Source organism: Wolffia australiana, chromosome 3, assembly GCF_029677425.1.
Source record: "Wolffia australiana isolate 7733 chromosome 3, ASM2967742v1".
NCBI lineage: Eukaryota > Viridiplantae > Streptophyta > Magnoliopsida > Alismatales > Araceae > Wolffia > Wolffia australiana.
Window position 1 is genome coordinate 11607523 of NC_135837.1, and position 72089 is coordinate 11679611.

The window sequence follows — 72089 nt, forward strand, 5'->3', positions numbered from 1 at the left end:
ATCCATATGGATGGATTGACCAGTAGAGTCCTAAAAATTCAGAAAATTAGGGGAGAATAGGGGCAAAAATGGAATTATCTCACCCTATTATCCTACGTATAAAACAGCCAATTTTCTCTCTACATTGCATTCTTGGATGCTCGGCTACTTTCTGCACTTAGAGGGGAGCTCTCCTTGGAAGAAAATTGATCCTGATATTGTATTTGATTTTCACTTTCTTTCTTTATTGGTTTTTTTGTGTTCTTCTAAATTGCCTTGGCTAGGCCGAAATTTACTATCCCTTATCTTGATTCAAGAAGGAAGTTAGTTAATGATCAAATTATATTATGAGACATAAAATTAGCCTTAAAATTAGATAGATTATCTATCCCTTACCTTGATATCAATCCCTACATTCATCACCAACCCTTGATGTTTAAAAAACCTATACTAAGTACTGTCCTTATCTCATTTCACTTCTGTTATGGATTTTCTTTTGAGGATCAATATAAATAAATAGTGAGGACCCATATTATCTTCATATTTTCTCCTCTCTCCTACCTCCCTCTTCTCAATTCTTTGCCCTTATGATCGCTAAGGATCCACCATCCCTTTTTATCTTGGAGATATGATGCTCCCTGAAGATCAGATATAATCAAGGTTAACTCTACTAAACATTCATTCTGGATAGCTTGAATTAAATCCTTGAACTCTGCCTCACTATTGAAGACCCCTCTACTCATCCTGTACATCTTAAGATAGATGATTCATTACGAATATTATAATATAAGTTGATTACAAACAACAATAGTGATTAATCTAGGTGGTTACAATAAAATTTAGCTTATCAATAAATAAAGGATGATCATTAAAATATTTTTAAAATATATCCCAGAAAATCTATTTCTCATAAATGTTTCTACCATTTCCCTCTACTTTCTTTCTTATGAGCACTCTATGGTTGAAATATTTTCTCACACAATGTTCCAAAATCTAAATGTAAATAAATATCAACCAATTCATTAGTCCTTTTCATACTGCAGAAAGCCCATTATTGTTTATTTGTTCAATATCTAACATTAATCATACACTACTAAGGGCGCCCTTTAATATCTTCCAAATGTATGGTACTTTAATTCCGTGGAGTAAATTAGACTGATTTAGAATAATTCCTTTTATTTTATATCAGTTTGTAAATCCCAATCTTTTTCTAAAAATTCTGTCAATTTTTTTTTCACTTGATATGCATGTATTGGAGTGTGCATTGTCTGCTCATGGAAGTAAAGTTTCTATTTTCACAAATACATGCACTAAGGAAAATCATTTTGAAACTGAGTGCGCACACTTGGTCAAGGTTAGTATTATGAATGTTGTAGCTACAATGTTATTATTATCAATGTGCCATCTTTAATTTTCAAAGAAGAAAAAAAACAGTTAAATGGTGCTTCATGTTTTAAATTTGTTATGAAAAAATGTAACCAACAAGTATATTTCAAAAAATAAAATTGGAAGAGCACTGTATCATATATTCAACCTTGGTAACTTCGTTTCTATAGAAAAAACTTTCTTTTTGTATAATTTTGGAGCATCTCGTTATTTGAACTGTGATACTTAAAGTCCTCCAATTGATAGTGCCATTTCCTCTAGTTGTAACAGCCTTATTATAATAGGTAACCTATTGAGAGAAACTAGATGTCTTTCACACTCATCCGAGTGCAGGCCCTAACAAAATAAGTATCTAAATATAGGATTTTAATTACTTGGTACAACCAGTTAAAATTTGAGGTTTCAAATCTAGTTTTTTCTATGCAAGAAGGATTATTTAGTTATCTTCATGTCCTTGGACAAAAGCCAGCATTATTTTCAGATTCAAATAATTACAGATTTTATAATCTTTTTGGATATGAATATCATATTTCACTAAAATAAACTATAATACAACGTCAACAAACCACACTAGAATTTCAGACTTAAGGGTCGAGAAGTTACCTTGTATTATAATAGATTATAGGGATACTCCTTTGTAATATTAATTTACCTTATAGAGAATTTCATAGTTTATTACATCTTTAACTTCATAACTTTGTCTGTTCCTATGAATACATGGTCATTTTCATAATAGGGCTCAGAAGTATCAAGGTTATGTAGTTAAAAAGAAATTAAACTTTCTGTTTTTATGAATATTCAAAGTAAGTGTTTATAACCTAAACTTCTGTCAACATAAGATTAACTAGATGGACCTGTTTTAACCATGAATAGATCTGAAGAAACCTAATTAATTCATATTTTATGTGATGATTACACAATATCTTGTCATATTCAGATTTATGAAACTATCTGGTATTGCACACAAAGTTCAAGATACAAACTATCTGGTATTTCAGATTTGTGCTTTTGGATTTGAAATTTTAATGACATGAAGTGAAACATATCTTGGGTACTTTTTAAAAGTTACATATAAATTTATCATTCCGGATAGATATTTATTGCAGTCAGAATTAACATTTAATAAGTTAGATTCCCAAGTCTTTTATAAACATCCTAGATGGCGTGATGGCTGATACCACAACTTATTTGTGAATTTCCAATGGTGTTTTCCAGCATTAGTATCGGAAATTTAAATGAGAACAAATAGAGTAGATTTAGCGGACAGGTACAACTCATCAACAGGGCCATGGCTAGACTTCTTTGAGACAGGCTGTGGACAGTAGGAGATTTGGCAGTCTACTATTAGGCCACAAGCTCTAATCAATTTAAAAAATGGTCCATTGTGGGGGACCATGTTTTGAACAATTTTTTTGTACACACAAACCAATATTGTATCCTCATACAGATTTGAGCCAGAAGGCTGCACTGTGATAACCTTTCAATAGGATGCCCAACCCTCTTATCTAGGAGATATCATCAAAGTATCCCACATTCATTCATCATTTGATCCATTGAAACGAAGGCACATGGCAGGCCTAATTAGTCTTGAGTAAAGATTAAAATATTGAAAATACTAATAACAACCCTTTTAAGGGTTTCATGAAATCAAAGAATAATATTCAATTAGTTGAAAAGGTTACCTATCATCAATAGGTTATTAACTATTAATATGGATAGATATTCTTCAAAACTCATACATAATGCGATTAAGATCATTTACATGATATGACTATCAGTTTATGAATCTTTTATGTTTGGTCAATTGTAGGGGTATGTGAGTGTTCTTCCTGTTGATCGGTAATTGATGCATTAGTAACATACATGATATTTCTGAAAGTCATGCAGTACATTTGAATGACACCTAAAAATCAAGACCATTGGCATTATTTCATGAGTTCCCTCAGTTACCTGTGTATAAGGGGGGGGGGATAGGCCCAAGAGCCAACTTGGGACTACAATACAGCCCCATTTCTCCCCATCCAACTTCTTTTATGGTTCTAGATCAGATTGCATGTTCGACCTGTATCAATTGGACATACCATGTCCAAACTTGGCTAGTTGTGAAAAAAAAAATCTTTTTTGAGTTCATGCTGAACATCCAAAATACATCACAACTTTAACAGTGCAAATCCCCACTCAATGAGATATTAAAATTATAATAATAAATAAAAATATAAAATCATCAAATTTATCCTAGAACTTAAATGGTGATATGGGTTAATTAAAAATTAAATTTTAGGACATTAAGAGTTGCAGTATAGGATTTAATTCATGCATATCAGACAAAGTCGGTATTTCCTGAATTAAAACAGAAAAGTTGTTGTTCAATTGTTATAATAAATTAGGACACAAAAATATGGTATTATAATGCGTAGGTCACATGCTATAATGAGGAGAAGGTGCGAAAGATTACTGAGAGAAAAGGTACCTCCACTCATTTTTTGGAGACGTGGAATTTATTCATCTTGGAAATGGACAAACGGCTTCAATGTGATTTTGGTGGAAACAATCCAACATCCATAACTTAATCACGACTAGATGAGAAGCTAGAGAAAACTGTCAACTTCCAAGCATCTAGAACATAATTGGGTGATCATACGGCTCATATCTGCTTAATTCTATTATATTCTATATCATTGAATTATGGTCTTTTTACCGTAATTCAGTGGAGAAAAGACAACTCCAGGATACGTTTGAAGATGGGGACGTTGTTGCCATTAATGCTGCCACTGCCAGAGATGAACATGTACCTCTAGTAACCGTCACATCGCCCATAGCAACTCAAGGATTTCTAGCTCTCCCTCTCAACGGAGAAATAAAAGGGGTTTAAGCTTGTGATTTATCATTCACCATTATTTAAAGCAAATGGCAAGAACTGTGCATCGTGATTTTTTCTAATTTTTTTTTATCTTTTATTCTCACATCTTATGTTGCTCGGTTAGGGCATTGCAATTATAAAACAGAACAGAATAACCCCCTCAAGAAATGAACTGGATAATCATGATCATTTAAACTAGAAAATAAATTGTTCCCAACCTATATTTAAGAAAAAAGATTATACTTGGCCTGTGCACATTCTAGATCAACTAAGTCATCAATTATAAACTTGATAAAGCCTCTGATTATTACTTGTTGTACTTATTGATGTCATATTATATCATAAATTTACTATGCACTTACTTATTACTTCCATCATTAGGAATAACCAAACTTAGGACATAACATACCCATTCATCAGCTTACATATTGATGGGTATGTAAATGATAGAATGATAAGCTACACATTCATCAGCTTACATAATTCCAGTTGGATTGTTGGAGAGAACTTTTATATTTTTTTCTCAACATATTTACGCATGAACTTATGTCTCACTTATTTGTATCAACTTTCATAATCTCACTTGGGGACAGTTTACTTTGTTGATACAATTTATGTAATAACTAAGAAACTTGCTCTCTACTGAATGTATGTTCTCATTATTTAAAATTACGTTTTCATCATCTGCAAAAACTAAAATTTTAAGTTGTAAATTATTAATTGGTCGATAATGGTTTTATTTTAGATTTAAGCTATCATTTAATCCCTAATAAAGTGTTTCATTTATGACAACTGTGGGATTAAGATCTTTTATTTTAGTGTGGGGTTTGATTGACGTATAGATCCAGGCCCTTCACGATTAAAATGATGAGATAATTAGAGAAGACTAAACAGGATTAAGCTTCGCCTGTTGCTTATAGAAGAGACAATTCATTGAACCACACGTGAACGTTTCTTTTGGAGTTCCCATTACTACAAGACTAATGCACCACTTGCTGACTCAAAAATCTATCCATCAAGATCAAGATTGCAATAGAATCAGGTTTGTTTTCTTCACTCTATCATTTATTATTCTTAAATCCACAATATATTCTCTATCTTTTATTCTTAAATTGATTCATCCTTAAGAGATATAGGCAAGAAGACCCCTCGAGAATCATTTATCAATGTCTTTGATTTTCACTGCGCCATCTTGTAATCAAATCCCAACCCAACATTTAAGAACTCATAAACGTGCGATCAAGATCATCCCTTGCCAACAAAAACATGCATGTTATTCCGCCATCGCCCCTCCCTGAAACTTGTGATTTGGCCGGCGTTTCAGGGATCTTGAACCTGAAGTTGCGCACTTGACCGGCCATCTGATCTTCTCCCTGGGGCTTTTCTTGGCAACGATCAAGTTTTCCATGTCTCTCAATCCATTACCCTCTTCTTCCTTCCTCGCCCATGGATAGCAGGAAATAGAAGGCTGACAACAACAACAACAACAATTTTAACAGAAGCTTCTTTGTCTTCGCCGCGCATTTCATGCTCGTCCTGCAGCAACTTCAGCCGAGAAATGCTGGTCAGAAACTTAACCTCGCCGGAGGTGACGTTTTCTTATTGAGTTAGTCATTGTAACTACTATCCGTAATACTATGTTCTCCGTATTATCTTTGCGATCCGGCTATGCCATTAACCTAACTTACGTCGAACGAATGTCTAATCCGTTTCATTCGACATCAATAATGGGTTACAATCCACGGAGTTTTTTTTCATTTTTTGTATTTTGTTTGTGAGTACACCAAGACAAGAAAACCCGTAAATTATGATGACATAATCGCAAAGAGCAATCGAATCGGAGGAGGCTTGTAACGGGTTAAGATCCATCGCCGAGTGTTCTTTGCAATGATTTCCAGAAGAGAAATGGGTTCTTAATTCACGGAAAAGCCATGCATTGGCGCCAATACTGTTACCACATACAAGGATATCGCTGTATATTTTTTCAATCAAGTGTTTGATTAAGCAGCAGAAATTGCACGCAAGTCGGGTATTTCTTCTTTTCAATAACTCCCAAGTACGTTTCTTAAATTGTTAATATTTTATGAGTAAAGCTAGTCTTCGTAGGTGTCTCAATTTGAGCTCTTAAGATAAAACAAGTCTAAATAATTCTTCCAATTTTCATCTCAAAACTTGAAAGTGACTACGGGCCAAAGAAATGAACACTCACGCATACCAGATAAAATCTCTGGGTCCAGAAACACTAAAAATAACTTGTTGTTACAGAGACTTTTGGTCTAAACTAGTGAACTCATTGTGACATCTCAACTGGTGAAGATGCAAGCCATGGCAGAAGAAGAAGAGAAACGATCAGAAGAACACGGAAACGCGCCAGAAAAGAAGAAGAAGTCAGGATTCAAGAAGAAGATGGAAGGGTTAACGATCTTGAGTAAGCCAACAGGGAAAGCGCAAGGCTTTCCAAGCCCAAGCGTGCCAAGTCCATTACTCGCTCATTCTCCAGCGTCGCCGGAGCGCGAGGCGAGCTCCGCCGTTGGCAACGCGCCGGCGAGACCGCACACCGGCGGAGATCGCCGCTGGGAAGCCATCCGCCACGGCGAAGAGAGAGATTCTCCTCTTGGGTTGAGCTCTTTCAGGCTTCTTAAGAGGCTCGGCTATGGCGATATTGGGAGTGTGTATTTGGTGGAGCTGAGGGGTTCTGGAGGAGCGTTGTTTGCTATGAAGGTGATGGATAAAGCTTCGTTGCAGGGGAGGAATAAGATGATCAGGGCGAAGACGGAGAGAGAGATATTGGGTCTGCTCGATCATCCTTTCTTGCCCACGCTTTATTCTCACTTTGAGACGGAAAAGTTCTTCTGCCTCGTCATGGAGTTTTGCTCCGGGGGTAATCTGCATTCTTTGAGGCAGCGGCAGCTGGGGAAGCACTTCTCTGAGAAGGCCGCAAGGTCAGATTCATAATTTGCCATCACCATCACCATCACCATCGTCATCATCTTTTATAGCTCCTTTTCTTTCCCCGTCTTTCCCCTATTTGAGCTTCTCCATCTCCTTTTTCTTCTACTCTTCTTTCCTCTTCTTCGTCATTCATAATTGTTCAACATCATCATAGTCCGTTATTTTCATCTTCATCATCATTTATCATTCACCATGTTCGTCATGTTGATCTCTCATCATCAGCATCATTCATCATGTTGTTCACTCATCATCATCATCCATTATTTTCATCTTCATAATTGTTCAACATGGTTCTTCTTCCTCCGTCTTCTTCTTCTTCTTCTTAAAAAGAATTCTCCTCCTCCTCCGTATTCATCATCATCTTATTAAAATTATTCTCCTCCTCATCCGCGTGTTCATCATCATCTTATTGATATTATTCTCCTCCTCCATGTTCATCATCATCTTATTGATATTATTCTCCTCCTCCATGTTCATCATCATCTTATTGATATTATTCTCCTCCTCCATCTTCATCATCATCTTATTGATATTATTCTCCTCCTCCATCTTCATCATCATCTTATTGATATTATTCTCCTCCTCCATCTTCATCATCATCTTATTGATATTATTCTCCTCCTCCATCTTCATCATCATCTTATTGATATTATTCTCCTCCTCCTCCATGTTCATCATCATCTTATTGATATAATTCTCCTCCTCCATGTTCAGCATCATGTTATTAATATTATTCTCCTCCTCGTTCTTCTTCTTCCTCATCTTCCTCCTCTTCTTCTACTCATTCGAACAATTACTCGATCACCATTACAAATCTAATCGATTCCTCCTCTTCTTCTTCTTCTTCTCTGACATTTCATCTTTCATCCCGCCATCCCCATAAATACCATGATCATCACCACAACCATCATCCATCATCTCCTCGCGATCGGATAAACCCACCTCACTAAACACAACAAGCAACAGATTCTACGCAGCGGAAGTCCTCCTGGCCTTGGAATACCTCCACATGCTGGGCATAATCTACCGAGACCTGAAGCCAGAGAACGTGCTAGTACGCGAAGGCGGCCACATCATGCTCTCCGACTTTGATCTCTCTCTCCGCTGCGCGGTCAGCCCCACGCTAGTCAAGTCCGGCACGGCCACGGCCAGCGCCGCGGCCAGCGACGGCGACCATGGCGGCTGCATGCACCCGTCAGGCTTCCTCCCTCGCCTTCTTCCCAAGAAGAACCGGAAGTCCAAGTCCGACTTTGGCCTGCACGCCGGCGGGCCCATGCCCGAGCTCATGGCCGAGCCCACCAGCGCCCGGTCCATGTCCTTCGTGGGCACCCACGAGTACTTGGCGCCGGAGATCATCCGCGGCGAGGGCCATGGCAGCGCTGTCGATTGGTGGACTCTGGGCATTTTCCTCTACGAGCTTCTTCATGGGGTCACTCCCTTCAAGGTACACTCAATCAATCAACTCACTGACAGAAATTAATGAAAAAATACTGTTAAGATTTGGATTAGTGTCCACCCTCCCAAGCCTGATATCCAGCTGTCTTCTCGGGTATCCTGATACTGGATGACGATATCAGTTATCGATTGCTATAGTATGCATGTACAATAGAGTTCGCCCAACCGATATTCGTCCATCATCCGGACAACCGATATCCGATATCCGGGAAAAAATGGGACGGTGTCGGATATCGGATATCGGATATCGGTCGATATCCGTCTAGAAGGGGTTAGACGGATATCGGGGGGGTGAGGACGAGGCGGATACCGGATATCGGTTTTCCGATATCCAGATGTCGGAGACCGGATGCCGGATATCGGTTTTCGATATCCGGATATCGGAACCGGTATCAACCGATAAAAATAAACTTTATTTCACATACTACCTCTTAGTTTTAAACGCATTGTATAGTTTTTGATTTATGATCAATGCCCCTTAATATGTAGTGTGCAAATTTTTTTTTTCTTCTTCCATATGGGATAACAGGATTCAAAGTTAATGTAAACTCTGAATCCTGTTATCCCACATGGGAGATATTAGAAAATTTTCTGTGTATAAATTAAATGAGGCCGTTATATTATTTAATATTAAAATAATATTTATATCTATTATCGCTGCATTTAAAGAGCGTTATATATATAAATTAATTTATTAAATAATGAGTACGCCGTCCAATATATAGAGACAAACATTTCTATTTCCTTCCATATGGGATAAAGGGATTCCGACTTTAACACAAAACCCGAACCCTATATCCCATATGGAAGAATTAAAAAAACCTGAGACTGTATATAAGAAATGAGATGAATGACCAAATAGAAAGCTTTCTTGGTACATCCGTGTCCACGTCATCTGTGCGAAATGCTTGATAAGTTATAAATATAATTATTTTTATTGTAAATCGATGGGGATATCGGTTTTCGATATCCGCATCCGATACCGACATCTGTCCCTTTGAGACGGAGACAGATGCCGAATGGGGATGGATATCTGTATCGGATATCGACACTGTAGCAGCCGATATCCGAGTACCGATATCCGATATCTGGATATCGGAAAAAAATCGGACACCGGAAATTGCCTTTCCAGTATCCGGTACAGCATCCGTCCCGATACTGGCTTCCGGTACCGGTATCGGGACGGGCAAACACTAATGTACAATACTGTTATTCGATCTTCGTCTCAAGGGTGGGATGCTTATCCAGATGACAGAATTGGGCTTATCTGATATCTGTCTTTACCAATATCTGGATACCGGATGACAATATTGGCTGTCAATTGCTATAGTATTGATATCCGATACCGTTGTCTGTGTCGATAGCTGCATCCGTCTTCATCTCACGTGTTGGATGAAGATATCGGATATTGATGAGGGTTTTTCAACATCCAACATATAAATATATATATCTTAAATAATTTATAAATGTATTAATAAGCTATAGGGAGCTAAAAGCGATAATTGTTCCGACGGATATTTGATATCCGTCCGATACTTGATATCCGATATCCTTATCTAAAACCGCCCCAGTTGTATCCAATATCTGATATCCGGACAATTGAACTCTAGTTTGGATCTTGGTTGTTTCTCTTCTTTTTTTACAGGGGGGTACGTGGTTGTAGTCTATGAGGTGTAGATTATGTTTGTTGTGATTGGTCCTTTGCTTTGGAGTTTGGTTTAGTCGTAGGTTATGAATTGTGGCATTGTTACATTTTTGTGAACTCAAGGGGCAGGGAAATAGGGCAACGCTGTTCAATGTGGTGGGCCAGCCGCTGAGGTTCCCAGCGTCACCCCAGGTGAGTGGGGCAGCAAAGGACCTTATCAAGGGGTTACTGGTGAAGGACCCACAGAAAAGGATTGCATATAGGAGAGGGGCTACAGAGATCAAGCAGCACCCATTCTTTGAGGGCATGAATTGGGCACTGGTGAGGAGCTCAGCGCCCCCACATGTACCAGAGCTGGTGGACATCGCTACATGTGCAGGGGCTGCTGCACGGGCTGCAGAGGAGGCACGACAAGGAGGAGGTGGAGGGGAGAGGAGCAGCGGCGGTGGAGACGACAGTAGTGGTGGTCGCGGCAGCAGTGGTGCCAGCAGGGAGGACTCTGGGTATGTAGAGTTTGAGTATTTCTAGAAGGTAGGAAAAGGGGGAGAGAGAGAGAGAAGATTTTGACTGTAATGAAAATTCTTCCCTATTAAAATCAAAGGGAGAATGAGAAAGAGAAGATTTTCTATTTCAACTGTAATTTTGACTGTTCTGAAAATTCTTCCCAACTTAATTGAAGGGAAATTTTTTCTCTTTCAGTTATAATTTTTAGTGTGCTGAAATTATTGGCTAGTATATTGAAGAGAGAGAGAGAGAGAGAGAGAGAGAGAGAGAGAGAAGAGAGTAATTCGCCTGTTATGGCGTCAATTATTCTTTCCAATTCTTTGCGATAAGAATAATGAAATAGAGTTTTCACTTTTGATCTTCATTTGAATAGTTTTTATATTCTCCTCAATTAGATTGAAGCAACATAAGACTGATTTTTTAAATTATGTATTTGACTATTCTTTCGAGTTCTTTGTGATAAGAATAATGAAAGAGAGACTGTTCACAGTCTATCTTGCAGCTTTTCATAAATTGCGGTAGTTTATTCTCATACAATCTTATAATTCAATTAATAAGTACTTGTTCCAATGAATCTTAGGATTTCACCACTAATTAAAGTTTATATGATATACACTCCTTCAACTAAAGTTGAATCTTCTGGGGAGTTAATTTTATTTTCTACAACAGAATTATCCAAAGTCAATGCCCCCTTGTTTCTTATGATTATCCACTGAGTTATACATGTGCCCTTACTAGTATTTGTGCGGAATAAACATTATCAAGGATTGAAGGGTACAGCATTTGACCTATAATGGCTAAATTGGTTTTTCAACGAGTGCATAAAATTCCTAAAAATAATGGTCAACCCTTATTCATTTCATTTTTTCAAGTGTCAGTTCATGGTCAACCATGGAAAGATTTCCAGATCATCTCATGAATTCAAATAAAAAAGAAAGAAATCAATTTAAACAAAAATTGATGGCATTAGGTCTTCATATTCTCATTTCCATGAGGGTCCGAGGATGGGGATGCAGTATCATGCAATGATGCCAGTGCTGGATGGCTTCATCATGTGATAGGATGATGACAGATGCCCTACTTGGGAAATGTGATAGCTGCAAATGATGTTTTGAATGACAGTAGGACGACAACTTGTTCTCTAATTAATATATTTAATTTATTTTATATTATTTTAAATTGTGTACATATAGTTATTATTGTCGCTTAACATGAACAATAAAAAAAATTTCACTCATCCCAATTAGTCATCATGTATCACCTATGCATTCTTTATATCATATTCCTACACAATTTTAACCCTAAGTATATATTATTTATATTTAGTCATTATTTTTCTTTCTACATCAAAATATTAATTACTATGCTGGCTACCAGAAACATTTATAATTACAAATATATATTCTATCACAAATTACTATCTATCTAAACCGCCAGAGTTGTTATTATATCCATCTCTCTACATTATAGAGCATTGAAATATCTTCTACCTACATAGCACTAATCTTATATGCTTATTTATTCTACTTTATCCAGGTACCTATATTATATTATATTGCTTTCATCTTCCAATAATTTACTATCTGGTTACCAAACATCTTTCCTGTAAATTATTTCTAAATTATTTATAACACACCATCACTAAAAGTACTAACATTTTAAGTATATTTTTAAAATTATATTATCTACTCACTTGACCGTATACTTGGTATATTTCTAATATTTACCAAAAAAGCGTACATTGGAATAATAATATATCTGTTATCTCTTGATCATAGGACTTTTATCATTTCACCCATATACTAATATTATTATTATCACTACTTCATAACATCTTTTTTTCCTCTATACTTACCACCTGTTTCTGAGAATTGATGTTTTCCATGCTTGGGATTCCACGTACTTTAACTAGAATTCATATTAATTACTGAAATAATCTAAGTAAAAAATACTAAAAGTTTTTCCTACGTGAAACCTTAAAGGATCAGATAACTTGAAAAGAGAGACAGCAGGTAGTTTCTGAAATATCATCCATTTTCTGAATTCAAGGAAGAGATGATTTTGCCATTTGATTCATACACACTCATAAATGTGGCACATTATCTATGTGGTAAACTAACATATCCCATTATCTTCATACTCATCTTTTTTGTCTCCTTTTAGATATTGCACATCTCTTGGATGAGATAGACCACATATACCACCTATGGCTCATTACAATGACTACAATAGAAGGTGCATTATGTGCAAGTTAATGGATAATTCCACATCAATGTTGTATAAAACTGTGACAAATTTTAAATTCAAAACAAGATAATAACATAAAATATCATAAATAAATCTCACTTTTTTGACACAGTTCCTGTAGTTAGATTTGTTGGACGTATGACGGATGACGCCTTTGGATGGACGGAACGAGACTGAGCGGACTTCTGTTCAGTCATCTGTCCAGAACACTTGAGTTTGTCAGTTTCATCATCCATCCGGGCTTCTTCATCTTCACAATTATGTCATCAGTCCCGTTCCATCATTCATCTTTTACAGAAAACAAAATGGATAGCGGATGAATGGATGACAGAACAATATCTTTTTTTCTAAAATTCTAAGTAATATAAGTTAAACATATACAGGAGAAATGTGAAATCCTCTCTTCCTCTCCTGCTGTTCTAAATTCTAACATATAAATCCTCTCTTCCAGTCTTCCTAAATCTGTCTCCTGCTGCCCGCCATCTGCCAAGCACCATCGCTCGCCACACCCGCTATCACCCACTATCACCCGCCAAGCCCGGACGCGACATCGCATGCCACAGCCGACGTCACCTGTCAATTTTGGTTTGCATGCGATCTAGATCATCGTATGCACAACCACTTTAATTTCAAAAATCCTAGAGTAGAAATTTTAAGATATCATCTGAACACGTAGCATGTTGTGTTTCTTTGTGAAACCCAAAGTAGTGTGCTCACAGTACAACACAAATTATGCTTAAAAATATAGAAGGACCAACATTTTGCTTAAAAGTACAACACATTTATTTTTTATTCAAATTTTCAGGCCCCTAATTTGAATCTCCCCCAAGTCCTCATGGGACAGTTTGAGATTTCATGGCATTTGAAATAATTAATGTTTATGGTCCGAAGACTTCTCGCGATCCTCTTAAATGTAAATCCTTATAACTTCCACAGATAAGATTTCCACTTCCCAATGTGGCAGGCCATGAGGACATGAGAATAAAATATGGGGCTCATGTGTTGTTCTCCCCTAAGGGATTTTAGATTCACAGGGCCCTACGACATGTTCTATGTTATTATGTCTTCTTGAAACATGTTGTGTGGGAATAAACTCTTCCATTTTGTTTTTTAGAATTAGAGCCAAAGGAAGAGATCAGTTGAAATCTCTAAGATGGCCTAACCTTGTAAGAAGAAAAGAATAAGAAATTAGGATAAAGAAATGAAGATGGCGGTCAAAGGAGTATAATGTTTTGCCACGCTTGTCTCATCCTTCTTCATTTGCTCTTGGGGAATCCAAGATGCATGCAATCACATGGGGCTTGAGCCATTCCCCACGGTGAAGATGCTGGATTGGACAACAACGTCATTCCCAAATCAAGGCGCTTCTTCAACCTTGCAAAAATATGAAAAAATTGGTGACACACAATGTTTAATTTTTACAAAATTAAATTATTTATCCATCTGGTAGAACAATGGTACATCTTGTACAATGCACGTCTTACTTGTCATAAATTGACTTTTTTACGCCGAGTATGTTTGAGAATCAGGGATGGCTATCTTAGCAAACCATGGTGTAAAAAAATAAGTGTTTTCCATTTTGATATTGATGTGGAGCTCTTGAGTTAGAATGAATCAACTGCCTGTCTGCCTTTTCTCTTCATCTCTCTTTTTTATTCTAATACCTGCTAATGTTTTAAGGTAAAATTATGACATTTGACAGTTACTTGGAATCAACAATATGAGTTTGTAGAATAAATCCGAGATACTAGAGCTATTAAGATTCGATGTGGAAGAGGATATCACTTCAATTAGTCAATTTTATACAACTCTTAGGTATATTCTTTGCGCCATTTTCATTCTTTTGAGCATTTTTTGAACCATGTTGCACACAAGGCAATGTTCTACATACATTTCCATGTTTAATTTTAAATTTACAGATTTGATACATGCATTTAAAAATGGACGAATTGTGTTTCATTGTCTGTTCAATAAATTTTATATTTGAATTCCCACGTGCTCGGATATAGAGATGTCTTATTATTTTTTTTTTAAAAGTGTTATTATTTGGATTTTTTTCAAATTTTTATCGGATCAAGCTTCCATTTCTGCACCAGAAACATGGGTTGAAATCTATATGTATGCATCAACTTAGAGTAAGTTGGTTATTTTTTAAAGGAGAAAATTATTTCTCAAGTAATTTAAGATTATTATGGAGTCTATTGTGGACAATGTGCTGCCCCATCACAATGACAGTGAGCAGGCCATGGGGATAGATAATGATAGTAGGAACTGCCCTCAAGTTCGAAGTCAAAATTTGAGGAAGTCACCTAGAGCAAAAAGCTTCGAGTACTTCACGGTAGTTGGCGACTCAAAGTACATATGTGAACTGTGCAATTGTATTAACTCCACAAGCAAACTCTACTTACAATGGCCTAAATATTGGAGCACAAATGTTTTTTGGCGACATTAACAAGCAGTTCATCAAAAGGTACATGATGAACTCAAAGGTATCGCAAGTTCACAACGTTCTATTGCAGAAGTATTTTCCAACTTGTCCTAAAAAAATCAGTACTTCACTATTGTCACCCCTGAGGTAGAGAAGCAAGAAATTCTACTGCTTATCATCTGTAGTGCATTGCCATGGTTATTAGATGACACAGAGCAATTCCATCAAGCATGGTGATTCAGAGCACAATCCAACATAAAGATGTATGGACGGTGGGCAATTAAGGAGACCGGTAGGGTAGTGTACACTCAGCTAAAGACAGATATTTCAAACAGGTTCAATGATGAACACCGTATGTCCCTTACAGTGGATGCTTGGACTACTCCAAAAGGTTATGCCCTCTTAGGTGTAATCATGCATTTGATCGACGCATAATGGAAGCTTCAAGAGCAGATGCTTGGCCTACGTCATATCCAAGACAGGCATGATGGGGAGACATTGTCATTCCCATATAAACTTGTCACCACCGATATTTTTTTACCATCAATATCTAAATTGCTGAGGTCGTAGATGATTTCAAACTTTAATCAAAGGTGTGATCAACATTTTCATTCCCACATAAACTTGTCACCACCGATATTTTTTTACCATCAATATCTAAATTGCCACTGACATGAGGGTATCTACTATCACCACAGACAATGCTACAAACAATACGACAATGATGAACTTTCTGGCGAGATGACTGCAACCTACGAATCCTACATTTAGTACTGATCGACATTTGCCATGTGTGGCACGTGTCTTGAACTTGATTGTGCAGGTGGGCCTAAAAATCCTTTGTGTTACACCAAAGGAAATAGATCCATCTGTGTATGATGAAGTCAGAGGTCCAATTGCCACATCATATCAATGTAGCAGGACCTCCCTCGGGGAGGCAGTGGCTCAAGTTTGCAAACTTGTAAAGGCCATCTCTCTTTCACCTCAAAAGAGGGAAAACTATAAGAAGATATGCAAGCTTCTTGGAAAGCCAAATGACAACAAAGTGCTTCTAGATTGCCCAACAAGGCGGAACTCAACATACACTATGTTGCACAATGCCAAAGATAAGCAAAATGTTCTTGATCAAATGGCGTGTGCACTCATCTCGACGAGCGTGAAGAATTACAGCTTAGAGGTTGAGAAGTGGATGTTGTTGGAGGATTTTTGCAACATATTATCATTATTTCTCGAGACAACTAACTTCATAAGCAATTCAAAGGTTGTTACTGCAAATATGTGCTTGTCATGATCAAGACTACATCAGATCACCTCAACGATGTCCTTGATCGATTTGACAATGATGGTATTTTTACCATGGTAGAGATGTTAACAAGATCATAAAGAGAATCCATTTGGGATGCATGCGAGTGCACAAAGCTTAAGTTTGACATACGACACGATGAATGTGTCATAACAGCAACGCTTCTTCATCTGAAAACAAAGATAGCTCTGATTGATCCTCAAAACCTTGATGACTCCATTGCATACTTAAGTTTGACAAAAATCTTGTCTACATAGTTCACTTACTCGTGATGACCATTCAACTGTAATTTAAGAGCATGAGTCTCGAGGTAGTCACCAGCATACTCTTGCAATTGCAAAGACAATAAAGGAGCCAAAGCAAGGATGAAATCCAAGCCCAAAGCAGGACCCAAACAAGAGTTGGATGCCTAACTCAATGAGCCTCTCATTCGAGATAGTGAAAGCCCTCTAAAGTGGTGGATGGTCACCGGTGCAAGCTTATCCCCATTTCGCAAAGTTGGCCATGGAGTACATGATTGTGCCAGCGACAAGTACACCGGCGGAGCAGCTATTTTCAGTGGGTGGTAATGCCGTGATGCCCAAAAGATTGAGCCTAGATGTAGAGTATTGAGTTGTGTGTGTTACACTGTTGGATGCGCCCGGCAACATCATTCGGCAATGAAAAAAATGTCTCTACATCTGAAAACATGAAATAGGTAATTAGAATCTTAATGACTTTTCGGCATTTTAATTCAAAACTAACTCTAATTACTTTGGTTATTGCAGCATCCTTCCACGAGTGAAGCATGAACATTGAGCATCTACGAGAAGTCAAATAAGTAGTGGATCCTTCTCATTTTGACCTTTCTTTTTTTTGTTGCACCTAAAACATGATTTCAGTTATAAAACTTTGATAAATTTATGAAAATTATTTAAGTTCTAGAACATTTATCATACATTCATCAGTGGTCGTTATGTGCCCTCAGCCCATCCTCAGGGTTTGCAATCGATGCCCTCGGCAGTATTCGTACCCCCCTTGTTGGCGGTCATCATTACCCTCCTCGTTGTTGTCAACCCATCCGCGTCCTCAGCAGTCGTCCGCCCGTAAGTTTCAGGATTCCACTCTGTCTTTGGTCATCCCCGTCCGTATCCTCGTTTGTCACCGTCCTCATCCTCTACGGTCCCATGCCCATTCTTGGCCTTCACCATCGACGCCCTTAACAGTATTCATCCCCACCCTTGTTGGCGATCGACATTCCCCTCCTCATTATCGTCACCCCCATCTGTGTCCTCAACAGTCGTCCACCCGTAAGTTGCGGGAGTCCACCCTGTCCTCACTTGTATTCATCCCCATCCTCGCTTGTAGCCGTTCTCGTCCTCTGCAATCTCGTGCCCGTCCTCGTCGTTGGTTGTCAATGCCCTTGATGTTATTTGTCTCTGCCCTTGTCAGTGGTCATCATTCCCTCCTCGTTGTCGTCCTCGTCTGCATTCTCGGCCCCTAGATTTTTAAATGAATAAATCTATTTTATAGTTTATATTAATATTTTTATAATTTCATCATCCAAAAATGTCATCTGTCATCCTCAGTCATCCGTTCGTCATTTCCATCATCTATCATGCATCACTGATGACGGATGGCTAAACCTTTCTGTTCCGACATCCGCCCATCACTCCACGACGCCAGATGATGTTTTTCGCAAGGACGGATGACGATCCGTCATCCATCCTACAACCCTACCTGTAGTCCATGAACTTTGTATAAGCAAATAGAATATTTAACCATTTTTAATGAGATGAACCAATTTGGGAATATCAAATTAGATACATTAAAAACCAGAGCGTTTCCTTTCATCTAAAAAAGATAATGAAACTACCTTAAGAGTACAATACATTAAGACAAATGAGATATGTTTCCTCAAAGAATACTACTTGGTGGTAAAAATGAACTCTTAAAGAAAAGAATGTGATCTAGATGAAGGATTTTGCAAAACCTTTTGATTTGTGGGAGAGAAGTATTATAAAAGGTATTTTCCACATCATGGTTTGCCCAATCATCATAATTTAGGTCATCTATCTGGAATCAGCATACCCATCTAGCTATAAACTAGGCACAGATATTGGATTTTCATGATTATATACAAGGTTAAAACTTTAGAGTTGATCAATATAGTATCCAAAGAATAGTGATTATTGTATGAGCTTCATGCATGGTGGAAGATACCCATAGTCTTGGAAGGGTGGAGTATTAAACAAGATAACTGTATAACCTAAAGACATTTTAGATTTTTGAGTAAGGCAAATTGTGGCGTAAATTTTAACATCCTTGTAAATTAATTTTCCTAAATCAAATAAAATTTTAATTAAAGAAACTCACTCAAATATGTATAATGAGAGTGAGGTCGTCTCAACAAGAACTGACCTTTAGAGATATTTAATATTCAAGTTAGAATTATAAAGTAAAATAATAATAAGGATAATAAAATGGATCGGCTATATAGTTCAGTATGAGAAGGGATAAGGTAATAATGAAAATAAATAAATAAAGGATAATGAAAAAGGTTGAACGAGAGAAATAAAGAAGGGTTGTGAGATTATGTGAAAGAAGGGTAGTGAGATACGTAGTGGAAGAGTTTTTTTATCTTTTTAATTAATATATAAGTGAGATAATGTGAACAGATATTAGTAAGGATACTATGAATAATAAAGATGTACTTCACAGAATTACTTATTTTAATTATTTACATATTTATATTTACATATTCATTTACATATTTAATTATTTACATATTCATTTTCATTACTTTTTTCAGTAATTTATTTTAACATATAATTATTTTTATTTTGTAATGTATACTTATTTATTTTAATTATGCAAGATAGAAGATATAGATGAAGTATAAACACTTGGATTTAGATAAGTAGTCAATTGGGATAATTTTTTATTTTGATAGGTAGCTTAGAATGATAGAAATACTTAAGAAGTTTTTATAATATTTTTTTATAAGGTAAAATCAGGGTTTAATCTGATAAACTCGTCGACTCCTGGCAGGTGTTCAACAAATGCGTCAAAGATGCTGTACTATAAAATTGCAATGAAATCATGTTCCACTTTAAATTGAAGCGAATGATACTATGTTGATGAATTAGCTTTCATCTAATAAAACCAAGAAGCGTACCAGATCAGCCCTTATTTGAAGAACAGGGTGTGGGGATGCAAATCGTTGGCCCCTAAGTTTGTCTTCATGTTGGCACTTTCTTGAAGTTCTCAAGACCCTTTGAGGCTGTCATGACATGAGATGGGCTGAGAAAAAACCAAAAAGGTCTCCATTATTCTTTGATTCCTGTGGCAACAGATGCTAAAGTAGGCTTCAAAATTTGGATTTAAAGGGCACAGAGAGAAGCTTTCTCAACCCTTGATTTACTGCCCCAATCAACGGCTCTCCCAATGAGAACAAGGGGGGATCTCCCAATGAGAATGGGAAATTTTCTCATCCCTCTCCGAATGGGTGGAGAAGGATGAGTTTACCCCCACCCCCCTCTGGTCTCCCTTTGATGGGTCTAATTGTTGTGATTAAGTCACATCCATGGACCCATCTCTTTACGGTGTGCCCCTCCTTGCCAAGTCAGTTTCCTCGTCAGCCTCCTAGTCAGCAGATGACCTTCTGATTGGCTCGTCAAGAGGCCCTACCATCCTCTCCAGCACCTTGAAGAATCACAAACCTGAAAAAAAGGAACACGAGTAACTATTAAATCTCACTGTTTGACATTGTTTAAGAAGATCAAACGGCTGAGGTTAATCTGAAAAGTAGGCTTGTCATGACACAAACTTTGGGCCAGATCGGATCAACGCTTGGTCCTTTCCTCTAATAATTTTAAGCATCATGGCCTTTTGGGTTGAGCAGTGATTGGGTAGATGGAGAAAGGTTAATCACATATGGAGAAATTTAAAAATATGCGCTGCTTTTTCAATTTTTACGCTAAATCAAATACAGAATAAAATAAACCACATGTGTGGGCTTGACTCCATTGATGCTAGTTCTAACGTGGGTCTATGTGGGCTCCTTGTGGGTTCTATGGGACTTCTTGATCGTCCCTGCTCCATTTCCAAGCATTGCTGATTTCGTATAGTGCACGCTGGCTGCAGGCAGGCTTGAGTGCTCCAGCGCTTGGCCACTTGCAGCTGGCTTGAGTGCTCTTTCACTGGTGCTTGGTTACACTAAAAAATAACTTTTTTCTTATTTATTTATTTGATTTCATCCCTGGAAAATGTACAATAACAAGCTTGCAATAAAATTATTTCCATTAAAATTAATAATCTTGAATATTGTTCTGAATGAGAATTTGTAGAAATTTTATTAAAAAGTGTTCTTTCGAGCAAATAGTCTAATAAATGCATGAAATGAGAATTTATACCAAATTAAGGTAAGAGAAATAAAATGCCACAAGAAATGGCCTTATGATGTTTATGTTTACATTACTTGTTTTGGGTTCATCAATTGTATATTCAAGACGATTATCCTTGTAATAGATTGTCTCTATGAAAAATGGCTCCGACGTACTAGATATGGCTTAGTGGCTCTTCTTGTTGAAGTTATCACAGAGAGAATATTTTGTTGATTTAAATTCAAGATCCAAGGTATCCTAGGTTTGGTCCATTTTGAGACTCTATCATAAATCTTCCCATAGTATTTCTCTCTAGTTTGATTCACATTCACGGGATTTCAAAGGAGCCCAAGAAAGTTTTGATATCCTTCATCTCATGACAGGATTACAAAAACAACACCACGGACTGTGTGCTAATCGAGTAACTTTGATATAAAATAGAAATTTCCTTATCCTGAATCAACTTCTTCTCCTCAGCTAACTCTTGTACATCACATGACACCTATGTTTTTGTATAATGGATAAAAGGAAGGAGATGTTCATGAAAAATACCTAAATGAAATCAGGACTTAAAAATATGGAAAATATTTATGCAGAAAGTTTGGAGAACTAATCTGAACCTAGGAAACAGATGAAAGTTGAATTACCAACAATGTTTTGTCTTTTTTGTTGTTACAAATATCGAATCATCATCACATTTATGCAAAAATATGAACTATTTTCGTATCACAGATTAAATAGATAGAGGAAGACCTACATGACCTATCATGTTTGAGAAAAAATAAATATTCTGAGGTATCCATTCATCAGACAATTGAAAGAATCAGATCAAGGTAAATATAATGATGAAAATAAACCTCACGTTATTTCAGAGAAGAAGATTAGGATATTAAAAATCATAAATAATGGGTACATCCCTTATACAGTGTTGGCAGCTCGAGATCCGCCAGATCGGCACGCCAAGAGGAAGGCGAAGGCCCTTTATCACTCATAAGTTTCAGGCCATATCCACTGGCCCGGCCCTTTTGGAACCATTGTTTTCAAATTTAGTATTTTTTTTTTTGGTTTTTAAGGGGCCCCCCATGTTTATAGGCCCCCCTTGTTTGACCCTTTTTAAGGGGCCCATTACCATCCCTATATAAGGGACGGATGGGTGCCCTAAAACTCATGTCTTGTTGAATTTTGGGAAAAGAGTTCAAGATCGTTGAGAAAAGAAGAGAAACAAGAAGAAGGAGAGGGAGGAAGACGAAGAGAGACAAAAGGAAGAAAGTAGAAGGTGGAGGGGAGGGTGCTCGTCGCCGCCGTTGTGCCACCGCTGCTGCCACCACCCCGTGCCGCCCGCGTAGCGCTGCCTCGCCACCGAAGTAGTACCTCTGCGCCGCTGCGTAGCTCAGCCACGCTGCCAACACCACCGTGTAGCGCCGATGCGCCGCCTGTGTCGTCGTTCGCACCGCCGTCATCGCTTCCCGCGTGGCTGCTCGCACCGCCACTTGCGCCACCGTCGCAGCATCACCGCCCCCGCGCCTCGCTCTTCTTCCTCCTTTGCTCCTGCGTCACAACTCTTGAGTAGCGACAACGCTGCCAGTCGATCGACGCTGTGCTAGTTTCCGGCACAGCTCCACCGACTCCGCCCACCAGTTCCTGCATCAACAAATACCACGACTCTGGGACGACAACACCACAAAGGTACCTTACTCCCCTTGCCCGCTAGTTATATTTTGTCGCACATCTTTCTATTGCACTCCACCGCCCTCGGGTTTGAATAGGTGAGAGGATAAACAGACACGAGAGAACATATCGAGCGTTTTCCCTAAGTACGAACCGAGCCGGTCCGTTACGTGAGAGCACCCATGGACTTAGTCCATTCGGTGCCGTACACACCGTCGTCACTCCGACGAGGGTCAGGAGGTCACCGTTACCGTCATCTGTCGCTCGGCCCAGAGCCCGGAGCTTGGCGAACCCCAAGAGTCGGGGACTGCACGTACATCTGCCTAGGAGTCTTCGCGTCACGTAGTCGCATCTCCATAGGTCCGTATCTGACGGACGACGTCTTCAACGATGTCCACTATCACCCGATATCCGAGCATCATCTTGGTACCCTCGCGACGACGTCACCAACTACGTCTTATTGCTTCAAGCCTTCTTACCCTCTAGTCCTACTAGTTTGATAACGATCCATTACTAGCACTATACTCATCCCATCTTCTTAAATTTCTACTACATCTATCGTCATTACTATCATGGCCCATTTACTATATCTTATGCTACACATAATCCTTCTCACCTTCTTAAATCCATCCCTTAAAGAGAGCTCTTTCCTGTATATCCATTCCCTGTGGATATGACCCTTACTCATCACTAAATAATTTAGTTATTTTATGAGTAAAGATTTAAAATATTATTTATTAAATTCAATTTCACGACGATGTAATTTTACCCCTAATTTAGAGTTCATCATCCACCTAAGATGCATTGTCAAATATGTGAGGTTGGCTGGGTTTTATTAGGCAAGGACAACATTGTTGACTCTAGTTGTGTAGGGATAGACTGTAATTGGACCTTCGGACAAGCTGTAAATATAAAGCTAGAGCCTCATAAATTGTGTGCTTGTTTACCAAATTAATTTGAATATAATGTGTTACAATTTTTTAAAATTAGTGACATAGATGAATGGAGAGCAAATGTAGTAATCATTTCCTAGTTCACATTGATCGACATGGCTCATAAGTTAGTTTGTTGTAAGCCTTGGGTTTGGAAGGATCCTTGGAATACTCACCTCTATGAAACTCCAGAATCTGGGTTCTGGAGAGGACAAGAGAACATCGTCCGACTTCCAAAATAATTTATAATGATATCATTTTTATTTGAAGTTTAAATCCTCCAGGATAAATAACAACCTTTTGAAAGGGACAAGGTGCTACTAAGTATGATTAAAAAAAATTAGAGAAGAGAGAACAATATTCGAAATCAGTTTGTTTTTCAAAAAAAATAATTAATTAAGGCCATGGAAAGCTTTACTAGAGTCTTCACCATGAATGTTGTAAATAATATGGGAGGCAATGATTTCATAAATGTTCTAAGGTGAAGCCAAATTTTGTTCACCATGAATAGCTTGTAACATAGGCAAATCTTACAGCCTAAATTTCTGCCAAAGGTTATAATGCATTTTAGATATTGGATACAACCTAGTATTAACCTAGCCAACTCAACCAGCAAATCTGCTCAAAGTTAGTTTCAATAAATCTGCTCATTGGCTAACTTGAGTCATTTTTTTCAAGAAAAAAGATTGCATCGTCATCATTAAAGTTAGGGAAGAAAACAAATCCTTGCGACCAATTAATTCAACTTCATGGCTTTCATTCTAGATAATTATATTCCAGAGTAGAGACTAATTTCCTCCCAAGAATATATTTGCTCACATGCTTATGTAAAACGCATGCAGTTTGATCTGAGAATTATAACCTAAGCCAAACGGAACTGCATTATAAAATGCATTAGAGTTCATGTGCACAATAAATTTGGAAATAACGCGAAGAACATCAAACTAGAAGACGCACCCTGAAAGGGAAAGGATTTGAAAGATCTTTGGAATCATATATTAAGAATGAGATTGGAGAAAACTGTACGAATGGTTATAAGGAGTTCGTAAGTTGAAAAGCTAGCCTTCAGAGAGAAGGCCTTAGGAGTTATTGTTAAGAGCCTCAATGATGATGCATAAACCCCCTACAGATCAGGCATACCCTTACCAGATTTAGCATCGTATGTTTTCTCCATGACAAGATCCCTTGGCGTATCCTTCGGTCCAACTGCAACCACAAAAGATTAACATAAATTTATAGGTTAATTTTCCAGAGTATGAATAAACAGTAAAGACTGATTTTTCAATTAAACAGCTGACGATATTTTTTCTCCTAACCTCTCTTTGTTTTCCTCTCCCAGAGTCAAGTAACAGAAAGAAAATGGTTGAATTATAAATTGCACCAACAAGTCACATTCCAAAGCAAATTAGTAATAAAATGGAATCTCAATAATTTCTAATAATACATAGCTCTCTATTTTATTTAGCAGATGGGGTATCTCCTGTGAAGTTGCAAAAAAGAAGAAGGGATCGACAAAAAATTTCTACTCAAATGTTTACTTCAAACGGGCAAAGAATTTTAAGTACCACCCTGAATAGAAAAAGGCCGTTCAGAATCGATCAAAGTTCTGAACTACAACACCAGAGCATCCTTGTACCCTGAAAAAAAAGATAAGAGACTACCTCTAGCCTGTTCATCAATTTTCAAGTGTTTAGTCTACAGATTCCTCCCGATGAGAAATTCTTACCCATGAAAACTGACAGACAAGAATGAATTGGACTTAAGAATAGGCAGAGAATGTTACTTGCATAGAACTTAAATAATACCAGGTGTTTCATCCTCCGGGAAAAGGCTTTGGAGGAAACTTACTATATAATCATTTAAAATGGGTCGGCACTTCACTCATGCCCATCAATTTTAACCTTCTAAGAATTTAATCAGCGAAGGGAACCAATTGATAAAGAATTTATAGTGATGCTGACTGTGTCTTTCTTTATTGAAGTTTCTTCTGATAATTTGTTTGGTGAAATAGCAGAATCTAACAGAGTGGAAGTATTTCAGAACTATGGTCTCTAACATTTTGATAGGTGAAAATATTAAATAAATAAATGTATAGCACTTCAGATATGTCTCTAGACGTCTGTTTACCGCCTCGGATTGGCCATCGGTCTGCAGGTGGTAGGATGAGCTCATGCGGAGGGTAGTACATTGATGTTTGAAGAGTTCTTTCCAAAATGCACTGGTAAAACCTGTCCCAGTCGGATACAATTGACATAGACATACCATGCTGCATCACCACTTCTTTGATGAAATATTCTGCCAATTGAGCGGCTGTGAATGGATGCTTAAGTGGGATAAAGTAATTAAATGTACTCAAACGATCTAGCACTACCATTATGCAATTAAACCCTTAAAAAATTGGCAACCCTTCAATGAAATCCATTGGTATGTTGACCCACACTCTTCCTGGAAGGGGTAGGTTTGCAGCAGGCCTGCAGGGGACAATGATGACACTTTATGAGTTCCACTAGCTTGATCCCCTTTGGGTTGTGTCCCTGAAAAATAGGCATATCTCCTCTCTTGAGCTTGCCGAAGAACGAAGCCCTTCAGAGTTTGATACTGACTTCGAATTATCGACAATTGATAATGGTGATGTCCAGTGTTCCTTTTGCTTCTTCAGATCTTGTATTTCTGTCTTGAGTTCCGCTAGCTGCTCCATCATTGATTGAATCAAACTGCCGTTCAACCTGGTTGTTGGTAACTTCAAGTTTGCGCCTGCCTTTTGACCATCATCCTTAGCGTTTCCCATACTGTTGTTGAAGTAACACCGATCTCCAAGGATCTGTCGGCTCTGATACCAATGATACAGTCTTCTCAGAGATCGTTAAATTCAGACCAGAATTAACTAGAAGAAAGGTACAATATTTATTGATCAGAGTTGATGATACAAGTATGCAGGCTCTCTCTTTCTGGATATGACCCACTAGACGATCACTCGCCTCCCAATCTCTTAAGAATTAAATTAAGAGCCTTAGGAATCACTCCTTCTCATTTAGTGTTTTCCTGATCTATAAGCACTTATCTACACATATATATACTATCCTTATCAGGCAGTTATACTGCCTCTTCAGTAGCATTCTTCGAACATATCCAAGGATGGTGTCTGTTGGACACTCCCCCTGGATTCTTCTTCAGGAGATGCCTTTGTTAGTGTCTCTTCAGATGCCTCCGTTGGTTGGGTATGCTGTCTTGACTCCCATGAAGATTCTAATGGTATATGTGAGTGGCTGCCATAACTGTCTTAACTGTCATTTTTCACAATCAATATCAATTTATTTCTTCTTTTGTATACTTGAGGAAGACTCGTATCAGATCCCTACTGGATGGCGAGGCTATCGAGGGCAATCAGATCTGCAGCACCAAGCACACACGGCGACGAATTTCCACCGAACCGTGCTGGTGCATCCCGTTTTCTTTGATTGATACCATTTTTAGAGATACAATCATATCAGTGAACCAACTGATAAGGAATTTCCAGTAGTGCTTACTGTGTCCTTCTTTATTGAAGTTTCTTTTGATAATTTGTTTGGTGCAATAGCAGAATCTAACAGAGGGGAAGTATTTCATGATTGTCCTCTCTAACATTTTGATTGGTGAAAAGATATACCAAATAAATGAATGAAATCATCAAACCATGCATAAACCTAGTACGGATAACTATCCAGAAATACTGAGTTATAATGCTGAGAGCCTATCTCAAATGCCAGAATACAGATAAATCATGTTCCCCAAAAAATTATTTCCCACTTGAAAGAAAGCATAAAACTAACATAAAACATGAATATTCCACAGTTTTAGGGATAAATTCAAACTTTAAAATGACAAATAAATATTAGCCTAGGAGAATAAATCACGAAAATGAAACTGAACCTGTGGTAGGACGTGGTGTGGCCCTAATCTTCAGAATCTCTGGCCGAGGAATGATAGATCCAGAAGCACCAACTCCCCTTGAAACTCTAACTTTTTTCCCATCTTCCTGGTAAGCATATGCAATCTTGCAGGGTTTTCTGGACAACAAAAGAAAATGCTGTTAATCCATATAACACATAAACCAAACTGCCAGTTCCAAATTAGAATTTTACAAACTTTAAGTTCTCGTTTCCAACAAAATATCTCCACGAAGCAAAAGAGTAAATGAATGAATCATCTCTTCTCATCTTTAGAGTAAATACAGAAAACATTATTGTACCAATAAAAATTAAACAAGTTAGTGTAATTTGGCATACCCTGTCTGCGGGTCGATAACTTGGACATTTGAAACATGAAGAGGTGCTTCCACTGTAAAAATCCCACCCTCGTGACCTTGGCCCTGTTTAATGTGCTTCTTCACCTGTAAGTTTTATAATATTAGGACAGTTTTTTTCCGCTAAATTCCATTTAATAGAATATCTTTTCAGCATTATAAAGGGTTAAAAGATAGGTTCTGTAGCACATCGTGGATATCAATACATTTATTGATATCAGGGGATAGGTATGGCCATTTCCGGCTTTTATGACTGCATTGAGGTTGTATCGCAATACTTCTCTTCATGTTTTAAGTGTTTCTTCAAAAAAAGTATTTTAAGTCTATGCACTCAACACAGCCCAGTCGTCTTCCTCGGTTTTCAACATATTGACCTCAATCAATATTCCCAAGTTAACTCCTTCGAATCTCCTTTGAGCCCTTCAGGTTTTCAAGATCTACTTTGCTCAGATAGTCTTTAATAAATATAAGATAGTGAATACATGATACGGTGGAATAAACCAAAAAAACAACAAGACAGCATTAATTCAAGAAGTCCTCTGTCTCCTTAAAGTCGTGAAGATCTATTTCGCCCAGAAAATCTCTCTTTAATTCAACATAATGCGCGTGTAAAAATTGGTCAAAAGGACAAATGAAGGTTAGATAAAGAAAAAAAACAAGGAGACATTCATTCAGCTTCACCAAATCAAAAAAGTTGAGAAGAACAAGATATAACAGAATTACAAAACAATCACACGAACCAGGTTTTTGCCCTCGACGATCACTCGATTCTGGGTACGAATCACGCGCTTGATGACGCCTGTCTCGCCCTTGTCCTTCCCACGAATAATCATCACCTGAATAAAACAAACGATTACAGCCACGAACCCATGATATAATCACCAAAATCAAACTGAAGAAACGAACATTGTCTCCTCTCAAAATCTTCCAATTCTGGATCAGCTTCTGCGCCGCTTTCCAGCCCATCTGCGCAGCAAAATCCCTGCTGAAAAACCCAGCACGCTCTCGTTTGAAGAACCAAGAAAGAAGTAGAATAGCCAAATGGGTAAGCAGAAAGGATCAAACTTGAGCTTTGTCACCTTGTCAGAGAGAAATTCTGTTAAGGGTTTTAGATCTCCCACAAACCCAAGTTCTACGGACGTGGACGGATAACGTCCGTCATCCGTTCCGTCCCTTACCCTCATTTACTTTAGGTTTACAACCGTCTTCCTTCCCTTCGGTTGTCGGTTCTGTCCAGCCTAGGGATCGGCAGGCATCATCCATCACGTCACACATCACCATGACGGAAACATGACAGATGACATGACGTTGACAGTGACGGAATTAGGGGTCCGTGACGGTGACAGAATTAGGGGTCCGTGATGATGACGATGGTGGATGACGGATTGGTCGTGACGGGGACGTGATGGTGACGGGTGCTTCAGATGCATGAGGTGATGGAATGGCCGCCATGGATGACGGCCATGACAGATTTGAAAAAAAGTTAAAAATGGACAGAAAATACATATTAAAATTATTATTTTTTAAGCTTTTTGATGGCCGAGATTTTGCCACGTGGCGTCGTTATTTCGATTTATGTGCATTTTGCACAGCAGTCCCTTTTTTTTCGCACGCAAACTGATTGGAGATAAATAATTGGAGATATACCCCTCTGATTCTCTGTCCTCCAAATTTCCCTAATAATTGAAAATAATTTTTTTAGGGTTTTTTTCACGTCACCAGTGACGGTGACGCCATTCGGTGACGGGGACGTGACGGGACGCCGTCACGGAGGGACGTGTGACTGTAACATGATGGTTTTTTCTCCATATACTGGGACGCGTGAAGGGACGGTGACGTGATGAAAGTTTCGTCATGTCAACATCCGTCACGTTTCGTCATCCGTTCTGTCACGTCCGGGTCATCACGTCCCGGATGTGTCGTTCCCTTGTCCAGCCCCTCGGACTGAAATGGAACGAAAGTGCAGACTCTGTGATGGATGACTAATCGAGTTAACGTAGTACACACGTTATAATAGTGGAGCAAGATTTCTCCAAAACTAATATTAAAACATGAAGTTCTTCGTGTGGCTATTGATCATCTCTTACTTATATTTTTAAATTGGTTAATTAACATTCGTATTTAGGATTTCCCTTTCAATTATTATTTTATAAAGCTTATAAAAAAAATTCCTCCAATTTTTTTTAATTTTTTTGTTTACAGAAAAATGACATCTCTGATCGTTCTGTCTTGTCCCTTCCGTCCTATCCCGTTGTCCATGGTTCATTCCACAGTCTTACTACAGAAAGTCTAAGGGAATGAGAATCTGGTGGGTTATCTACCTTTAATATTATTAAGACATGGCTTTCTAAATTTTCAAAAGATTGTTAAGACTTGTGAAGCACGGCAAAGTAATCTTCAACTATGTGATACCTCTATACCTCATAAACTACGCTGAATATGTGTTTATGGAATAAATAACTACTTCCACATATTTTAAGCAATGGAACTAATAAACATAGGAATATTCTTTTTCTGATAATGATTTTTTATCTTTTTATTTTTATTATGAAATGAGGTTAGCACTTCGTCGTGCATGCTTTCCTATTTTTATGCATTATTTATACATCATTTTGGCCATGTATTTAATATAAATGGTGCATCTCATCATGTAGGTAAGACTTGTGTTTATTATTTCAAATTCTATTTATTACTATTTATGATTTCTTAACTTTGTCGAAGTCAATCAATTAATTTTGATAAAAATAATTAGTTTTCATATGGGTAAGACTTGGGTGATTCAAAATGAAAGGAGATGCATTAAAACTATGAAGCATAGTGGGCCATAAGTAGGGGTATCATGAAGAATTGGCTGGGCACCATCTCAAGGAGGATGCTCTTCAAAATATGCAGGGAAGGCACAGAGAAAATATATGACTAAAAAGGGATATTTTTCTCATCCATGTATCATGTTTGAATACTCTCCAACAATATGCCCTTTTATGAATGCACATAAATGGATGGCTGAGTAAATTTGCCTAAAGGATGAGATATTTTTTTATTGATTATTAATGAATGGTCCATATGTTTCATTATTTCAACGCCCCCGGATGGATTAGAAGATATATAATGTGTAGTGGATTCAACCGAATTCATCTGAAGAGCACCATCAAGAGAGTAGTGAAACTAATGCCAGAAACTGTCTGAAACAACATGTCCCTTTTTTTGTGATAATCTTTGTAACTAGGCTCAGTTCTTCCATTTGACAAAAATAGGGTAAATTCCATTTGACAAAAATAGTGAGTCTTGAGTACCCAAAGACATTAATTTCAACATCTTGATTCTCATAATATTTTTATTTTCCATGTTTTGGAGCTTGCACTACTATACCTCTATTTCTATCCATCGTTTTATTCAGCTAATTTACATATTTTATCTCTATAAAACATATGAACCAAAATTCAGTCTCATAGGAAGACCAGAACTCTCTACATACGAGATAAACTCATGTAGAGTAAGTTGAATATAAATTACTTTGACTGAAGTGATTTTATGACCTCAATGACTCAAAAATGCACCCATAAACACATCAATGGTGAGTCATTCACATATCTATTGAACAATAAATTTATTAGCAGAAAACAAAAAAATCCTTCTATCATTTATTGCACAAATTCCTATAAATGAATGCAAATCTTAATGTGGTTAAAAATGTTTAAGAATAAGAAAGTTCAAGCAAGATTTATCGGAGGCATAATATGGTTTGCATAAAGTATGAAAGGACAGTTGAAACTTATAAAAAATAAAGTAGAAGAAAAATTAAATCTAGTAAAAAAATTATTTGTGTTTAATGTGTTTAAAAATTGTGAAGAACGATATTTTTTTAGGAAAAATTTATTGGAGGCATATATATAATATTCATAAAATATGAAAGGGTCGTTGAAACTTTCAAAAAGAAAGTAGATGAAAATTTTAATATAGTAACAAAGCTATTTGTGATGTTGATAAATCCATAAATATTAACTTTCTAGAGCCATGTTTTTTTCTATTGAGAATAAAAAACCATTAAAATAGATCATGAAACCATTTCAAACAGGGTCATATATGTTGATACTGAGACATTTCTGCTATGAGTTATATCATAATAATGAAAATGAAGTGCGTTATAGATAAACAAAGAGATTTTACTATTTTTTTCAAACTAAATATTATAAAGGTCCAAGATATTGATTAAAGATATAAATTAATTTTTAAAAATGTTATTTCATCAATTTTAGTAAGGATATAGAAGAAAATTATAAAAATAACTAATAATGATAAATTTATACCATAAATTTATAGGAACCTTTTGGGTAAATAAGCCTAATGCAAGAAAATATATCAGGATTATTTGTAATGATTCTAAAACAATGTGTATATGGTAGTTTATATTATTTATATCGATGAAAATAAAAATAAATAGATTTTAAACTAATCATGTTCGATTATAATCATCACTCTAATATTCGTTCTTAAAATATAGGCTAAACCTATGAATAAATTTGTTAAATATGTTGAGTTTTTGAAAAGGTAAGGCATAAAAATTAAACCATGTTTGAGTAAATAACAATGTGAATAAATGTTTTACTTAAATAAATTCTTAAATCCAATATGTGACTGAGTATTAGAGGGCCAAATCATATGTTGATAATCATAGAGGCGGCCAAGTGTGTTCACTTGGAGGGTCCATAAGGAAAATTATAATATTAAACTAATGTGTGTTGTGGTAGCTTAATTTTTTTTCCTCTAGTAAGTATCAACTGGTCCAACCACTGCCAACATTTTGTGGTAGTGCGATTTGGTATCATAAACTATGGGAGGGATGTATGTGGTTGAGTGTACTGAAGTACTAGTATTTCCACTACATTAATCTTGTGACAATGCACTAACTATTAGATTACTAACATGAACTTTATGTGTCTGTTTCTCTTAAAATAATTACACAAGTGTGTTCACCAAGTTTTAAATGATTGAAGTTATTTTTAGAATGGTATTCTAATTTTTCTAGAGTTTTTGGTATTTTATGGAATTTTCAGGGTCATACTAATGAGTAAAACACATTTCTAGGTCACAATATAAATAAATATACATAGAATTTCTCAAATTCAAAAAAAATAGTTAAATTAATTTTTAGGTCCAATCTTAAAATTTTCTGACCTATATTCAGATAGATATTGTATGGCTTTAATTATATATTATGTAAGTTTTAAGTGTTTTATGAGTTTTTTTTAGGTTTCCAAAAATTATGTGACTTGCGCACCGATAAAAATATATGTTGCCCCCAAGCCAATCACACATTCCATATTGCATTCCATGTTCATTAATACAATGTGTCATAATAGTGCATGTGTAATGCTTATAATGAAGTCTATGAATACATGATCTGAATTAATGAATTATGATGAGATCATAATATGGAGATCACTAATCTTATAACATGAGTTCTAAATATTCCAATTTAAAGTATACTCGAGAAGGACATTGAAGAATCCAGATAGAATAGAACTATCTAGCGTCATTCATATGATGATTATAGCCATTCCCGTAGCCATTATTGTTGAGACACTAAGGATAGATAGTGAGTTCTCTTTAGCGGAAAGGGTTCACTGAATTGATATGTATGAATCCCTGAATAGAATTATACCAAACTATCAATCAGAGTGATTCACTTAATGATAGTGTAAGTTCTCCTTGGACCTCAGACACTGAAGTCATTTTGTTGATGGACATGTGTGCCTAATCATAGAATTACAAACATTCCTTGTTCGCGTGCATCAGGAAGTTCATGAAGACAATTGAGTGGTCAAGATGGGATTGTTTGCACTCGATATAAGAGGAGACAGCTCATGGAAGATGATGTGGTGAAAAACCTTGACCAAATCAATGAAATATCGAAGAAGAGTTCTCCGATGATTTCCAAATGCATTAGTACTAACTCGAATTACCAATTAGGGTTTGACAGTTCACCATACCCTAAGTCATCCTAGGAGCATCTAGTGGAAGAAGAACTATCTACATATGGTAACAAATAAAAGAAAGGTTCCATGAATTAGTAGAGAAATACTCATCTGTATCTTTTAGAACACAAGGACTAGCTCGGCACCCACGAGTTGGAGACTCGACCTATCAATTGGGTTAAATCGATTCATCATTAATTAATATATATATATGATATAGTTAATTAATTTGGATGGCTAATAAAGGTTATTGGGCAACTAGAGTCATTAACTAGCATGATAAATGGGCCTACAAGGTGACACCCAAATAGTCTTTTGGATCCAAGAAATCATGAATGCGATTTGTACCCAAGTGATTAGATTCATCATTTTGTAGATGGTGTTTTGATTATATTCCAAGTGCTCCACGACAGGAATCACCATTTTTTCATCTAGATCAAAGCCCTAGAACCCAACATGGCCATTATGGCATGGGGATCAATAAGGAGAGAGAAACTCCAATGACTTATAATTATTCAACTTCAAATCACAATATCTAATGATCAAAAGGAGTTTCAGATCGAAATTCCGCTAGCCATATGTACCCTCTTAATAGACCCCCCTATTCATTTATAAATCATCTAAGAATGCCCATGTCCCAATTTTCAGTTCATCATGATAGATCATGCAAACAATTATAGTTATCCTCTCAAGAACTGACTTGTTTCATTGATTATAATATTTAATATTCTCCTCTATAAAAAAATAACACATTACTTTATTAGCTATTTCATGCATTTTGAATTTTTAGTGTCAAGTGATAATAAAATACTTTATTATTTTGAGTTTTCCTATTTTTGTATTTTATGGAGTTTATTATTTGTATTCAAAAATAAAATATCCAATAATCAGAACATATGTTTCAAGATTTACTTAAATACTATCTGGGGTTCTTAAAAATCAAAAATTATTTTCTTTATTCTTCTGCACTGCTTGGCATTATCCGTTTTGATTAGATTGCAACAAATGGCAGGCGTCGACCAATCATTACCAGTGGACAATGATTGCATCTCGTCATTCAATGGATTTTTTATTACTTTTTCCTAGATTAATATGGGACATCATGATTCAATGGAGGAAAAGGGTGAAATAATTGCAATGGCATTCTCTTTATTTTTACTTTTTGTAACTGCACACATTTACAACACAAAAATTCATGCTGATGGTTGGATTTTTTGGTGAAACAAAGAGGAAGTGTTAGTGAATCGTTCAATGATATTTTAAAGTGTGCATTATGGCGTGGTACCTTTGAGGAATCCAAGGATCCTGTGCCACTATATCCATACTAATGAGGAGTGAGATAAAAGTAATGGCTAAGATTACTCCAACTTCAAATTGGAATATCTAATGATCTAGGGGTTTTAGGCTGAAATTTTATGGGTAGTTTTTTTCTTTAAATCCATTGTCTCAAATCTATAAATAGAGCCCTCAATTCTTATAAAATAGAGAACCCTTGTATTTTTTCTTAACAATGATTTGATGAATGATTTTCTCATTTAAATATCCTTTGGGTCAATTCTTGAGTCTCGAGAGCAAGGGATTGAAGGAGAAGTCCTAATCAGGACTCATCTGACAAAGGACCACTCTGCTCATTCGCCATATGAAATGAGGTTAGTATAATTTTTTTATTTTTCAGACTCATATTGTTGTCCTATTTCCTAGGAAATCATCATCAAAGATAGCTTAGGTTTTCACCATTACCCTTACCAACACTCACTTTTTTGCCCTATGTGGCACATCAGCCTCCATTGCCATCAACCATAGTATATGTACATCATTTTGATTTACTGTCACTACCAATTATATGAAGTGTAAATGAGTAATTATGATGAGTTAGCACTGCCACAAAATACATAAATAGCAAAATAAATATGAGTTAGCGTTATGATCCAATATGTAGCAAGGCTAGTACCTCTATTCATTCTCCATTGAAGGAATGGATGAGCCTTAATCTTGATAATACTGTCTTTAATCTCTTGCCTTATTTTCATGGTTTATCTACTAAAGGCCCATATGCTCATTTAGAAGAACTTACATAAACATGTTATTTGAACAAGGTAGCAGGAGAATCCATCGACATAATGAAAATGAAGCTCGTTTTTCTCACACAGAAGGATAGAAATATAGAATGTTATGGAGGTCTAGGTGTGAGATTTGAATCTTGGAATGGAGTATATTTTTTTCTGAAAAAATTATTCCTTATCTTAGACAAATTCTCACAGTAAAACTATAAGAATATTCATACAAGTAAATGATTCATTTCATGAAGCATGTGAAAGATTTAATGATATTTCTGGGAAAATAGCTTTTATAATGGGCATTCTAATCCACAAATAATTTTTTTATGATTTTTTTAATGATTTTTCTTGGAATATGTTTGACGTAAGCTTGTGGAGGCTCATTTCTACATAGCTACAGTGAAGGATGGTTGACTAAATTGGAAAAATGGTTGAGAATGACGTGCATTACATGTGATTGAATCAAAATGGCCATAATTTCAGAACCAAAAAGATGAGGTATTTTTAATGTAAAGGTTATGGATCCTGATATTGAGACTGAAGGGATGAAGAGAAGCATTAGCAACATAGAAAAATTATAGAGAAACTCTGTTCTCATTGTTTAGATCCCTAAAAACAGAAAATATACATGAGCTAACCATAAATTTGGGTAACTATTCATAAACAAATATTTATAGTTTTCATTATGATCATAGAGAAAATAAAGGTATAATGCATAGGCAGAAAGTTGAAATTTAATTTAATTCAAAATTCAAATTTAGTGTAATGAAAACAAACTAGTTAAAATTAATTTTAAATTACTCTAGGAAACATGGTAAATATTATAATTATTAACCATATTTTTCAAAATTTTATAGAATAAGTTTAGGAATTTTCTGGATTTGTGTAATGAGAAATCTTAATTAATTCAAATTACGTACCATGGTCAGCACTTTGATAGAGGTGGGTGATGGTTGATTAAGATGAATACTGTGGCCTGAATGGAGTGAGTGAATAAGGTTTACCATCACAGATTGTGATGGAGATGGCTGGTGATATGCACCGATAAGCAGTAAAGTGGAGGGAGTCATGAAGATTATAAAGTCGCCAGTGGCGACAGAGATGGAGGTCGATTTGCGTCAACAAGCAGCATAGTTGAAGATGGTTTGCATGACAGTAAGAACCTAAGCTATCAAAGATGATAACTTAGGAAAAATGGCAAATACGTAAACTTAAAATAGACCAAGATATTGCTAACCTCGTCGGCTCATGCCCAAGGTTTGAGTGGTGCTTTCTCTTGATGAGTCCTGATGTTAACATTACTGCTCCATTCTTGGAATGCAATGAACGAATCACTTTGCTGATTGGACTTAGGAAAAATATATAAGAGTATCTTTTTTACAAGGATGGGGTGTCTATTTATAGATCAGAGAACATGGATGGATAGAGGATAAAAGGACAGAAATCTGCTCAAAATTTCAGCCTGAAAATCCTAGATCATTATATATCACAATTTAAAGTTGAATCATTGTCAATCATCCAATTCTTTCTCTCTTCAATTCACTCACGGATTTCCAGCATAGTATGTTATTCTTAAAGGTAAAAATGTCCTTAAAAATTCAAAACTACATATTCCAGAGTTAAAAATTTGTTTCTATTGATTTAATGTCAAATGATTCCATAAAATTACTCTAAAATAGCACAAATCAAATTATTATTATAAAATTATAATTAATATTTAAAGAAATGAAATGATACTTTATATTAAGGCTTATAAAATTATTTTACTTCTGACTTTAAGGTCAAATAAATTACATAAAATAGCGTAAAGTTATGAACCATTAGAGTATTGATTGACACCATGGGTGTACCACTCATCTCTACAACCCAAGGCTTCTAGAGCACCAGTAAAAGTTAGTGTATCATTTAAATATTTTCTATAAGTTCCCAGAATTTTCATAAAACTCATATTGCATTAGTTGAATCTATTAAAATAAAATAAATATTTATTTCTTATAATATATCTATTCTCCCAAAAGAATATTAAAAAATCTCAGAACTATTTTATATATTTGGTAGCAAAATTTACTCTTCAATTTCCTGCTTCCTCTGGATTCAACCCATAGTTAGTTTACACTGAATTTGTTTGCATAAATAAGACCCTTAATAAAATTTATTTTATCCCAAACTCTAGTTTATCAATAATCCAAGTAAAGTTTTGTATATATGATATTTAAAAGTAGTATCTCTATTTTATTATTGAAATATCCAGGATACTTACGTCCAATTATATCTTCTCCTATTATCCTATTGAATTATGTACTATATTAATCTCCATAACTTATCTTCATCTTTATCTCATATTTTTATTTTTCAACTCTAAGATAGCAATACTATAATTCCTTTGGGATTAAAATCTAATAAAAAAACCAGGGAAATAAATTTTATATTTTTTTTCATGGACTAAATTAAAAAAAACGAGCCTTAGTGTCCCTCATTTTGAGTCTAAACTCTTCATTGAGTTTCTCCTTAGATGTTATTTAAATACCTTAAATGGTAAGTTATCACACTCTTGATAAAGCAAGGCCTACCCTTACCAAGAAGATTAATCATCCTTCATTAAATTTCATTTAGATGTTAGTAAATTTCATTGAGATGTTACTATATGGCATTTGTGATATCCTTCAATAAAGCTCATTTAGATTTTAATGACTCTCAGGCCAACCCTTTCCATGAAATGTTCTATTTTTAGGCCTAGGTAATAAACTCAAAATTATGGTAATCATTACGTCATTATGAAATTGAGTTTAATTAATAATATTTATTAACAATTACTCAAAAAATAATTTAGTTAGCTAGTGATGAGTAAGGGTCATCTGCACAGGGAACATAGATTAGGGAAGGAACTCTCTCGGTTGGGTGAATTCGCGAGGGTGAGAAGGATTGTGTATAGCATACGAGGTAGTGAATTTGTGACAATAGTAATTGTGATAGAGGTAGTAGTCATTTAAGAAGATGAGACTAGTAGAGTACTAGTAGTGGATCGCTCAAGCGAGTAGGACTAGAGAGTAAAGTTAGATGCAAACAATAATGTGAGACATGATTATTATTCGCCATCACATCATTCGGTTAGGGTTTTGTCTCATCCTAGCATTTAATGTGATAATTGGTTGAGATTCTTCCTCATCATCCACAATCAACAGCTCTCGTTGTGCCATGTGTCACCCTGGGAAAAGGACAAAAAAGAAAAGGAATAAAATAAATAACTATAAAAGCGTGTGTGACGTAGCGGCATGTAAGTGTGTGCCATATCATTGCATTCTCTTAACGACCTATAAGAAAATGACACATCTATGCCATGTCACGTGGCGCCATGTGTCGCATGGAAGGTCGGCGTCGCAGTCATTTTTGGCCGATAAACAAGAAAAGAAAAGGCATTTTTCAATATTTATTCCTCGGCCTCTGTGAGGCATTGATTGTGAATAAAATGCATCCTTTTTTTTGGATTGGGCTACGTCACCCTACTCCGGAAAAATCAAAAAGAAAATCAGTTATCATCAATTGCCATTATGGCATCACTAATCGCAATGCCATAAGGGTTTAGATTAATGATTGGCTGATGCCAATCATTATCCTTAATTTTGGTTTATCGCCATGCTACGAATCGAACGGTGACGCATGGCTTCGAGAAAATAAAGTCGTTAAAATATGTTTTAAAATTCATATTGAATTAAATTAAATCCCCAAAAATACAAATAAATATGTATTTCTGACTCAAAAAACCGTATTCTTTACAAATTTATGCCAGAAAGATCCCCAAAAATATGTAAAAATGCATGAAATTTAGAGCATCGTTCTAAAAAAAAATTATTATCTTAAGCTTGATACCATACATATATAATTAATTTAATGCAAACAAACATGTAAATATGGTCAGATTAAGCTACTAAAAATGCATGTTATTGGTAGGTCTTTGAGATAAAACAATAGGTACAAATAACTACATTAGAGAAAAAAGGCATGGCCTGGAATAATGAAGGTATTGGTTAATCATCCTATTGCCGTGCCACAAAGGTAAGTCACTAAGATAAATGCTCCATAGAAGGTACCCCAGGGGTAGTGTACGGATATGTCCAAGAAATTAAGTATATGTATTGATATGGAATGTGAACAAGAAGCAATGTCAAATTAATATATGAATATGAATAATTGGCCTTGCTTGATATGTAGAATTTACTAGGAAAATATAACACATGTATTGGGATTTATTTTTGCATTATACTCATCTTTTGTATTTCATGAGGGAAATCCATGTTGATAATGCTTTAAGTGTAAGCATAAAGTGTCTCCCCTCTAATATCAATATCCTAAAGCACAATATTTATACATGTATTTAGATCAATATAAACAAATGTTAATAACAAAATTACATATACATGATGAGAGGTAGCATGATTTTATGAAAACTTTGGAATATTCATTCCATTCCACTCAAGGTAACATTATGGATGTTTTAAGGGTTACTATTCATGATTAATCATCTTTGGCCTTTGTCATGGCACTTCTGAGGAAATGGGGACATCGAAGGGACTTGTGGGCTGATAAGAAGGTTTGCTACTAGGGTAGTGTGGCCTTATACAGAAGTTATATTGTCTCATTTTATATGGAAAACTGAATCCCCCATTTATAACATACACATTTGGTTGATATTTTTCTCCGTGATTGTGATTTTTATGGATTTTTTTTGGTTGAGACTGGGGTTAAACATGTGTCTCTACAAAAAATTTGCTTATCTGATTGTATATAAGCTTAAAAATGATTTTTTGTTTTCTGTTTGCAAATTTAACTGATAAATGTGATTAATTTCATAAATATTATGACCTTCTATGATACATCATTCGTTTCATTTATCACTTATTCCTCAAATTGATGTTTCTTTTACCACCTTCACATACATAATGCATTCTAGAGGGTATAATAGAAACCCGGGATATTTTAATCAGCCTCTTTCTAAAATTTAGATACACTGACCAGCACCACAGATCATTATTAACTTAGGAACTTGTCCCCTTAGCTCAAAGTACCTTATATCCTACGAATGTCTCATCCTATTAACCTACTATAGTCAACAAGAGGCATGTGATGCTTACTCAGATTATGGAGAAATTGAATGACATGGTGATGAAATGCAACGATAGTAGATTGTGCTTGAGAGAGTTGAAAATTTTAATGCATCTAATTGAGAGCATAAATCTGGACACATGAAATTAAAAAAGATCATTATACCAGGGATCTTCCATCTCATGCAGCTGATAATATAAGAAACATCAAATCATCATCAGATAAATCACAATATGTGCCAAATCAGGCTTGAGAAATGGCAAAGTACCACATGACCCATAAAATTGTAGCCAAACATAAATAGAATGAGATGAACATGATGGACTTCCCCAGGCTTACAACAAAGATAATTCCAATGAAGATTCAACTTAACAGACTTGAGACAAAGCTAAAGACATTTTCATATCAATGAAGATCAAGAATTTTATATTCATAACCAAATGCGTGAGTCAAATAATTTAATGAATACAGAAGCTGCCTTGACCATCTTCTGAAGTTATAAATAATTTACTGATCAAAGGCTTCTGACACGGACTGCTCTACATTCAGCCACACCACAGTGACCTCTGAAGCAATACAGCCGAGATAAAATCCAGCAGCCAATAGTTGACTCTCAATAAGCAGCCCGACAATAAGCTCATTTTTTCCATAAGGGTTGGGGTTGTGGCGAGCCGAGTGACGAAGGTGCACAATAATACTTTGTGTCACAACCATCTCTTTTTTATTGGTTCTATAGATTTTTTAAGTGATTTTTAGATTATAATATAATGTTGGATTAATATTAACTGGTTAATAACGTCAAAGATTATTAATGCATTTTGAGATTATACATAGTATTCCAGATTATTCATGTGACTACGACTTAATGTGAATTGCTAGTTACAAGCGATACCTAGTCTTTTGGAAGATCTCCATTCTCTTGAAATCTATCAATGAATCCAAGTAACCAAAACCTAAAATAAGCCTTAAAATTGAATTCTAAACAAAAGCTTTCTGAGTCATGTTTTGGGCATACTTCTAAGATGTCATTAGTACAGGTAGCACATGACGGGTCATCATATGAATGTTAAATAAAAATGGGAGATCATCATAAAATAGAAAAATCTTCATGCATGCATTCCCAAAATAAAATAAGGTGTATAGTAATAAGATGGAACACATTTTAGGGCAGATGTGGCCATAATGTAATAAGGCACTTGGATTGTGGCCAAATCTGACCACAATGTATCTGGGGCCTAGCTTCCAGCCATTGGAGATATCTAAGAGTTTTTTAGAACCCAAGTCGTAACCCTAATTACAACCACTTCTTCTAAAAGGCATTTTGGTCATAATACTTTAAATAACTTATTTAAACTGTGCCCCAGATTTCTCCATTCATTTCAAATACCAAATATTTTATCTCAATGAAATTTTTGTATGGCACATTTTTGTCAACTGGATAATTTTTTAATGGGCCGCATGCTTACATAATTGTCTAGGTAGCTGGCACAAGCCCAAAACTTCCAAGAAAATGACATTAACTCCAAGAAACATGGGGCCACACATACACTTCTGTTTGTCGGATGTTAACATGAAGTAGTAAACATGTGAAGCCACAGCACGTGGACTATAGATGAAACCCAAAGTCCCAGGAGCTTGTTTACATGCCAACGCAAGAGGAATTATTGTGGTTCCCCATCTCAACATACTGACTTGTGGTCCATTGCCCCTGAAAGTCACCAAGCCTTTGTTAAATAAAATAATGCTCTTGTCATATAGTCAATAATTTAGTCACAGAAACTTCCTATGTGCATGGGCCATATTTTTGGCCTATCCCATAGCCGAAACCCTTCAAATCTTTTCACCCTGATGTCATTAACTCATGGAAAACTCTGTTTTTTGCCGTGTAACTTAACTGTCCAAGTGTCGCCAATGAAGAAGACGATTCATGGACTTTAAGAGCTCAATAAAACTGCCATAAAATCGCAATTGCCAAAAGATTCTCCACAGTGTCTAAGAATTTAGGGGAATAGTACATAAAGTAAACAGCAGAGATCCTCAAAATCCTTGCATTGCTATTAGTTTATTGAGAATCGTGGCTAACGCAGATAATTTACCTTGTAATTCATATAAACGAGTATAGCCAAGTTTTTTTAATCAATAGGCGCGTCCTTCATACATGGGTGTCTCGTGAATCTGGAGAACTTGGGCATGGATAGTAAGAAAACATAGTAAGTTTCTTGTTTTTTTATATCAAGGTTTATTATCGTTGATGATTTACTCTTAATTAAAACGATGTTTTTTTAGATAACCCGCTTGCTTCTCAGTATCTTAAGAAAAAAAATTCTGGGTCTATTGTGATGAAGATTTGTAAGTTTCAAACGAGAATTTTACACCAAAACAATTGCTTTTTTCAATAGTTTACACCATCATAAATAAGTCCAAGATGAGCAAAAACTCCGACAAAAATCTGAACCAGAATTACTAAAATCACAGAGACATTTTACTGAAAATAATGAATTGGGCATGGTAAAATCAGCTTCTCCTCTGCGTTCTTCAATAATTCATCTCTATTAATTCATTGGGTGGTATTGTTAAGCAGGTGAATAGTTGGAAGACGTGAGCGGTTCAAATAATTTTCTCTACTCGACCCGGAAACTGATATCAATCATTTGAAATGTCAAGTGATTGATTGGGCTTCTCTCTTTCCAGCAAACTCTTTAGACAGATTTCCACTTCAGTGCAGCCTGCCACGCTATGACTGTGACAAGTGGAATTAAGTTGGCAATAATTTTAGAGAGCAGAGATCACATGGGCAAGTGGGGCATCAGTCAAAGAAGAGAACTTGACTGGTTGAGACAACTGAGAGCTAGGAACTAGGCAAGCCTTGCCGCACCCCTTCTCTGCAAGTGAAAGAGAAATGAAGCCAAGACAATAAAAGTCTCATTGGCATTATTATATCTGACCTAATAACAGCTGACTGAAATATATCTGCCCACCTTTCTTCTTGGCCGTATCTGGTGACTAGGGTTTCTATATCCTTGAAAAACTTAACTTGGGTAGAACTCCAAGGGACCCTTCTCAAACCCTTTCAAGTCTTGCTGACCACTTGTTTGACCAATATCAGATCCTAAGAAAAGATGGGAGTTTGGTCATGGTTTGTTATTACGTACTGGGAGATAGACTTTTTTTTTCTGGATGAAGTCGGCATCTTTCTGGTTTTTACTGCAGGAGTTTTCTGAGAATTTAATGACCTGTGAGAGAGTGGGTGTTCTTTCCAAGCTTGGAACCACAATAAGTGCGAGCTATTTATTTGTGGGTCTTGGGTCTGATGATGGAAAGATAGTTTTTTTTTTATTGGAAACGATGAGTGATAGGCCGCAAAAATAAAATAAGAAACATTTAAGACATCTTCTCGATGAAATCCTGCCTTTTGTGCGATCTCTAGAGGGCCATACTCCACGTGACATGTAAAGAGAAAGGACACCACTGAGCACCTTGAAGATTTCACAGAAGAGCTTGAATTATACTGCATTAGTGCCATAAACTCGAACATTCATAAAATAATTACATGATAAACTTGTATGATATTTTTCCCATCCGCCAAATCATATGTGACCCATGATATTTAAATAATAAAAGAGTTCGGCATGTGAATTCCATTCAGATTGAAGAAATCTTTAAATAAGTTATGAGAGTTCACAGCTACCCGTGATTACTCTTGTCTGGACTTGGTGAAAGCGTGCTAGAGTTAAAATAAAGCCTCAGAAATTTACAGCCGGCATTTTCCCATCAAAATCGTACACCTTTCTGAACGTCAAGTTCATTCTATCTCGTCTTTATTGAGGTAAGATTTAATATGAGAAAATGGAACCCTAAGTTTAGGATCCTCTCACAGATGACAGCGATTTCTTGTCACATCTTAGAATTTAATATGAATATTCATGTCAATTAGGTGTTATTTACCACTCAAGAAAACTCAATCTCGTGGGCTATGTCTATTATCAGACTCAGAAAATCCGAGGAGATTAATTTTGTGAGGTCCAAGCTTTAAGACTTTCCCAAAGATTTTGGTAATATCTTATTCTATAATTCTGTGCTCTGACGCCAAGTTTGTTTTGTATACCTCTGATATTACATTTAAAATGGATTGTGACGCGTTCTCTTATCGCAGTATGAAAAGTCTGCATCATGTAAAGACGTATAATATTTTATTATTTATAACTGGAGAGGTTTGGGGATATAGAAAAGCGATGCCTCATCAGCTCACCATTATAAATTGAATCAGCTATGTTCAAGCATAAGAGCTTGATTCACTGTTCACTTAGGAAATTTAGAACCGGCAACAATAAAACGGTGTCATCAAAATCAAAATATTATTGATTTTAAACAAATAAATTGTTGTAAATATTTGAAATCTCTATTAAAAATATACTCGTACTGTTACATAGGCTTATAGTACTTTGTATTATTTTATCCGTCATGGAAACATCATTTCAGTTATGTTTAGTTATTTTCAGACTTTCGTAATAATGCAGACATCCCAACTCTTGTAGAAATTTTTTTCATAAGCAAATACAAGTACTGATGTCATTCTGTAAATTTTAATAAAATCTCCAGGACTTATTATTATTGATTTCCTTAGCAGTAGGAATATTTTAATTCATCTTTAAAGTTTAATAGTAGGTATCAATATTTTCTTCAATAATAAATATTAATTATTATTTATCTCACATGACTACCTGGTTCTTGTAGCTAGTTTAAAATTCAATTTGAAAGACCATTAATTCCATAGAATTTATCTTGACAAAGATTCATGGTACTCTGACTAACAATAACATCTTTCCTTTTTGATGTTAAGATTCCTCAAAATTGGAATTTCTCCAAAAATGTGACAAAATAAACTTAGAGTTGAGTTAACCCCAAAAAATATATAGTTTTATTTAATATTTGAATTAAGAAAAAAAAATCGTTACATAAATTATTATGTGACATAATTTCTTGATGTCTTAGGATAGTTAACAAAACCTCACAATCTATTGTACATAAGTGGATAATGTTTTTTACACAATATAATTCAGTTTGTTAAATAGGTATTGCAAGTTGCTTTCCTTAGCTATTAACATATTTTTTCCATTTCTCAACGTTTTCTATGTCATTTGCTTTGTCCAAGTTTCTTCAATGAGTTAACGTGAATATGTTTCAATGCATTAACATGCACGAAATCATGTTTAGTATGATGAGATTTTTTTGGATCTCAATAATAAACTTAATTATTATTTCAATATGATGTGACCAATGGCCAATGCCAGTAAAAAATATTACCAAAGTCATCCCTTCTGTTTTGTTTCATATCACACTGTATTAGATCAAATTTTAAAACTGGGATCTAGCTTCAAAAGTAGTGACATATGAACGAAGAAGTAGATAATTTTGATTTCCTAAAATATAAATATAAATAAATCCTTTTATTAATTTTATAAATGTTAAATAGTTGTAAAAATTTCCATGTCATTATTCACCAAAGATGCTTTTACAAGTCCTCCAAGGAATAAGGTATACAATATAAGCGAACAGCTACTCCAGGTAGCTTATTAAATGCTGGAATGAAATTTATGTAAAACTAGTATTTTTAATAAATATAATTTAATTTTCTTGAACTTTAAATTATCTGAGAAAAACTCACTCTTCATTATTCCCATTGCCTATCGTGTCACATGATACTGGTGTTTGATAGAAAATATTAACAACTCTAATAAGATTATTAGATATTCATTATAATAACTCAACTATCATCACACGAAAACACATGAATTTCAAATTTTCCATACCTTCATAGAGATGAGGACACATTTAATGAACTAGATTATTTTTACCTTATTACTTGAAATTATTTTCGAAAGTCTATAACTAGTTGACAAAGTAAACTTGTGAAGTGAAAAAATTGACAAAAATATTCTAATAATGTTAGTATTATATAAGACATTGTATTTAGATGAAGTCACAAAATCATGGTTTTCTGACAGTGCAGTTTATTCTTTGATACTCAAAAAAACAACAACAATAATTTCATGTCAGTCTTAAAGTTATTGTATCTAAAATAAAGGCTTTTTTTCAAATCAAAAAACATCACACCTTGTTTTTTAAGTCAAAGGCTCACTTACTGATAGATTTTGTTTGAATTATAAGCCTACGTGATAGCAAAATTTATTGTGAAGTTATATATTTATAGATCTACATGAATCATGTCTTCAAACATGCCAGATGCAAATGTACCTCTTGGAGTTTCATAAGGCACAGTTTACCAAATTCATGATGACGTTTATACAGGATTTGAAATGATTTCTGTTCATCGAAAACTTACATTCTTCTTGGAAATTTTTTTTTTTTTGGTTCATCTAGTCATTTTTCCATTTTCAGCTGATAGAAAATATAGTTTGATATTATAGAAAATAGAATGGAGCTAACATAGGGTCCCATGTATTGATAGGTTCTAGTTCTCCAACCAAACTAACGTGCCTGTATTCGTGATGGATTTTTAGGAGATCAAACGCACTACAGGATATTTGCAACAGAAATAAACTCAGTTTTTTGAAAAATGAATTTAGACGATCTTTAAAAAATAAGGATTTGTGTAAAAAATAAAAATATAATGGATTTTTTATTTGATGCTAATTGATTATATGTAATGAGAATATAAGAACTATCAACACACAAATTATCCACTAAGAATTTTATTTTAGAATATTTAAATTGTATAGGAGGAAATGTTCTGAAAAAGTCAATCCAACAAATAATGAAATTGATTAAAATGAAAATTTTGATGTAAATAATTAATGATATGAATATTTTTCACTTATACGATCATTTCAAAAAACATACAGAAGGCATTGGTGGATAAAAATTTAAAATATTTGATATTTTATTTCTCCATTACTCTCAAATTTCTCGTCAATGAATAATCACTCATTTTTAGGAACAAGTGAAGCATCAGGCTAACTTTTTGTCCTTGGTGGCTATATTATATATTTTGCCATCCTCTAGCTTGAAGGCATATCTGTGACCGAGATAAATAGGATTAAAAATATGTATGAGTTAAGATACGATATCATCAATAGTGTTGCTGGGAATCCAAAAGGTGCAATATTTACAAATTTTTGTCCAATATTTTGAAAATAATACGATGTGTTTATTTTAATATAATTATAAATGAAATATTAATTTTAATACATCCTTGGGAATTGAAAATTTTAAATGTCAAACGTAATATAAAATTACAGAAACAACATGATTACAGTAGTATCTTACATGACCATAACAATAAGATAACTCCCATAATAAAATAAAATGACTCTAAAAAATGACGATTGTTTGGAGTTGATTTTATTTCACGAATCGAAAAAAAGGTGATTATAAATCCATCACGTTCCAAAGTATGTAAATCTGACATGAACGTGTATTCATTTTGGATACAAATCCAAGTAGATGAATAGACTCTCGCTTTAGGTAAACACTTTTTGTTTTAATTACATTTAAATTTGCAATTCCCTCGAAAATAAGCTGAATGATATTAGTTATATACATATGTAGTATACGATAAATTTCAATGTTATTTGTTTTATTTTCGAAAATGCAATTCAATGGCATAGATGGAATATCCTATGCAATCAAAATGTTTTGACTAAAACTTCCCATTCAGTGTTATTTGACGTCAATGTGAAAGTGCCAATGTATTGTGGGATAATTTGTTAGTAGTATTTCATATTTACTATTTTGGTTATCTTATACTTACTAATTTTAAAAGAACGAAAATTTTGAGATTTAAAAATCATTCTCTACAAGGGATTGAAAGTTACAGAAAGAATTCAATAGGATTACAACGAGAAAAACAAACCCATATTTTTGATGAAATAAAAATTATTATGTAAAAAACAACGGGCTCTATCTTCCTAATATCTGTTATTCTAGAAACTTATACTGATAGATCCACAGTGTTCATATTTTGTAATTAGACAAATATCTAGATAATAACTTACTTTACCATAAGGTTTCCATTATTCTTACCTATGAAAGATCATTCTACGGCACGTGCCAATACATATAATAAACTATTATCAGACGAGTAATGATGTAATGTATCTGAAAAATGTTTTCAGACAACATAAATACTAATGTAATTTCTAACATGGCATTTCATTTCACTATTTGGATATTGCACAAAAAATGTCAGATCTACCGTCAGCATAAGTACAAAAACCTTGTCAAATGGAGTCCACCCATGCAAGAATTTTATAATAAAATTTCCCTGAGGCTACCCAATAATCAAATACATTCCATTCCACTAGTTTTTTTAACCATCAATTTACAGTACACTAAGTTCCAAATTGGGGGAAAACTTTACCAGGAAACCCCTCAGGTGCCCTCAATTATTGATGTTGCTGTCTTACTCGTGCCTCCTAAATTCTAAACTAGAACAAATTGAGGGAAAAGAACTCGTTGAAAGGTCAAAAACCCAATTTTTATAACTTCAGGGCTTTCTCTGGATCAAGTGGAGATTGTCTCAAGGAGGGCAACAAAACAATTGCTACAACTTCAGGGCTTTCTCTCAATCATGTGGAGCCAGTCTATTGAGGGCATATCTAAAATAAAAAAAGGTTTTTTAAAACGTGCAAAGGGTAAAACAAAATTTCTACAACTTCAGGGCTTTCTCTCAATCATGTGGAGCTAGTCTCAAGGAGGGCAGAAAAGCAATACTAAATATGGCAGGGCGTTTTCAAGAAGGGCATAAGTGAAATAGAAGAAGGTAATTCTGTAATTGTTGAATTAATGAGGTGGTTTTTCAGGATCGTACGAACATCGCAGAAGAGAACACGTGGGTTTGCGCACAGTTCCCACAGTCAAAGTTCGTTCGGACTGATCTCTTTAGTGGCAAAAGGGTAAATTATGCTAAAAGTAGGGTTATTTTGTCTGCCGGGTAAGAGCGATCCTCGCCGGGCGGGTGCTGCGCCCGAGAAGAGGTAAAAAATAAAGACCGAGTCTTTAAGCCATAAAAACAAGGAATTCACCGAGTAGAGAGAGAATGAGATAACTAGAGAGAGAAAGAGAAAAGAGAGCTAGAGAGAGAAAGAAATAGAGAGTGAGAGAACTAGAGAGAGATAGACATAGATAGTGAGAGAACTAGAGAGAGATAGACATAGATAGTGAGAGAACTAGTGAGAGATAGATGTAGATAGTGAGAGAACTTGAGAGGGAGATAGACATAGATAGTGATAGAACTATAGAGATAGAAATAGATAGTTAGAGAACTAGAGAGAGAGATAGACATAGATAGTGAGAGAACTATAGAGAGAGATAGACATAGATAGTGAGAGAACTAGAGAGAGAGATAGACATAGATAGTGAGAGAACTAGATAGACATAGATAGTGAGGGAACATGAGAGAGAGATAGATATAGATATTGAGAGAATTTGATAGAGACATAGATATTGATAGTGAGAGAGCTTGAGAGAGATAGATATAGATACTGAGAGAATTTAAGTGCGAGATGGATATAGATAATTAGATAGTGAGAGAACATAAGAGAGATAGACATAAATAGTGAGAGAACTAGTGAGAGATAGACGTAGATAGTGAGAGAACTTAGAGAGAGATAGACATAGATAGAGATAGAACTAGAGACAGAGAGACAAACAGCTTGAAAGAGAACTTGAGAGAGAGATAGACATGGATGGTGAGAGAACTTCAGAGAGAGAGAGAGATATAGATAGTGAGAGAACTAGAGAAAGAAACAGACATTGATAGTGGGAGAACTAGAGAGAGACTGACAGAGATACTGAGAGATAGAACTAAAGAGAAATAGACATAGAGATAGAACTAGAGACAGAGAGACCGAACTTGAGAGAGAGATACATCAATGGAGAGAGAGGTAGAGAGATAGACACATCGCTAGAGAGAGAGGTAGAGAGATAGACACATCGCTAGAGAGAGAGGAAGAGAGATAACTAGAGACAGAGATCGAGAGAGCTAGAGAGAGAACTAGATACAGAGATAGAGAGAGCTAGAGAGAGAACAAGAGGGAAAGAGGTAGAGAGAGCTAGAGAGAGCTAGAGAGAGAACAAGAGGGAAAGAGGTAGAGAGAGCTAGAGAGAGAAGGACAGGTTGAAAGAGAGAGAGATTACGGTAGTAGGATTGGTGGGTAGGGGTCGGCTGTCTTATTGTTCCTCGCGGTTGGCTGCAGCAGCAGTAACAGCAGACGGGCAGAGTTGAACGCTCTCCATCTCTGTGCTTCGCTCATTCTCACTCTAATGTAGTCTCTCTCTCTCTCTACTTCTCTCTCTACCCCTCTCTCTCTCTTAATAGGGATGATCGGTTTAGAGGTCCCGCGCATTAACTGCGCAGCCCATCCGGGAATTGCGTGAAATCTTTCTTTGATTCTCTCCCAAGAGGCGGCAACTCAATCCCCCCTCTCTCTCTACTCTCTATTTTACTTTCTCTCTCTAGAGAGAGAGAGCTAACGTAGGATGGAAGAGAAGAAGAGAAGGCCTTGTTCTATAAATAGGGAGGGAAGAGTCGATAAGGTTCGTCCATAAAATCTGCTGCTGGGTAGAGAGAGAAAGAGACGAAAGAGACGCCGAATCGTGGCTAGAGAGAGATTTGGTGTAATTTTCGCCGCGGACTGGTCGAATTGGAGTGGGGTGTACAGAGAGTAAGTCATGGGTATGCCGGCATGGCTGGGGGGGCTCTTGTTGGAGGAGGGATTCTTCTCCGGCTGCTCTCTCCATGAACACCGCAAGAAGAACGAGAAGAACATCTTCTGCCTTGGCTGCTGCCGTAGCATCTGCCCACACTGCGCTTCCACCCCTGCCCACCTCTCTCACCCTCTTCTCCAGGTACACCCTCTTCTCTCTCTACATCTTCTCTCTCTACTTCTCTCTCTACACTCATTCTTAAGCTATGCTCTCAATTGCGCATGTCTTGGGTAGTCCAAAGTTTGTGCCTTTTCCTTTCTCTCTCTACCCGTGTTTTAGCATTACTCTGAATTGCTCATGGTTTGGGCAGACCCAAGTTATGCATACTCCCTTCTCTCTCTCTCTCTACCCATATTTTAACATTGCTATGAATTGCACATGTTTTGGGCAGTTCCCGGTTATGCATACTCCCTTCTCTCTCTAGTCATCTCTCTCTCTCTCTCTACCCATTTTTTAGCGTTGCTATGACTTGCTCATGTTTTGGGCAGGCCCAAGTTATGCGTACTCCCTTCTCTCTCTCTCTACCCATATTTTAGCGTTGCTATGAATTGCTCATGTTTTGGGCAGTCCCAAGTTATGCATACTCCTTTCTCTCTCTAGTCATGTTTTAGCGTTGCTCTGAATTTTGCTCATGTTTTGGGTAGTCCCAAGTTAAGCATGCTCCCTTCTCTCTCTAGACATCTCTCTCTACCCATATTTTAGCACTGCTCGGAATTGCTCATGTTTTGGGCGTCCCCAGTTATGCATACTCCCTTCTCTCTCTAGTCATCTCTCTCTCTATCCATATTTTAGCATGAACTGCTCATGTTTTGGGCAGTCTCAAGTTATGCGTAGTGCCTTCTCTCTCTCCACCTCAGCCCACCTCTCCCACCATCTCCTTCTCTCCTAGACCTCTCTCTAACTTTGCTCAACTCTCTCTCTCTCTCTCTACTCATTTTTTACCAGGGCCTTGAATTGCGCATACTTTGTGCAGTCCCTATCTACACATATAGTTCATTCTCTCTCTACTCATATCTTTTAACTTATGACCAGAATTGCTCAAAGCAGTTCCAGTTGCACTCTCTTCTCTCTCCTCTCATCTCTCAACAGAACTTTCAAATTCCGTCTCTTTCTTTCTCTGTTTTGAATTGCTCTTGCTTTGAACAATTCCAAGGTCTTGCCCACCCTATTCTATCTAACCTCTCTCTAGGTCACAAATCAGTGTCTAAACTTCCAATTCTCCATCTCTCTCTCTACCCATGTCTGATATGGGAGAGAGAGAGATTAGAAACAAACCAGCTTCCAATTCTCGTCAAGATGAGGCTCTTCTCCCTTTGGATGGGGTAGAGAGAGAAAGAGCCATCGCATAACTTTGAACCGCCATAAAAAGGGCAATTCTAGCCAAGAAGACTTTTTTCCAAATGGAGGAGAAACTTAGATCTTTCTGCTTCCAATGAAAGTGAGAGAGAGAGAGATAGAGATAGAGAGAGAAAGGGGTTTGTCTCCATGCGGGGAGGTAGGGGCTCCTATCCGTGGGTAATAATGGCACTTCTCTCCTTTCCTTTTTTTAATTTTGTAAAGGCCCCTCCAGACATATTCCCCGCATGCGAAGTGCTGGCCACCCACTCCCCTCTTGCACTAGCAGAGATAACCATGCCCATAGAGCGAGAAAGAGAGATCTAGAGAGAGAAAGTTCTAGTTTTGCAGTCGAACTTGAACTTGGTTTTACTTCTGTCAAGCGGGGAGCTGGGGTAATTGGCAGTGTAAAAACTTGTGCTATGGACCTGTTCCCCAGAGGGAGACATGACAGCGATATACAGTGATACTGATACATGGAAAGATAGATACTAGATGGGTAGAGAGAGAAACGAGGAACATTGTACGACAGACAACTAGATAGCTAGATAGATAAATAGAAACTGAAGAGATTTTGTAGGATTGAGATAAGATAGACAGATATGCAGAAGCATAGATTTATAGAGATATATGTAGTATATATTTATAAATAGGTAGAGAAATATATAGAGAGATAGATAGATAAATGGATAGTTAGATATATATATATATATATATAGAAAGATACATAGATAGAGGTAGATATATGTAGATAGAGAAGTAGATAGAGAGATATATATGGATGGATAAATAGATAGAGAGAGAGCGATATAGAGTAACTGTTGGCCATCTTGATAATGCATAAAAGTCTTATATGATGTTGTTTTGAGAGAGAGATGGTGATAGATTTTTTATGCATTAAAAGTCTTCTATGATGTTGTTTAGAGAGAGAGCGATGGTGAAAGATTTTTTATGCATAAAAGCCTAATATGATGTTGTTTAGAGAGAGAGAGATGGTGATAGATTTTTAATGCATAAAAGTCATATATGGTGTTGTTTAGAGAGAGATAGCGATAGATTTTGATGCATAAAAGTCTTATATGATGTTGGTTAGAGAGAGAGATGGTGATAGAATTTTTATGCATAAAAGTCTTATATGCTGTTTAGAGAGAGAGAGATATCGTGATAGATAACGATGTAAAGATTAAGGCACAGAGGGATGACGACATGGGATATGATTTGACAGGTGAGGAGGTACGTTTATCACGACGTGGTGAGGCTGGACGACCTGGAGAAGCTGATAGACTGCTCCTTCGTGCAGGTGATATAACGAGGAAGAACTTTATTGAGTGGATTAATTAAATATAAGGTTTGGGGGATCATTTATGTGGTCCTTTTGGGCGTCCGGGTTCGTGGAACTGATGTTATTCTTGGTGGGTTTTCGGTGGTTGGGTGGCAGCCCTACACCATTAACAGCGCCAAGGTGGTGTTCTTGAAGCAGCGGCCCCAGTCCAGGCCTTTCAAGGGCTCTGGCAATGTCTGCCTGACCTGTGACAGGATTCTCCAAGAGCCTTTCCACTTCTGCTCTCTCTCTTGCAAGGTTTGCATCTCTCTCTCTCTATCTCTATCATACTTTCACTGCTCTCCTTTCACTTATGCTCTCTCTCTCTTGCAAGGTTTGAATCTCTGTCTGTCTGTCTGTCTCTCTCTCTAGCTACTCCCATCTCTCCAAATCTCTCTCTCTCTATCTGGTTGCTACACCTCTATCATACTTTGATTTCTCTTCTGAGTACCCAGATAGATAAAGTTATTTCCCTCCCTTTCTCTATCTAAACTTCAAGTCTCTTATCTTCCCACTCTCTACTGATATCTCTCTCTCTCTCTCTTTCTCTCTTCTTGATTTACCCAGAGAGATAAAGCTGTTTCCCTCGCTTTCTCTCTCTAAACTTCTAGTCTGTTGTCTTCCCACTCTCTACTGATATCTCCTCTCTCTCTGTCTCCCTCGTTTACCTCCCTTTCTCTCTCTAAACTTCTAGTCTGTTGTCTTCCCACTCTCTTCTGATATCACACTCTCTCTTCTTGACATACCCAGAGAGATAAAGCTGTTTCCCTCGCTTTCTCTCTCTAAACTCGTCTTCTGCTCACTACTGATATTTTTCACTTCCAGTTTTCCATCTCTCTCTTCTTAATGTACCCATGGAGATCAAGGTTGGTTTCCTCGCTTTCTCTCTCTAAACTTCTAAACTCGTCTTCTGTTCTCTACTGAAGTTTTTCTCCCCTCCAAGGTTTCCATCCTTCTTTCTGTCTCTCTTTCAACTTACACTCAGAGAGATAAAAGTTATTGCCCTCTCTTTCTCTCTCTAAACTTCAAAACTCTTCTCTTTCTACTCTCTACTGATATTTCTCTCTCTCTGTTCACTATACCCAGAGAGATAAAGTTGTTTTTCTCTCTTTCTCTCTCTAAACTTATAAACTGTTGGGTTTCTGTCTGACACAGAGAGAGAACCCGTCTAATACTTGTTTATTTTTTCATTCTCTTTCCAGTACACTTACTCTTTTTCATCTACTTAGATGAAATATTATCTATCTGCCTTTCTGTTCATAAATGCATAGTTGGGCCCGATGTTCTCTCTCTCTAACTCTTCATCTCTCTCTCTCTCTTCTCTTTGTACTATCTCTGTCGGTCTACCTCTGTCTTCTTACGCAAGGAGAGAGAAACTCTCCTGCTCACATCTTTCCTGCTCTCTCTCTCTATTTCTATCTCTATCTTTACTGTCTTTCTGTCTGCCACTCTCTTCTCTCATCCAGAGAGAGAAATCTGCTCACAGACCCCGCTCAGGCAAGCACATGCCTCTCTCTCTTTCTCTCTCATGTTACCCAGACGAGCACATGTTTCTCTCTCCTCTCTCATCTCTCGAGGTAATAAACAAAAGCTGGCTGAATCTCTTCTCTGGTCAAACTATTACTCCTCTCTCACATCTACTTTCTCTCTCTTATTATTCTAACCTCCCTGCTTCTCTCCCCTCCACTCCTATGCTTTCAGTCTCATCTCTCTCTCTAGTTATCTCTCTGTCATATCCTTCCAAATGCAGTGCTTCTCTTCTCCTCTCTTCCACCCTTGTCAGTTCTCTTTCTCTCTCTAATATAATTTTTTTGGTTGGCCGTGTCGGTGGATGTATCTCGAAATATTCTGCGACTCCTTATTCCTCTCTCTATCTCTTGTTTCTCTCCCTAGAAACCCATGCAATCTCTCCCAGTTTTAAGTTTTTTAATCTCTCTAAAGCACGCATATAGGAAGGACAATCCATGCAAACTCTCTTTCTCTCTCTAATATTATTTTCTGGGTTGGCGATGTCGGTCGATATATACAATCTTTAGACTCTTTATTTCTCTCTAAAAATTCATGCAATCTTTTTTATCTCTCTAAAACACGTAGATAATGAGCAAGGAAAATCGATGCGAACTCTCTCTCTCTCTGATATTATCTGTGTTGGCGATTTCGGCCGATGTGTCTTTTTCTCTCTCTAAAACCTCATGCAACCTCTCTATTTTTCTCTTGTTTCTCTTTCCCTATAAACTCATGCAACCTGTCTTTCTCCTTTTTTTTTTCTCTCTCTCTCTCTACTCATTCAACTTCTCTATCTTTCTCCTGTTTCTCTCTCCCTACAAACTGATGCAACCTCTCTATCTTTGTTTCTCTCACCAGAAGCCTATGCAACCTCTCTCTTTCTCTCTCTAAAAACTCATGCAACCTTTCTATCTTTCGTTTCTTGTTTCTTTCTCTAAAATCTCATGCAACCTCTCTATCTTTGTTTCTCTAACTAGAAGCCTATGCAACCTCTGTTTTGTTTCTCTCTCTAAAACCTCATGCAACCTCTCTTTCTCCTGTTTCTCTCTCTCTCTCTCCCTAAAACCTCATGCAACCTCTCTATCTTTCTCCTGTTTCTCTCTCCAGAAGCCAATGCAACCTCTCTATCTTTCTTTCTCTCACCAGAAGCCAATGCAACCTCTGTATCTTTCTTTCTCTCACCAGAAGCCAATGCAACCTCTCTATCTTTCTCCCAAAAAACTCATGCAATCTCGTTATCTTTGTTCCTCTCAATACAAGTCTATGCAACCTCTCTCTTGTCTCTCTTTCTAAAAACTCAAGCAAACTCTCTATCCCTCTCTTGTCTCTCTCTCTAAAACCTCATGCAACGTGTCTATCCCTCTCTTGTCTCTCTCTCTCTAGAAACCCATCGGGGTTCTCTTTCTAAAAACTAGAGTTTTGTGTAATCTCTCTAATGAAAGACCATGCAAACAACGTTTTCTCTCTCTAAGTTCAGGTGGAGAGGGTGGTGGTGCGGGGGAGGGATCTGTCGGGGGTGCTGTGCCGGTTGGAGGAGAGAGAGGAGGCTTTCTCTCACTTCGAGAGCCTGCGGATGGACGGCTCGGATCTCGCGGAGGACGAGAGCCAGCACACGCCCGATTCAATCTTGGAGGGGCCGCTCCGGCGCCGGGGCGCGGGCGCGGCTCGGCTGAGCTGTGCCGGCTCGGCGGAGTGCGGGGGACTGAAGAAGAAGGGCGGGGCCGCCTTTCTCCCCCACATCGTTCTCTCTCTAGGCAGCCGCAGGAAGGGCGCCCCCCATAGATCCCCTCTCTCCTAGTAATCTCTCTACATCTCTCTCTCTCCCTTTCTCTCTCTCTCTCTCCCTTTCTCTCTCTTGTTCTGTCTCTCTCTCTCTCTCTCTCTCTCTCTTTTTCTCTCTCTTGTTCTGTCTGTCTGTCTCTCTCCTCTTCTCTCTCTAGCTCTTCTCTCTTGTTCTGTCTGTCTCTCCTCTTCTCTCTCTAGCTCTTCTCTCTTGTTCTGTTCTCTCTCTCTCTCTCGTCTTCTCTCTCTAGCTCTTCTCTCTTGTTCTGTTTCTTTCTATCCCTTTACTTGTTCTGCCTCCCCTCCTGTTCTCGCTCTTTCTCCTCTTGTTCTCTATTGTTCTGTTTCTTTTTGCCTCTCTCCTCTTGTTCTCTTGTTCTCCCCTCTATTGTTCTCTCTCTATCCTCTTTTCTCTGTAACCCTTCCCTTGTTCTCTCTCTCACTCCTGTTCTCTCTCTATCCTCTTTTCTCTGTAACCCTTCCCTTGTTCTCTCTCTCTCACTCCTGTTCTCTCTCTCTCACTCCTGTTCTCTCTCTATCCTCTTTTCTCTGTAGCTCTTTTCTCTGTAGCCCTTCCCTTGTTCTCTCTCTCACTCCTGTTTTCTCTCTATCCTCTTTTCTCGCCCTTCCCTTGTTCTCTCTCTCTCACTCCTGTTCTCTCTCCCACTTCCACTGTTCTCTCTCTCTCTCTATCCCTTCCCATGTTCTATCTCTCTCATCTTCTCTCTCTATGTCTCTTCCCTTGTTCTCTCTCTCTCTCCTACTGTTCTTTCTCTCGCTCTCTCTCTCACTCTCTATTCCTTCATTTGTTGTCTCTCTCCCACTGCTCTCTCAATCCCTTCCCTCGTTCTCTCTGTATGCCTTCACTTGCTCTGTCTCTCCCCTCTTCCCTCTATCTCTTCACTTGCTTTATCTCCCCACCTCTTCTATCTCTATTCCTTCTCTTGTTCTCTCTCCTCTTCTCTCCACATCTTCTCTCTCTATCCATCCCCTCACTAGATCCCTCCTCTCTCTATATCTATTCACTTGTTTATCTCTTCTCTTTCTCTCTCCTCTCACTTTCCCTTCAGTCACGTACTTTCTCTCACTAGCCTCTCCCCAGTAGGCAAGGGAGGGCACCGACGCGGGCATTTCCATCGGTACCCCTCGTCGGCCGGCGATCTGTACACTGCAAGCCGGCCGATAGAGGAGGGCAATTTTGTAACTTCCTCGATGGAATGCATACTTATCTTCAAATTGCATCCTACTCCCTAACACTAATTTTTCTTACACTTTTGCCCCTGTGACGTGGCCTGCGGCCCTTTGAATGACGTGGCGGCGCGAATGGCGGCGAGTCGGCGCTCTTCTGACAAGGACGCCGTCTTTATCACGTGACTCGCGCGTTGGCAAGGACCTTTTTACCCTTTCTCTCTTTACTTTTTACCTTCATGTCCCTCCTGTACGGACCTGCTGTGATCACGTGCCAGTCAACAGGCTCGTGTCCGGCAGCGACGACCCCATTGAGCAATAAGGTGATGACACGTGGCGTTGGTTCCAGATTAAATCGGATGATGCCACGTTGCTCGGGAGTTTGAGTTGACTAATGTACGGGAGTCAGAAAGTGGGGAACAAGAAAGGACAAAAAGCTTGTTGGTATTTTTGTCCAATACCCAAGTATCGTGTAAAACTTGTAATTCCACCTCAAACCTTGGTATAACTTGTTTACATGGATGCAAATATTTTTTCTCTGGTAAAACTTAGTGAGTAAATATTTGGGATGATGGAGTGGGAGATTCCACTATCAAAATTTTTAAAAATGAGATCACCAATTCTCAAAAACCAAATACTTGCACTATTTCTGCCTTTTTTTAATTAACCTGCATGTAACTTCAAATAAAATCAGATTTGAAGCTAAACATGGCAATTTGTGCAATGGTGAGAACATTGCCAGTTAATGTTGAAGAATAAGAATGATAGATGACTCATAAGAAGGAAAGATGATTCATGTTCTATCTTGTGCATTATCATAGTCTACTAGTTATATTTTACTTGAAGTATCAGGTTGAAGGCCCAATCAGCCTGTCCAAGACTGTATCGTTTAAAAGTCCTGGTTTGGCTATCAACAAAAAAGGATGAATTGATTGAGATGTGACCTTTTATAGTGATCATCTTGCATGAATTTGTTTGGGATCATCTCTTTCTTAGGTTTGGAAGGCTTTATGAGGCAGTTTATATTTATAAGATTGAAGAGGACATACTCTCATTTCTCTGTGGTGTAGTATCTATAGTTCTAGCATGAACAGTTCTTCAAGGACTCTTTTATTTGTGTATCCTATCAGTCATACCAACCCCTCTCGTCAAGTCATGCATTCTGGCTTATTGAGGCAAAACTCATCAGGTCATTTAAATTTCGTCAATCAATTAGTTGTGTTCATTCATGTCTATTGATCATTCTATAACACCAGGAAAAATAGTTATAACACTGCCATAAAATTGGCTAACTTATAATTTCACACCCGCCGCCTAATCAAATTAATGTTTCAATGCTAAAGAAAGATGTATAAAGGTTAGTCTATGACAACATCAGACGTCTCATCTTAACCAATAATTTTTTTGATTCATTATGCTTGGATAATATGTAAAAATGGCAAAGTTTCCCGGAAAAATTAGGATACATACTTTACCAAATGAGTGAATACAACGTCCAAACACTGACACAACATCACAAATTATTTCAATACTTGGGACAAATATTTGTAGTTACATTGCTTATTAATTACATGAGATATGATGTGGATGACATCTCAGCATGGGAAACTATTTAGGCAGAATTATCATATAAAAAGTTAAATTCTATGCTTGTTCAAGTTGAGGCATAACAATAAAATCCTGTAATTTGAGACAGTGAATTCCAGGTAAAATATAGGGACATCACACAGTTTTATGCCATGTTACCATAGAGAAATCTTGAGTCAAAATATCCTTAAATGAAAATTTTACTATGGAGCACTTTTATGAGTCTTTTTGAGGGAGAAGACAGCCCTCACAGTCTATACCATGAACAAAGTGGTGGAGACAATATAAATTATCGATTAAATTTATTCAACTTGCAGTTATTGAAATAATTTTGTTTAGTATCTTCTCTTCTCAACAAAGAGGAGAAAAAAATCAAATGTTTTTCGTATTTAGGCATGAATATATACTGCCAATATTTTCTATGGCATGATATAATTTCGTATCTTAAATGTAGAAAACCCAGCATTCAAATTTAAAAGTTTTTTTTATTATACATCATCCTGATCTCTGATTTTATTGATTAAATGTTGTAGCTGGGTATTTTGCCAGTCAGGTCTAGCTAATGTTTATTAAAATAGTCAGTAGTAAATCTTCCAAAAATAAATTTTAATAATATTAATGTGAAAACTCCAGCGATTAAACCAAGAGAATTAATTATAATATGAATAAATGAAAATTATAGAAAATTTTACATTAGATTAAATATTGATTTATCAGATTTACTACTATAATTAAAATGATATCAACAAGCTGGAGCCATGGGAATATCATAAGTACATATTTTTTAATTTTATCAGTAGTAAAAATATTTTATAAAAGTAGAATTTGAGAAGGATTTCGATTATTCACTTACTTTTATCAAGGATATCAGATTGCTAAAAATTTATGGAAGCACCATTTATGTAGTTCAAATAATATGGTCAAAAAATTGCTTAAGGACTTGAATTTTTTAAAAAATTTCAACAAAAATACCAAAAACTTTTATCTTAGTTGAAGGGCAAATACTACGAAAGAGCATGAACTTTCGTTTTTGTCAGCCGGGCAGCATGAACTTTCATGCTTGTCTAAAAAATAGCAAGAACCAATAAGAAGACGCCAAGTGGCGTCTTCTTTTTTTTTTTCCCCCCAGCGGCAGTCAACTCATGACGTGGCTTCCACCATGGCAGCCAGGTGGACTCCACGGTGGCATCCACGTCTCCGGCCGCCGCCGACGCCGCCGTCCTCTCCGCCCTCCTCCGCCGCTCGCCGCCGCCCTCCTCCGCCCCGCCGCCTCCGCCTTCTCCGAGCTCCCCTTCCCCCCTCCCCCCCTCGCCTGGAACCTCATGCTCCGCGCCCTCACCCTCGCCGGCTGCCCCGCCGACGCCCTCCGCTCCTTCTTCCTCGTCATGGCCCTCGCTGGCGTCCCCCCCGACCGCTTCACCCTCCCCTTTGCCGTCAAGGCCTGCTCCTCCGCCCGCGACCTCCGCCTCAGCCTGCAGCTCCACGCCCTCGCCCTCAAGTCCGGCCTCGCCCATGACGTCTTCCTCCAGAACGCCCTCTTGCACCTCTACCTCCGCTGCCACCCCGGCGACGCCATCGACGCCCACCTCCTGTTCGCCAGAATGCCCCGCCGAAACGTCGTCTCCTGGACCACCCTTATCTCCGGCCTCCTCGCCCGCGGCGACCTCGACTTCGCCCGCGCCCTCTTCGACAAAATGCCCCTCCGCCGCAACGTCGTCACCTTCTTCTTCTTCTTCTTCTTCCGGCGGCCGGATACGGCGACGTCGGCGGCCAGAGACGCGCGGCGGCGGTGGCCGGGGACGGGCGGCGTCGGCAAACGGAGACGGGGGGCGTTGGCGGCGGCCGGAGACATGGATGCCACCGTGGAGTCCACCTGGCTGCCACGGTGGAAGCCACGTCATGAGTTGACTGCCGCTGGGGGGAAAAAGAAGACGCCACTTGGCGTCTTCTTATTGGTTCTTGCTATTTTTTAGACAAGCATGAAAGTTCATGCTGTCCGGCTGACAAAAACGAAAGTTCATGCTCTTTCGTAGTATTTGCCCTTAGTAGAACTACTATTAAAATATGGTTTTCTCAAGAGATTCGCGATATATTCAAAATTTTGTAATATAGACTTCGATTATATTTGAAAAGGTAGATGCATGAAACAAAATAAAGTAGAAACATTATATGAATAAGGATCCTAAAATGTTACTAAAATAAAAATTACAGATCTGGTAAGGAATGCACCAAATAATGCTAATTAGGATTAGTTAACATACACTTAAGTCTAAGAGAAGAGTATGTGGAATATAATTTTGAAGATGGAAATAGTGAAGTAGAAATATGAACATGAGATGATAGAGATTCTATGGAAGAACTGAGATAATATATCAGAAAATAAAAGGCTAATGGAATATATGGGAAAAATAAGAGGGATATATAATGATTTGAAATATAAATGATTCACAACATGATGAAGGGTAAGAAATAAAAGGGGGTACTTATGAGAAAAATCCATGATATTCACAATGAATTGGACATATATTATTTACTTGTCATCTCAATAATACTCCCATGTCTTTTTAAGTTCATTAAAATAAATATTCATTCATTATTATAATTTAGTGATGTTTAAAATGAAGTCACCGAATATGTGTAATGACTTAGTGAATTATGATGACTTCATTTATAAAAAAACTTTAATAAATATTCTTATTCAATGCATATTCAAGAGAGATCAAATTATCTTGAAAAAGTTGCACTATTTGATCTTACTTGCACAATAAGTGTGATTGATGCTACTAAGGATAGACAGTGAGTGCTCATTCGGAAAAGAGCTCGTTGAATTGGTACGTAAGAATCCATGAGTAATATTATACTTAAAAGTCAACCAGACTAATTCATGTCTCGGTCATCTAAGTTATATTATGACAAGACTCAAAAATATATTGTGGATGGACAAATATATTTTGACCATGATTTATGAGTCCCCAGTCACAAGAATCAAAAGAGTCATAGCATGTATGTAGAAATAATTACACAAAGATGATGGAGTCGACAAGATGGGATCGTCTGCCCTTCGTAAATGTGGAGTTTGGCTTGAGCAAGAAGATACATTAAATGCTTGGCCAAGGTAAGGGAGATATTGGAGAAGACATTATCCAATGATCTCCATCACACATCAATACCAACTCGAATGACAAATCAGGGTTTGTTGGTAAACAATGGCCAAACTTATTTTAGAGTCTAGGACAGACAAAGGATACACATATACAGTGGTTGATGATTGTAATAGTTTATTGATATAGTTTATTTAATAATAAATATCTTATAGAGCACAAGTTGTAGCTTGGTGCCTCATAGGTTGGAAATTTAACCTATCTGTTAGGTTAGATTGATCCTTGATTACTTAATCCAAATCCAAATATAGTTACTTAACAACATTGAAAAGAATAAATGTTTTCCAGATATCAAGTTATTAACTAGACTGATACATCCTAGAGGGTCACACACATACATCTCGTGTACATTGGCGGATAAAAGAGTCTATACATATAATATAGAAGAAGAAAATGAGATACATCAAGAGGCTGGACACATGAACAACTTTAAGAAACTTTTCCATAGAGAGAGCCAACAGTGGAATTAGTTCCACACAACGTGATAAGTTCATCTACATTTAATACATAATTTTTTAATTGATTATTCATCTTCCACTACACAATATGTTTTCAAACACTCAATCAAACTCTAAGAACCCAACAGAATTAACGGTAATCAAGAAGACAAAATGTTAAAACCTACATATTATAATTTTAGAAAGGATGAAAGGTGTGAGTTTCAAACAGAGAGACGATAAACATAATAAAATAAAATATAATAAATAAGAAGAATAAGGAAATGGGTGAAGATACACTTGGAATCTAGAGACCTTGATCTGGATGGACTTCATGATTCCATCTAGCCAAAGACTTGAACAGAATCATAACATCATCAACAAAACACAAAAACAAATCACCTTGGATTTCCTCAATCCTTAAAAAGTTGTGTAGATCTGCTCATGTGTAAACCTCTAGAAGTATCTACGGGATCCCTCTAGAGTCTGCAACCCCTAAGGTGCCAAGATACACCTGATGCTACAGATAATACAAAGGAGTGTGTATCGAATCACTCATGGAACATGTTCGTCATCAATTAAAGTGTAGATACAATCCCTCATCCGCTTGACACTCTTCAGATGACTTAGGGTATGGTCAACTGTCAAACCCTAATTGGTCTTCTAAGTTAGTGTCGATGCATTAAAAAATAATCACAGATTTCTTCTCCAATACTTCACTACCTTTGCCAAGTACTTCATTGCACGTCTTACTTGAGCTATCTCCTCTTATACTGAGGGTGGACAATCCCACATTGATCACTCAATCATCTTCGTGAACATCTTGATGCACCCGCACAAAGATCCTTTAAAATCTTGTGATTAGAGACTTGTAGGTCATAGTCTAAGTACAACTGTACGTTCACAAGACATCTTTGGTGTCTGTTTTCGTCACATGACGACACGTCCCGTCGACGTCGTGTGTCTTTGTCGACCTTTGGGAGGGGGGTCCTTAGCAATTTGGGCTACCCCTCCACACTTCCCTTTGTCGTTTTTTCATTTATGTTTTAATTTCCCTCTAATTGCAATAGGGGGGACCCACTATATATGGGCCCCAAATGGACCCCTTTTTCTTTTGTCAACCCACTAAGGTTGCGGGGCCCAATGACCTCTTCCCCATTATAAGGGAAGTGGGGGGCACCCTAGCCTCCTCAGGTGAGGAAGAACAAGTAAGATGCATTTTGTTTTTTTTCTGGTCTCACTTCCTCACTCAAGAGAAGAATACAGTGGAAGGGGAAGTTGAGGAAGGAGAAGAAGGCATGGAGAAGAAAGAGAAATGAAGAAGCCACCCCAGAACATCAACCCTTGGCTAATTCAACGTGAAGGCTTCCCCCTTCCCCCCCCCCCCCCCTCGGGACGAATCAGTTCGCTGCCAGAAATACACAGATGCCCCAATGGCCAGGCTCCCACGACGGACTCCCTGCATGGGATTCCACTTGGCTGCGAACTCCTTTTATTTCTCTGGTGACCCTCTTTCACCACACACTAATGGGAGGAACGTGAGACTTCCTGGCTTCCCCCCCTTCCATCGCCGCATGGATCATATCCCCCGATGGACGCCAGACACTTGCATTGCATTAGTGGACTGGTGAGCCCACTCAATTTGCGACCATAATAGAACAGAACTGTGGGGAACTCTTTGACCGGGTTTGAGTTGACCGAACGACTCTGACTTCCATCGAGAAGTCAACGATACCTGCTGCCCTGAAATTGCACGACCACACGCTCCGCAATTGCCGGTAATTGTGGTCAAATGGCTCGTGGACTTGTGAGAGGGTCAAGTGGCTGAACTGCCAAGGATTGCATCTCCACGGTATCCCTTCTCAAGGACCTACGAGGCGCCAATGACGCTCCCAGACACCACCCCGCATCGGTTGTTCTTCTCGCCGTGCAAGCCCGCATTGGCCACAATGGGCGACCATCAAGCTACCGACTCACGCATTCTACCTATTCATTGGATTGCACACCGTGAGTTCGAGCAACCGTTGCCTGCGAAGCCCCAATCCCCCACCGGGTTCTGCGCACTGTGATTGCTTCCGTTATCAGGATCTGCCGTGCCTTCCTGCTGAACACGCCTGCTAACCTGACTGAACGCAGCTACTGATCAACCACCGCCATCTTGGTCACTCCTTGCCCTCTCTCTCTTCCCAGTTTCTCCGACCTTTACCTATAGCTCCTGCATCATTAGTCGCTCGTCGAGCCGCCATCCACTCTACGGCGCCTCTCCGTCCCACCCGCTTCGACCTCTGCCGACCGTCGACGAATTTTGCACCACGAGGTACGCCGTTCTCTCTCGTTGCTTGTTTATTTATCCCTTGTAGTAAATCTTTGTCTTGACTCCACCGCACTCAGGCTAGGTAGGTGAGAGAGGTTTTGATAGAAACTACAACATACTTGAGTGTCTTACCGGTACGGACGAGACCATTCGTTAAGTGCGAGCCCTACAGATTGAGTTCGTTCGGTCGTAGACGCCTTCATTGCTCTGACAAGGTTCGAGAGGCCACCGTCATCGTCACCCAACAACCCCGTCCAAGCTTGGAGCTCGGCGCCTCCCTCGAGTCAGAGTCTACATGTACGACACGTAGGACATTCGTTCATTACGTCGTAGTCACATCAACCCGTTAGGGTTTATTCGTCGGACGATGACATCGTCGACGTTAGATATCACTACCTATTATCGATACCGAGCCATCATACTTGGTGCCGACCAGACGACGTCCTTGACGATATCCGACATTAGTGTCTCAGGTTTACGGACCACCTACACAACCGTTACTTGAAGCAACCAAGTTGACAGTTTGGTATAATAACATTCATGGATTCATACATATCGAATCAGGGAACTCTTTCAACTAAATAGCACCTACTATCTATCCTTAATGTCTTCAAACTAAGGGCTATGGGACCAATTATATTCATCGTATGAGTGTGGGTTGATAGTGCTATTCTTTTTAGATACTCCAATGTCCTTCTCGAGTATCCTTCGAATGGGAATATTTTGAACAAATGCTTAAAAACTAGTGATCTCCATATTTTAATCTCATCATAATTCACTAAGTCTGATCATGTATTCATGGACTTCATTACGTATCACACATGTAGTATAATGAATGTATTGTATCAATGAACATGTAATGAGATATGGAATGTACAATTGGGTTGCTTGCAACAAATAATTCCATTAATCTTTATACTAGGGCCTCATTTGTACTAATTATTGTTTAATGTTAAGAAGTTATGTAGACTTTTGGTCAGACAAGGCACTTAGAATTGGGTTACTCCATCCCAACAATCCCCTATCATGGCATTGGGACTCCATGCAACGGCATAAAATAAAAAAAATGCCTCACTCATAGTTCCTCATGATGGCCATGCATCTAAGTAGTACTGAAATACCTGTCAATTGCCTAGCATGGGTGACAATAACACGTACCCAAGAAAATATTTGTTAGAGACTTTGGCAAAAGGTTGATGTCCCTCTAAAAGGAGTTACTCGCCTTTCCCAATTCAGTCCCCTTCCATAGATACCCCACAACACTTGGATGGTGAGGTCAGCATGGGGATTCATAATATTTTCCACCCACATGTTGAATGACTATCCCTCCCCTTTTTCAAGAAAAAAACAAATATAGATGAAGGCATGCAAATATATTTGTCAACATGTTTTGTCATCCATTATGGATACCATAACAAAAGGTTACTTCCCACTACTCATTCAAAAGTTATTTCTCTCAATTTATCATTTTACTTCACAAAGTATCTAATAATTTTCACAAAATTTTACTTTGATTCATTTAAAAAGTATATATTCAGACTAGTACATTTGATATGTTTGATGTAGTAGATGACATAGTAAAAAAAACTAACACGACTATTTGATGAATATGCAAAAATATTTCTAATTTTCATTAAGAGCACAGATTAAGGGTCGAATTCAAGAGAATGAAGTGTTGAATAAGTCAATTTTAAGTTTAATTTATACTTTATTATATATATATATATATATTAGGAATTAAATCTCCTCTAGTTAAAGCAAACTACTCAAAATTTGTTCAAATTAATGATTCGAAGTTGACAAAATCTTAAGTATATTTAACCTAATTTATTCTAATTGTATGGAATAATTTTACAAATTTATGTGAATTTTCTAGCGAGTAACAATCATTCATTCTAATTAAATACCTTATACCATCATTTTTCAGCCCTAGAGGATAATTGATAGCTGTGGTGGGAATGGATCAGAGAAGATGACTGAAAATTGACACTGACTTATCGTATAAGTTGTGGCACGAGGGTTAGTGATGTGGATCCACCATTTTTGGAACCTACAAATACGGGCTCAAATACAAAATGGAGAGCGACAAATTCGGTGGTGGCAAGAGGGATTGTAAAAATCTAGGATCTCCTCGACGATGATAGCCTAGTAAAAAGGAAGCATACATATTTTTAAAAATAAGAAGATTACACTAACCTTGTCATCACATGCCCAACGTGAAAAGTAATGATTTGACTTCATGACTCTTGATCAGACATTTATTCTCTAATCCCTCACTCACGACACTCAAGAACAAACTCAAATGAGACTTTTACTTTGAAAATTGTGATGGGTATTATGTGGCCATCAAGCCAATCACACCACCATGTTTATTTAAGTTCATGAATAAAATATTATATTCATTATTATTCTAGTGTCATGATTATAATGAAGTACAATAATATCATAAAATACAGTGATCACTAGTCTTTAAACAAATATTCTAAATATTTCTATTCGATGGATAGTCGAGATGGACATCAAATTATCCGGATAAAATCGCACTAACTGATCTTACTTATACGATAAGTATAACTGATCATGTGGCTATGAGTGTGGCGACACTAAGGACAAATACTGGGTGCTCTTTGGAAAAAGAGTTCACTGAATTGACCCATATGAATCCCTGAATGATGTTATACCTAAATGTCAATCAGGTTGATTCATGTCACGATTGTATTGTTGGGTTTGATGCCTTGGTTCATCCATGGAAAACACGTTCCATGGATGCAGAAGTGTGTCGATCGATTCAAAATTGATCTTTAAAACAAAACATTTAAAGTACCTTTTTGGGAACTCGTTCCACCCTTGACTTTGCCACTCCGAGATTGTTCTGAAGCAATTCATGCATCCGACCTCTAGAAGTATCTACGTGATCACTCGGCACTTGGATATCCACCTCTTCTTGTTCAACTCTCCTTGGAGACTTTCTCCTTGGTTGAAGTAGAGAACGAAGAAAGGAGGGGGCTCTCAAATCAAGCTTGCATGTGTGCTTAAAATGAGACCCATTTCCCTCTTTATATTTCACTAAAGGTTTTTCTCAAGAACCCTACGAAGTAAAATATATCCACCAGTTCCCTTATGACGTTGTGCGTGTGACCCTCTAGACCCTCTTCTTGGAGGACTGCCCAGCCTCCCCTATCCCTCTTAACCCTAGCCGTCGCCGCTGCCGCCACATTGCGTCGCCAGCCTTCCACCTCTTCCCCTCCCACTCTCTCTCTCTCTCTCTCTCTCTCTCTCTTCCCCCAGCCACGCAACCGCCCGCACACGCGGTGCACCGACCATCTGTCCGCGCCGTGCACGCGGCCGCCCGCACCCGCGGTGCGCCGACCCTCTGCCCGCGCCGCGCATGCGCCGCGCGCCGACCGCCTGCCCGCGCCACGCACGTGGCCGCCCGCACGCGCCGTGCGCCGATCGCCTGCCCGCGCCACGCACGCGACCGACCGCACACACCGCGCGCCGATCGCCTGCCGTGCTGAGCACGCGGCAGCCCGCCGATTGCCTGTCGCGCTGCGTACGCGGCCGCCCGCCACGCCGCACGCCAGCCACCAACGTTGTCGAGGTCGTCCAACGGTTCGTTGTCGACGACGTCCACGCTTCGAGCCGCGCGCGCTCCGGGTGCGCTCCACGCACTCCGCGCACTCCGCGCGCGCACCCTACGCGCGCTTCATGCGCGCGGGTATTCGCCTACGCCAGACTCTGCGACCACGACATCAACTCACTACCAGGGCCGTTCAACGCCCGGAACGCCCAGACTCCTTCGTCCAGTGGGCCGCTCAACGCCCGGATTCCCCCAGCCTCTTCACGCACTACGGTGCCGAGGTACGCCTGAACCCTTTGGTGTCAAAAGTGTTCTCCGTCCAGTATTTTCTCGAGAAGTTTCCAGCGCCGTCAGAATTAGATTTGGTTTGGATTTCCCTCTTCCTCTCTCTCTTTCGAGTGTTTCTTCGTGACGAGAATTCAGATATTGATTTCGGTGCTTAGGCATCGTCGCGGTGGGTGAAGACAGTACTCCCGCCCTCAACGAGGGTCGGAGCTGCACCACCAGTTTTTCATCGATTTTAAAGTCCGAATCCGACCGCGTGTATTTCTGTGGCTGTTTTATCCCTCCCTACAAACCCATCTATTACCTTTTACCCGTCATCATCCATCCGTCCATCCCCTCAGTCACCTTTTCCTTAGTCGTCCTACGTCACTACTTCAAAGGCTTTCCATGAACATAATTATCATATGGGATTGAATGCCTTATGGTGATATGTAATTTGACAGGGAGTTTGTGTATAAATGCTCCTTCATAAATAGATGTAAATGTTTTCCTTACATTCAAGTTTAACTTTAAGGTTATCATCATTCTTAAGAAGTTTCAACTGATCTCCATTTAGAATTTAGTGAACTTCAGAAATTGACATGTTGAAATTACTTTTGATGTAATTTCCATACCTCACACCAAACTTACTATAAGTCAATTTTTGAAACACTATACGTGATCATTGCTTGGGCCAAATTATTATTTAATGTGACTAGATCCACTTTGGTTCTATAGTTTACGAGATTGGTCAAAATGTCTTTAACGAGAGCAACAAATCCGAGCTCGTTAAGTAACAGTCTACAATACCAGGTTACGTATTTGTGATCAAAGTGCGACTTTCATTTAATCCCTATATAAAGTGATCCATTAAGACAAGTTTAAAAGTAAAATATTCTATTAATTGTGGTGATTAATTAATTTGTGTATTGGCTGACTCGATCTTCAATTTAATTCAAGACAGACGTCAGAGATCTTCTCTTGCTTATAAATAGGGATCAGTCCTTGAGTCATAATTGTGGTTTTCTTTGAGAGATATTATTAAGGTCAATGATAGTGTGATTGCTTCGCTCAAAACGTGACCCCTCAAGATCAAATTTCAATGGACTCAGGTATTTTATCTTAACGTCATGAATATATTCTTAAATATACGATCCAGTTCTTGTGTTCTATCATTTTATTGGTTCATGCTTAAGAAAAAAACGCAATAGATCCTTATGTTTTCTTCAATAACTTCACAGACTACTGTGGAAAATCATGAAAAGAGATGAGAGGATGGAGGAATGGATAAACTAAGGGGAAAAAAATAGAGTCCTCAAGCCTTTTAGTTTACTTCGCCCTTCATCAACATTTTGTAATTAGTCCACAATCATGTATATATTAGACAACGAGCTTAGTAGATTTAAAATACACCTCAAGCCTTTTATCGTCAGGATCTCAGTTGATGCTCACTCTATTGCTACTGCCCCCAGTGCGGCAACCTGTAGCCCAAAAATGTGAAAAATAGTTAATCTGAATATCGTAAAATCGCATACGGTAGAAGTAAGAACAAGTTTCGAAGAGATAACTCCAGTTCGCCTACCGCATTACATTTAAAAGCTGGTAGTAATCATTCCTTTCGTAACATATGGCGCTGTTTATCGTTTGAATTGAAGATTATCTGGATATAATCATTATTTAAGAGAATAAATAGACTCATCATCTCTATATATATATATATGGTCGAAATATTGACGTTGAAATTCCGAT

At 37.5% G+C, this 72089-nt stretch overlaps 4 protein-coding genes across 4 annotated transcripts in view; 2 read left to right on the forward strand and 2 right to left on the reverse strand.

Annotated features, from left to right (window-relative positions):
- The first annotated feature begins 6608 nt into the window (after nt 1–6608).
- LOC144701515 (serine/threonine-protein kinase AGC1-5-like) lies at nt 6609–10805 on the forward strand. The gene is made up of 4 exons (XM_078573320.1): nt 6609–7167; nt 8144–8621; nt 10401–10650; nt 10729–10805. The coding sequence occupies exons 1-4, from the start codon at nt 6632–6634 to the stop codon at nt 10803–10805; spliced, it is 1341 nt and encodes a 446-aa protein (XP_078429446.1). The 5' UTR covers nt 6609–6631.
- A 13773-nt stretch (nt 10806–24578) lies between these two features.
- LOC144700941 (KOW domain-containing protein) lies at nt 24579–29092 on the reverse strand. The gene is made up of 5 exons (XM_078572542.1): nt 28912–29092; nt 28746–28841; nt 27989–28092; nt 27633–27769; nt 24579–24929 (listed from the first exon to the last, which is right to left on the reverse strand). Exons 1-5 carry the CDS (start codon nt 28969–28971, stop codon nt 24847–24849), a joined length of 480 nt encoding a protein of 159 aa, XP_078428668.1. The 5' UTR covers nt 28972–29092; the 3' UTR covers nt 24579–24846.
- A 22533-nt stretch (nt 29093–51625) lies between these two features.
- LOC144700942 (protein RGF1 INDUCIBLE TRANSCRIPTION FACTOR 1-like) lies at nt 51626–59048 on the forward strand. Its single transcript, XM_078572543.1, has 4 exons — nt 51626–52006; nt 54426–54500; nt 54639–54779; nt 57505–59048. The coding sequence occupies exons 1-4, from the start codon at nt 51830–51832 to the stop codon at nt 57823–57825; spliced, it is 714 nt and encodes a 237-aa protein (XP_078428669.1). The 5' UTR covers nt 51626–51829; the 3' UTR covers nt 57826–59048.
- A 12611-nt stretch (nt 59049–71659) lies between these two features.
- Nucleotides 71660–72089, reverse strand: part of LOC144701516 (wax ester synthase/diacylglycerol acyltransferase 3-like) — a 3164-nt gene continuing 2734 nt past the window's right edge. The window contains exon 8 of the mRNA XM_078573322.1: nt 71660–71821. Coding sequence (XP_078429448.1) covers nt 71789–71821 — 33 coding nt within the window. The 3' untranslated portion in view covers nt 71660–71788. The remainder of the gene's footprint in view (nt 71822–72089) is intronic.

Coding starts and splice junctions, on each gene's coding strand:
- LOC144701515 (XM_078573320.1), top strand. CDS start 6,632: ATGGAAGGGTTAACGATCTTGAGTAAGCCAACAGGGAAAGCGCAAGGC. Junction 8,622..10,400: donor ATGGGGTCACTCCCTTCAAG/GTACACTCAATC, acceptor TGTGAACTCAAG/GGGCAGGGAAATAGGGCAAC. Junction 10,651..10,728: donor GCTGGTGGACATCGCTACAT/GTGCAGGGGCTG, acceptor GCGGCGGTGGAG/ACGACAGTAGTGGTGGTCGC.
- LOC144700941 (XM_078572542.1), bottom strand. CDS start 28,971: ATGGGCTGGAAAGCGGCGCAGAAGCTGATCCAGAATTGGAAGATTTTG. Junction 27,770..27,988: donor GTTATCGACCCGCAGACAGG/GTATGCCAAATT, acceptor TTTGTTGTCCAG/AAAACCCTGCAAGATTGCAT. Junction 24,930..27,632: donor CACACCACGTCCTACCACAG/GTTCAGTTTCAT, acceptor TTGTGGTTGCAG/TTGGACCGAAGGATACGCCA.
- LOC144700942 (XM_078572543.1), top strand. CDS start 51,830: ATGGGTATGCCGGCATGGCTGGGGGGGCTCTTGTTGGAGGAGGGATTC. Junction 54,501..54,638: donor TAGACTGCTCCTTCGTGCAG/GTGATATAACGA, acceptor GTTGGGTGGCAG/CCCTACACCATTAACAGCGC. Junction 54,780..57,504: donor TCTGCTCTCTCTCTTGCAAG/GTTTGCATCTCT, acceptor CTCTAAGTTCAG/GTGGAGAGGGTGGTGGTGCG.